Raw genomic sequence first — 71,211 nt, 5'->3', positions numbered from 1 at the left:
CAAGATAATGAGCTTGATCTCTTTAGCATGAGGGGGAGAAGGAGACAAGTAAAAGGTTTTATTTGGCCCATTTTGAGTAGCAGCTTAGGACTTCATCTTCATGCAAAATAAGTAATTCATCTCTTTATGTAATGCAGGTGGCTATTATCATGGGAAACTAATATTCCCCAGAGAATTTCCTTTTAAACCTCCTAGTATTTATATGATTACACCTAATGGAAGGTTTAAGTGTAATACAAGGTAAGGATTTTCTTCTAACACTTGAGCAATTAACACCATTTTAGCAATATGTATAATGTGTAATAATTTTAATGACAAAAATAAAACACACTGCCTGTCTTGTCCTTTTGAAGGTTGTGTCTTTCAATCACTGATTTCCACCCGGATACGTGGAATCCAGCTTGGTCAGTCTCGACAATCTTGACGGGCCTTCTTAGTTTTATGGTGGAAAAGGGCCCCACACTGGGCAGCATAGAGACATCAGAGTTCACAGTAAGCTCCAGACGGTGTGATGTACCTTTTGTCAGCTTAGGGAATGTTGAACATGACCTCAAAGTTAAACCAACAGCGGCAGCTGGCATTTCGATATCTCAGAAATGAGTACGTTGTTGCCTACTACAGATGATGGGCAGATGAATCAAGTCAATTTTAGGTAGTGTGGCGATGGGGAGAGAATTTCTTAGAACTTAAATTCCCTTTTAGTAAATGGTATGGTTAGAACTTTCTTTCTCCTTCCTTCCTTCCTCTTGAAGTGTCTGCCAAGCAGGCACACTAGTACAGAACACTAATCCCCTAAGATGAGGAATTGAGAACATAACTTATGTCTAGAAATGTCTGTTGTAGTTAATAATATTCACAAGTGTGAAGCTGTAAATATTAGAAACTAGCTGGCTAGTGGTTTGCACCATTTGGGAAATAATCAGATGTTGAATTAAAGTTTATTAACTTCGCTTATATGCAACTGCTGATAATTTTTGTTTCCTCCACAGAAAAGACAGCTCGCTGCACAAAGCTTAGCATTTAATTTAAAAGATAAAGTCTTCTGCGAGCTCTTCCCTGAAGTGGTGGAGGTAAGGGAATTCATCCGTGCAGTAATTTGGTTTTCTGTAGTTTTTAAATTTCTCTGTGTAGATCTGTAAACTAATTGTTTAAGACTTTTCCCAGACAGGACCTTTTGCTATATGTAAGAATAAAATCTTGAATCTTGAAGTGCAGCTTTTTCTGCTGCACAAAGATCCATTGTATAGAGAATCAAATATGTGTATTTAGGATTGGTATTGTAGCCTTGACTGAGCTGCACATGCAGCAGATGTGGTTGTGGTCCCGATATTTTAGAATTGTATACTGTGTTTTCTTGAGTTTGGGTAGGACTAATCTTTGTGTATCTGGACTTGGTCTGTCAATATCCTAGATTCTTTTTCTTAATTCTCCTTTAAGATCAGACACTGTTATATTCTTCCTGCTTAACTTCTGAGAATGGGTGATACTTTTTTTTAGGGTATGTATCTTCTTTGCAAAACACTAACCTTGTTAGGTGTGTTGATACATAGTTTATGTTGTCATGTATAGGTAACAGGTGAAGGATATAGGCATTTACTTTGTGTAAGGTTCTGAGAATGGTTACCCTTCGGCCAGACAACAGTTATGTAGATGTTATGGGTTTAAGAAAGAAAGGGGGAAGAAAAGGTATCTCACTTCATTTAGACCTCTGGGATTCTCTAGCCAATTTCCACTGATGGTACTTGGCTCTAAAAGGTCTCACCTGTTACGAATGAAGGATGCTCCTTTGTTCACTCCTGTCTCAAGATGGTTCCTTTCCTGTAACTCCTTGGTGAAGGAATTCAGTTCTTTCAGCCTGCTGTTGACACTTTGAGAGCTAATTTTCTGCATACCGTTTCATGACTCCGCAGTTACAATATTATAATGCTGATGCTCAATGTAATTTGGAATTCTAGGCATAAAATTTATTTTGTTAGGCAAACGGTTTTGGGTTGTACAAATTTCACCAAATTCCAAGTCTTAATTATTGCACAAAGAATATATACTGTAGAAGAGTAGGGAAAAGATATAGAAGAGCCTTTTTCCAGATGTTTTCGTAAGCGAGAGAGATAACCTGACGTCATAAACATATGAGCCCAGCTAGTGAAGGAAACATTGTCCACTGACAGAAATGGCCTTTCTGGGGAGAGTGGTGAATGCTTATGGAACTTCAGGTTTGATTCATCTATTAATATTCTTAAAGGTGTTCACAAAGCTCTAGTTTAAAAAACATTCTCCCTCTTTGTCTCCTTTTGGGACAGCCTTCTGGGAAAAGAAAAGTTTTTATCTCCATTTCCTTTTTTCCTCACACAGATACAAATCTGAACTGAAGGTTTTAATTGAGGTTTTTTTACCAGTTATAAGAATACCAGAGAACTGGAAATACTTTCTGCAGTACTGTTTTGCCAGTACCTAAATCATCGGGAATCTCTGAAGACAATAATAGATAACGGCTGTTGTGTTCCAAGTACAGGCAGATTTTTAATTTATAGTCCTAATCCTTCTAAGCTTCTATATAATTGCTTTCTTAATTTTTTTTAATGTCTTGTGTTCAAAACAAGCTGGACATGCAAGACTTTTGATGCAAGAATTTCTTATTTCTGAAAAAAGGCTTCTCGGAAAATGTACATGTGAACTAAAAATAAACTTGGCCAAATGATTGTTAGTGACAACTACTGATGTAGGTCACTGGAAGAAGTTGAGGAGACTGTACAGATGTATGTGATGCAGTTAATTTAGTTTAAAAGACCTACAAATAAAGAAGTGTACCGTATTTTTTCCTAAAGTTATGTAAGAACTTGAGTTCTGCAATGTTTTCAAAACAACCGATAGTTTCACCACTTCCACTTCCAGTTATTCAGTTTTCTTTTTTCTTTCTCTAGGAGATTAAACAAAAACAGAAAGCACAAGAAGAGCTCAATAACAGACCTCCATCCCTCCCTTTACCAGATGTTGTCCCTGATGGGGAAGCACACTACGGTCAGAATGGAATACCCCTTCTTAATGGGCATGTACCATTGGCACCTGCCAATCATCCAGGTCTCCAACAGGCCAATCGTAACCATGGACTTTTAGGCGGAGCTTTGGCGAACTTGTTTGTTATAGTTGGTTTTGCAGCCTTTGCCTACACAGTCAAGTATGTACTGAGAAGCATAGCGCAAGAATGAGGATGATAAAAGAAATCAAAGACCAAATTAGCGGTAGTTGCAGAATGAATGGGACTCTTTGGGCATCTGACTCTGACACTGGGATAAATACTTGTTTTACCAAGTTGCAGGTAAAACATGGGTTGGCTCATGGGTTATGTTTGGGAAATGGAGTAGTTTCGATTAGTCAGAAAACTAAAAGAAGTTCTGCTCGCAGATCCTCTTGTCCTTGCTACTATCTGGTAGTGGCTCACAAACAAGTCAAAGCATTATTGATGAGACGCTAACATTTCTAGTGCTTTGATTTTTATAGCAGTTCTCCATCTGTTATTTGAAATTTGAAACTCTTAAGCAAATAAGGCTTTTTACTTCATTGAACAATTTTTAAAATTTCACAATTTATGCATATCGTATTTTATTTTCATTAGGGAAGAGTCTGTACAGGTGTTGAAATGATTCAAGTAGAGATTTCATGTGGACTTGGTAAGGGTTTGGTTTAATGTGAACATTGATGCTACAGAAGATTGCTGGCTTCTTTTTTAAAATAGAATGAACATCATTGCATATCTAGTCAGTAGATTAAATGAATGGGAAAATAACACCATGTGTGTTAAATGTGTTGTCTAAATTGTCACAATGTAATTGAAGGTTTTATTTGGGCTACAAGAAGTGCAGTTGTCAGCCTTTAGGAATGATTAGCAAGAAAAAGCATTTGAATCGGTCTTTAGTGGGGATACCCATATCCAGTGTTGTTTTGGATTTGTTCACTTAGAGATTTCCATTTTGGGAGCTGTTATATTTGAAAGCTGTAATACTTAATTTTGATCACAAGATGCCACTGTTGGAAAAAATAATAAAACTGCACAGACCAATGGAGAGTTGATTGTGTATTCAGAAAACCTTCTCTGGATTTCTTGGGCTTTGGTAAATGAAGTAACCCTAGCCCTTGTGAAGATAAAAAGACAAATGAGCGTGAATAACAAACCAGCTTCTTCAGAACCAACTGAACTAACCTGAAGTGTCACTAGCTGAAGTAAGCCCTTAAGATTAGGTCCACTTGCTTACTTGAAGATTTGCATAAACTCTTAAAAAAAACCACCACCAAAAGCCAAAACCCAAACCCTTCTAACTCATCTGAGATTCTAGAAGCTTTTTGCTTTTAGGTATAAGTTCATCACTGTTCCACTTCAGGTGATTGATGACTGAAATACTGATGTTTGTTCATGGGATTACAGGACTATGGATAAACACTAAAGCTTCTAGGGTAGTTCAAAAGTCTGAAATTACTTTTTTAACTGAGTTTGCTTGGGTCCATCCATGTGTTGTCTCTGTCCGTCCGGTCCCCATGCCCCCCGCCCCCGGCTTAATTTTGTCCAAATGCTTTGTTTCATCAGAGGCAAACTTACTGTGCCTTTCATAATTGACAGTGATGCCTAGCCATCTGGGGAAGAATGTGCTTACTGTTAATGGTCCAAACTGTCAAAGGTGACAGCAGGGTAAAAAGCTCTGCATCTAACTGCATAGTCTTATTTTAAGTATTGTGAAGAGCCCAAATAAATATTACCTCATGTATCAAAGAATTTTTTTGAAACTGTTTTATTTTCCCCTTCAGATTTGTCCTCTCTGCTTCTCCTTGGTGTCTTGAATTGTAAGCAAAAATGTATTGTTAACCCATGAGCCACACAGCTTAGAGCGTCAATAAATGTGACCAATTCTCTGCAATAGGTAGGAATTCTCAAAACTAGCAGCTCTATTCTAAAGAAATCTTAAAGCAGTCCTTACTGAGGTAAGGAAGGGACGGAGGAGATGGGGTGTGTGGGGATGGTGTTTGGAAAAGGCTGGGTTTTAAAATGTATTTATAAATCTTTGAATTTTTTTTTATTTTGTGGTTTTACCAAATCTTATTTATAACTATTTTTTAATTTACCTCTTGTATGTGCTTCGTCAGCTCTTGTGAAAAGAGAAGCACCAGTTGTGTCTATCTAGAAACAATTATGTTCTGTTGGTCAGGGGGTGTGTGCTGGAAAGGAAGGGGGAGTGTTGTGTCTTTCCTGCAGTGGTAGGATTTTCAAGATGGCTTGTCAGACTGATACTCTCTTCCCAAAGCGTATGGACCTGTAGCTGAGGCTCTTCGGCCTCATAGATCTTAGTGTCATTCAAACATGTTTGTGTTCTCGCAATGCCTTTTATTACCATTGACATCGCCTACAGACAGAAGCTTATATTTGGTTATCTGTGTTTATCTTCTTATCTTATGGAAGTTCTTTTGTCCACATAAATGAAGACAAAGGCAAGGAGACCTTGGGCATGGTGTGTTTGCATCTTCTGTGAAATGTACCTAACCAAGGTAAAAGAACTAGTAAAATCTGGAGATGTTGAATAAAAGACGTTTTATTACGTGACAAGAAGTTGGCCTTAAGCTACGCCCAAGTATTTGAAGGTGGGTTGTTTGGTTTTAGTAAGTGCCACAATTGGAAACAAAAAAACTTTGGTTAAACCCTGGACATGCTGCATTTTTTTCTGAGGATTGGTTGTATTAAAAAAAAAAAAAAAAACCAAACCAAAACTTCCAATTCTTCCAATTGCAGTTTCTCTTCAGTACCCTGGATTCAGAGAAAGACTTGACAGTCATTTCAGGTGCCATTTGTTGAAAGCTAGGAGCAACAGCTGACTGAACTCTTGCACCTATGGCTTACAAGATTTTGATACATCTCCTTTGCTCCTTGCCTTTGGTAACGGAAGATTTATTCCCTTCTGTGTAGGTTTTACTGTTTTGTGTTTTTTAAAAGCATTTATAATAGTATGCAGTATCTGATCTTTTTGTTACCAAAGTCATTAGTTGGAGTAAACCATTCTTTGCCGTGCAAAAATATTATCATGCCCTGAAGCAGTGCATTACTTAATGTAATAAAACTAAAAGCCGTCCCTCAGTATATGATATTGGCACAAATGTCTGGCCCTTCGCTGGCCCTTCATGCTGCAATTTCATCGATTTCTCTAAGATTGTTACACACAGGTGGTAGGGAGCTTTTGCAGCTTGAATCAGAAGACATTTCAGTGGTCGCCTTTAAGGAGCTCTTGATTTTTTAAAAATCCTGGATTTGTGTGTAGTTGTAATTTTTCTCCCCCTAAGATTTCAGGGTCATGGAAGTTACCTTACTTTAAGCATGTACTGAGGAGTAGAAATGACTGCATTGTAAAGTTGTTTGTTCATAATAAACATTCATGGTAAAATTTATACTTTCTGTGGGACTGTTTTTGGGAAAGGAATCACTGGGAAGAAATATAACTGGATATATATGGGCTAGAAAACAAAAACTATGGCAAACTGCATCTCTCCCACCTCCCGTGCGGGTTGTTTGGTATCCCTTACATCTGTGGTAAAACACCTCCAGGAAGACCTACAGGTAGTAACTTCTTTTAGATCTTTTGTTTGATAATGCAGTTCCTTTATGGAGAGGTATTTGTTCTGTAATGACATAAAGGCCGCAGCTGTCATTGTAGTGTAGTACCTGTTCCCAGTACCTACTCTGAGACATGTAGGAGCTGCTCTAAGATGCTATTCCACTGTTTCTGCCAACAGTGATGATGTCTCTGAAGAAAAAAGTAGATTGGAACCTTGCTCCTAACTCAGCAGTTGATGTTTGAGTACAGTTTGACTTCATTCTGCTGCTATTCCCTTATCATCTGGATAGCTAGTTCTGTGATACCTAGACAGCTTCAGTTCTGCGTAAAGCAGTAAATGTTACTTGGAGCCTGTCTTCACTTTTGACTTCTAGAATTTGATTTTTGGGCTGGCATTCCAGTTGTGTGTGTGGATCCAAAACATAGTTGTTTCTAATAGCAATTTCTTTATAATTTGACGGAAGTGAGATTTTTTTTCTTGACTGACATCTGCCAGGGCTGAGCTGTGTCCTAATTTGTTTTATGAAATTACGCATTTCTGTTAATAACACTGCTATTCCCACCTGTTTTTCTTATTCAGAACAGTTCTTGTGCCTGGAGTTCTTTTGCACTCCATTGTTTAGATTTAGTGCTTTTCATTTTGTCATTTGTCCTACTTTAGGTTCTTTTTAGTGCTTGTGTTAATAAGGAACTAGTCAGATGAGGATAGCCACGTTGCTGTATTTTGGATCCATGTAGTCATACAGGATTCTTGCTGCGAGGACAGGCATTGTTCTGCCCCTACCCTAGACAAATTCTGTAGGAAAAAAAACCCCTCTTGATGCCTTTGCACAAGTACTTGGATTTGAAACTGATCATGGGTGTTGATACTGTCTTATCTAGCCAAGTATTAAATGGGAGACTCTCCCATACACAGGCGGCCAAAGAAACAAGACACTCCTTGCCCGTCTTATGGATTCTCCAACTTGCCTTAAATGTGTAAGCAGTCAGCAAGTGACAAGCTGTCTTTTCTTCAGAAGAGCAAGCTCATAATTTGTAATTAGAATTATTACCTTAAGCCCAATGCTTCAAAAGGTATTTTTTGAATGTCTCTGAATAATTTCTGCTAATAATTTCTTGCTCTTAGCGGCTTATATTGCAACCCAGTCACAGGAAGATGAATATTGTACAAGGTGATGCTTTTTTTGCTGCCCAGCAAAGGCCAGATCTTACCTCCTAAAGCAGAAAAACCATGTTTTCAATGGAAAAATCACCTCACGTAGAAGGGAGGCTGTTGAACTCAAAGCGTTCACATCTCATGTTATTGAAAAGACTTTTCTGGGCAACAAATGAGGAGGATTTATCAGGGCTTACTAGGAACCTTTTATTAGCGGTAAAAGCTTTGCCCCAGCAATGCTATTTCACACCTCGGTCACTGAAGAGCCCGCTGCAAGAGAAACTTCACAAGTCGCAGCAAATGCCCCCCCTTTGGCCAAGCGTCTCGGTGCTGCCGTGGGTTTGCCGCGAGATGGCGTAGCGATCCCGCGTGGGTCGTGGGCGAGCGGCCGGTGGGGAATGCGGCACCGCAAACGGGGGGCACGGGCGGCTCCGCGGGGGGATTTTGCAGAAGGCAACTGAAGAGGCCGTAAGCTCTTGGTCTGTCTTCCCAAAGCTGCTCTTTTTGTCTGTTGGTGTGTTTAGGTTCGTTCTAACAGCTTTTGTATGTTAACCCGATCAACAGCTTCAGTTTACACCGGATTAGCATTGGGAAATTTTAGATTTAAACCTAAGGGATCTGTCACAGGAGCACTCGACCTTTATCTGCTATGAAGTGGGGGTGTATGTGTGTGTCAGTGAACGGTAATGTGCCGCCTTCTGTATTGGCTTAAAAAATCACTATCTCCGCACCAAGGCTTAGGAGTTGTTCAATACAGCTACAATGGGCAACTCTGGGAAAATCCTAGCTTTTCACCTTTTGCCCTTTGGATATTATTCTTAGCATGGTTAGGTAAAGCCTATCTTGAGTAAAAGGCAAATTGCATAAGTAGAGATTGGAAGATCAAATCACAAGTTTCTTCCCTGACTCTTCAGTTTCCTTTCCAACTTTACAAATGCTTCTTGCAGTGTTTGCAAACACTGTATTTGGGTTCTTGCACACAATTTTGAAATGTAAACGTGGCTTCTTAAAATATCTTCCCTACTTCAAAACTTTCCTCATGCAGAGTTGGTATTGTTATATTCTTAACTATTCCCATTATTGCTGCAACGGTGCTGAGCTCACAGAAGAAACTATTTGTCTTTTCAGTCACTTTGAGATCCTTGGTTTGTTGTGCTGTTAAGTGCAACATTGGCCTATTCCTTTTTTTTTTTTGCAGATGGGGGTTGAATGTTGTTCGTGCATTGGCAAGACTCAGGTGCTTTGGAACTGCTGCAGCTAGGATGTGAGAACAGCAACGGTCAGGTGTGCAATTTCCTACAGATAATACAAATGCTGAATTGAAGGTTGGAGGAGAGGTAACAACTGTGCTGACACTTGTTTCAGCCCAGCATAGACAAACGTATACGGTTGGGAGTTAGCTACGGTCAGTTTGTCCTACTGGACCATCACCGTAACTTCGCCTTGTGATTGCAAACGTACTAGGATTCATTTCCCCCAAATCTGCGGATATAGTCTTGGGGGTTTGACTCTTGGATGGGAAAGGAGATGTTGCAGGCAGACAGATGCAGCCTGCACCAGCAGACCAAAAAAGTGATTGCCCCATTCCAGCCTTGAATGTCATTTCTTGCCACGGTGTGTGGATCTGTCAAGCTGTTTAGCTGCAATATGACAGATTGTCCTATTAATGTGTCATCAAGTGCACTCTTACAAATTCATGGCTTGTCTACAACTAACCTGAAAAAAGCGGCTTAAGTATGAGAAGGCGCCAAAGAAAGTTAAATATTATTAACAAATAAAGTCTGCCACGTAGTTTTGATGGAATGTGAGCTAGTTGGGGGAGGGGTGATACGCTGTTAACTATTTAGCTTCTGTGTAACTTCCCTGCTTACTCTCTTCTCTTTCCTAAATTCCATTTGTCTCAAAAGATGCTTTTTAAAAAAAAAAAATAATATCTGTATTCTACTTCCTGATTCTGTTCTCAGATTATTCATGCCTCAGTTTCCCTGAGCCATAGATAACAGAGCTGTTGCTCCTGATCCACCCTGGCTGCCTTTAAAGTCCAGTGAAGAACTGTGCTGGCATTATTACTTGGATTACAGAAGGCATGGTAAAGGGATTGTTAAAAGAAAGTAAATCTGTTGCTTGCTGACTGCATAAGGGACTTCAAATTATGTGATCTTCAACCTTTTATCATTCTTGGACTTTCTCGTGGTACAATCCCCGATAAATTTTTGTATCACTTTTCCTACTTCTAGAAAGAATAGGAATATTTGTTCTAGGTGGTGGGGAACTGACAAAGATTTGCAGACTGCCCAAGGGCTTCGATATCTCCCTTATGAAATGCTTGTTAGATGTGTAACCTTTGATTTGCTGTTACTTTTTAATAAACAGCCCACCCTCCTGTAAAGAAATTGGAAAGCCCCCACTGAGCCAGCCTCTAATGAGAGCTAGGGGAAAATGTTGTATGGAACACAGCTAACTAGAGTATAAAGCAAGAGTTCTGATGTATCCATGTGTGGTGCGATGCTGAGTGCATATTCCAAGCCACATATTTTTAGCTCTACCACACACTCATGTACAGTTTTACAAACTTCCCAGAAAAATGGTGATTTCTCTGAGATAATGAAGGGGAGGTACAGAATAGGGCTGAGGGGAGGGAGCAGGGAACGGGCATTGATTTAAATCTGCCTGGCACACGGGCCAGCTCCACTTATCAGTGAGTCTAATAGGAATGTGAAGAGAATAGGCTTGACAGCTCATTAGAATGTGATCCCTCCTCCTTTTTTCTTTTTTTTTCTTCCCCTTTCTTGAAGTTGATGGAAACTCATTCAGGAAAGAAGTACTTATTTGCTGAGGTAAAGCAAAAGCTGAGGAGGGTTTTGCCAGTGTGCAGCTGAGGAAAGGAGCAGCGAGAAAAATCAGACGTGATCTACACTCAGAGGTACCTGAAATCTTGCCTAGTGTGAGGGGAGATGAGGATGAAAAAGACAGGAGATTCTACATCCTGACAGCTGCTTGCGGCATCGGGACTTACTGCTCATCGTCTCATTAAAGAAAAGTGAAGATAAACCCAGCTAAAGAGGGAGAGAAGCTAGACTTGGGAAAACTCTATCTGCTCCTAATGGACCTAGGTACATCCTCAGATTCTTTGCTTCTCCCTGTTTTAACTTTTATGATATGAGAAATTTATTTTCTCCTTAGAAGGCTGAGCACTTGGCTGAGCTGTGATGCTTTCAGCCTCTTCAGAAGAGCAGTGGCTGTAGCAACCTTGGCTTACAGTTCCCCAGCATCTTGAAAGGAAAGGATGAGGACTTGTCACTGAGGAAAGGGAAGCATCATTCAAGGGAGAACGGATGGAACATATTCAAGCCTGCTTTGAACTGAACACAATGCTTCAAATGACAGAAAGTGAAATCTCCTGTTGAAGAGGAACAACCTAACAACCCCCCTAATGAGTTTGTGTTGTCAGCTCCAGCCTGAGCAACTGTTGCCCTGAGCAATTTGACTTCTCTAGGTTTCATAGTTGAGTGCATTTTAAACAAGTCCGAAGACTTATTGGGGGGGGGGGGAGCGACACCTCAAGGTGGGTGGCAGGACTTTCAGGGCCTCTTGTATTTATGTAAGCTTCAGGAGGCTGAATGGACTTACCTCTTTCTTCGAGTGAATCCAGATTTTCAAACAAGTTTATCTATACCATTTCCACGTGTCCTGCTTGAACAGAGATCTCTCCAGCAACCAGCGCATCCGTGCATGCTGCTCGTTTGACATTGCGTAGCCCAGAGGATCATCTTTAATAGTTCTAACCTTTTTATTTTTTATTTTTTTAGAGAGAAGTCTGTGTCTATTCCTAATATTGGTGGTGAAGGTTTTTGTGCTTGGAGAGTGCCCTTCCTGACTTGGCCCCTCCCTTTTCAAAATGAAGGGGTGCACCTGGGTATTTGTGGCAACTTTACTTTGTCAGCAGTTTTGCCTCTTCAGAGTTACGGCAGCAAAGAGAGAGAGAAAGATGAAGAAAGAACCTAATCAGTATACAGAGCCTTTCAATGCTACCCTCTCAAACAGCGAAGAACTGCATGGGCATCCCAAGGTAGGTGTTGTCAGTGCTTGGTAGAACTTATTTCTGGCAGTAATGTGATGCTGGTTCCTTTTTCCAATGATTGAGGCAATCTTGCCAAATTCTATTTGATTTTTAAAGAGAAATGTTCTTTCTTTTGCCTTTGCATGATTGATTTTCTAGCTTACTGAAGCAAACACTGGAATACTGCAATTTATTATTATTTAGAATATGCATGACTGAAGTTCCAGTCCCATAGTAGCTGATTAAGTGTAAAGACTTAAAGTGGAGTTCTAGTTCTATCCTGTTCAGAAACAACTGATTAAAAAAAGGCAAGTGGGCTATCGCAGTAAAATAATGATACTGGAATATTAATGTATCTCTTGCAGACAAACCCTTTACTCTCTGGAACATTATTTCAGAAGTGTTTTAGGCAACAGTATAAACACCTGAGCCTGAACTTTCTCTGCACTGCACCTTGCACCAGAGAGGCTGTGCTGATTGAAAATTACAGATGAGAAAAATTTTGGTATAGTCAGATGATCTGTTTAAGGTGATTGTGGCTTTTGTAGGAAAGGATTCAGGATGGTGGTAATTGTGCATAAGTGGCAAGTGTAAGAATGTGTGTATGATACCTCAATGGCTGTAGCTGATGACTTGCTAGGCTTAGCAAGTGAATTTTGCAGGGTAGGATCCTTCCAGTTACATGTTTGGGAGAATCACCCCAGGCTGGAAGCTGCAAAAAATGTCCAGTCAATTGATCATAGCCCCCAGAATCCTTTAAGATGAAAACTTGCATAGAATACTTGGGAGTCGGAGCGGGGGTTAGGGAATTAAAAGCAGGTCCTAGGATTAGGAGCAGGATGAAATGGAAGGGAGACTACAACACTGAGAAAGGAGGGAGTCTCCCCTATCACACAGACCCTTCTCTCTCTCCCCTGCTCACATAAAAATGTCCCTTGTTTCAAATGGAGGTGACCTCTAAAACATTACTTTGATCACAAGCATTAGGGATGGCAGTCACTATAGCAATAGAGGAACAAACCTGTCAAAAATTGGGACATGGCAGAGGGGGCAAGTTAGAACAATTGGGCTGACATTCTAAATATCCTATTCATTGCTATTGTGAGAGTAATTGGTTAAGGTTGGGCAAGTCTGGGAAACAGTCCTCTATGTAAAAAAGCTGGCTGCTGCACTTAAAATTATCATTAGGGGACTGTATCAGTGTTTCTTCAGCTAATTTTTTGTTGCGTATTGCAGGGCTCTGTCAGGGCAGGTTGTATACATGCTAAATTCTTGAGGTGCTTATAATCAATCACTTTCTTCTACTCTCTCTTGAACTGCTTCATTCTGCTTTTGCAAAGGTGGCCAGATACATATCTGGTGCAACTAAATTTCAGTCTATTCTGGAGTTAATTTGGCTTGATGTGAAATGTATTGGACTGCAAGCAGAATATATTCTGATTGGAAAAGCAAGCAGAAACTGGTCCTGGTTAACTCTGATATAGTCATACATACATTAGTGCTAGAAGAAACACAGTACTCATTTGGAGGCTAGTGGGCATTCATTAAAACAGACATTGTTTGGAAGCTGCAGTTTCTGTGTTGAAATACTTTGCTTTAAAATATCCATGGCAAAGGTTTGGCTGCAGTAAGAGCTGGTGAGTTCAGCAAAGGCAGGTTCTGTTTAATAAGGATAGGACGAAACCAAATCTTTGATGTAAATGCTTAGGAGCGCTGCTTGATATCCACTCCCAAATTTTGCAATGTGAACTTTTCTCCTTGGAATCTATTTGAAGTTGAAGTCCAGGCTCTAGTTAAGTATTGCTTCTAAATGTCATGGGTGACTGTATTGTATTTTGTATTTATATAGCACCTGCCCAAGTTAAGGGATTGTTTTACACGTACTATAAATGCAGTGCTTAAGAATTCCACCATATCTGGGGTAAATGACAGTTGCAATTTACAGCAAAGCATCACAATTTGCATTCACTAAGGGAAGAAGTAAAGTAGTAGTGAAGCTATCCTTAGCTAACGTATCAAGCTAAAGGAAGGTTAAAAGGAGTTTTCTATGGAAGACTGATCTCTTTGAGCCTTGAAGGTACTTCTGTGAGCTGTTTTATTTCATGAAAGGATGCCCTGCACAGGAAAGTGAAACAACAGCAGTGTCCCATTTCATTTCTCTACAGCACATAACAGGAAAGATGGAATATTTTTTTTGGTCTTGTACAGTAAAAATTAAGGCTGTGTTTACCTTGGAAGACTCTGTGGTCAGCTGGTAGGTTTATCAAAGCAGAAGGAGCAGGGAATGAAATACTGTCTGAGAGTAGTGATTTTTATTCATACTGTTGAAAAGGTAGACGTGTTTTCCTTCTAATTAAGCAAAACAATTTGGGACAAATTTCTCTTGGGAATTCTTTTCAAATAGGAGTGGAGAAGGCTCCTCTTTAACATTCACAGTGCATAAGTCATGTGGTGAAACCTCTACCTGAAAGGAGAAGACTCAAATCTCCTGATAAACCTGATGTTTTTTATATTTTTTAAAGTTTTTCTCCAGTCTTATCTCTGCTGAGTTGCTGCCAATGTGATCTGCTTGCCGAGCACATGAGAGTTTTCTTCTCTGACGCGGATGGACTAAGAGAGCAGAACGTGACTGATGGATACAGAGGTTCTATTCTACTGGACCTTCTTACTTTGACTGTGTGTGGCTGAGTACCTGCAGCTGCCACTTGCCAAGCTTGCCTTCCCCTTTCCAGGCATAGATCTTGCCTTGCAAGATGTGGTATTACACTGACAGGGGTTCAGCAGTAGCAGATTGTCCAGTGGTTATATAGGTTTGACACTGATCAGGAATTACCATTTCATACCTGAGTAGAGGGAGTAAAGGTGGAGTCAGACTCTTAGTGCCCAGTGAAAGGACAAGAGGCAGTGGGTACAAGTCGAAATACGGGAAATTCCACTTAAATATAAGAAAAAAAGCTTCTTTACTATGAGGATGGTCAAACACTGGAAAAGGCTGGACAGAGAGGCTGTGGAGTCTCCATCCTTGAAGACAGTCAAAACCTGACTGCACGTGGTCCAGAGTAACCTGCTGTAGTTCACCTGCTTAGAGCAAGGGGTGATGAACTAGACAATCTGTGGATGTCCCTTCCAACTTTAGCTGTCTGTGAGCTGCTTTTAGGGGTGGTTCAGCTGAGCAACTTAAAGGCAGCATCCTAACCTGGGGAAAATTATTGACTCAGCATCCCAGTGAAATTTCAGGGATGATTTGAGGTCAACAGGATTTTACCTTCAGTGGAATTTCTGCAAGAAATAGCATAGTGTTTTTAATTTAGTTACCCACTACATAGCCAAGGAGTCCTTGAAATTTTATTTCCTTTGTGATCCTTCTGTCTCTGTCAAATATCTAGGGCTAGGTCTACCTGGTTTATTACTTAAATCTGAATTATTTCTTTGGGGCCTTTTGCTTCCAATTGAAAACAGCAGATGGTTCAGTGACATTGCACAAATTGCATTCCTCCTCTGTAAAGAGATTTCAGTCTTAGCCTGAAGTGTGTGATTGCACGTGTAATTGAGAAAAGTATTTTTGGGGCTGACAAGTGTTAAAGCCACGGGAGAGACTGGACTGTGACCTATCTGTAGTAGAATATGTTATCTTTCATATTTTGTATCTGTCATCATTGTCAGTCTTGCTCTGGCATATTACAAACAAGAAGGGCTATAACAAATAACATGCTTCCTAGCAATTCCTTGTGGCCCATGTGAAACAATGTTGGATTCATACATCTGACTCAGCATATCAAATAATTCAGTGCTTGGTCTCATTTCTCAGAGCTGTTTGTAAGATTTTTAAAGCTCATTATTAAAGTATATAGTCCTACATCAGATGTGGTTTTCTGTGCTAGATGCATTGTGTTCTGTTGGTGCTGTTGAGTTCCTTACCTTTTTGTGGCATCCCTAAAGACAGACCTCTACCGGTACATCCATCCAACGTTAATTAACGTTGCAGTACAGCTAACACAGCAACAAACATTGTGTCATTTTCTCGCCCAGAGTAGCTCTTGCTCACATGAACTGTTCCATTAGATTCATTAAATTCATTATGGGTCTGACCACTGAAGGCAGTTTGTGTTTAAGTGCAGGGGAGAAGCTTTTTGAGATAGCCATTTGGAGGAGTGAAGAATAATTTTTCAATCACAAAACATAGTGGGAATTTAGGTAGGAATTCCATTTTGGATTTGGCTAAGATACCAAACCTAACACTTCTGCTCTAGGGAAAATTCTTGAGAGATCTGTAAAAACCACAAGTGGTCAGGACCTTGGTTTTACATCTCATTAATAACCAAGAGTGTGTATAACCATAAGTTATTAGCAGTTGACATAGGATTTTTCATGCTAAAAAGAAAAAAAAAGTGGTCTGTCACTTTTTAACCTGTTCCAAGTAAAATACACTACTGAAATAAATAATACGCTCCTAATTTCACAATGAAAGTGACAATACTCTTGCTGGTGTAAATCAAGTGTAACAACATAGAAATTTGTGGATTAAGGTAATTGAAATGTGTAGTCAGGTCAATTTTGTGTCTGGCAACTGCTTAACTATTAAGCAAAGAATTCTTAAATATAATTCTATCACAGATGGACAAATACATAGATAAGTGAGCAAAACTTGCCGGGCAGTAACTTCAGGCATAAAGACTGTGGACTGGAATGGTTAGGTACGTGTTCTTGGGCACACATCTCTGACTAATTGCAGGTGGAAAGGATGCTGTCCTCTCACAAAATCGTAACCTTTTCATGCTTTCTTTCCACCCTGTCCCACCCTGAGAAGTGCTTAGGTGTGCCTGAGAACACTCTGAGATGCTTTTAGGTGTGCAGACTTGCTCACAGGTAGTGTTGACTTTTTTGTTTTATTCGTCCAGACTCTGAAACTACTTTTGTCCACTTCACTTTGGTTTTTAGCAGAGATGCAGACTGGATCCCAGAATCCTTGAATTTCAGGGAAGTTCAGATACAGTTCAGAAATTTCTCAGGATCCAAACTCTGCTACTTGACTGTAGATTTCTGCTAGTAGTTTCTTCCATGCTGGCTGAATCTTGGCCAGGGACTGTGTGTGTCTTTGGGCAGTGCGTTTTGTTCTGGGAGTTAGAGCCAGAAAGAACCGCAGGTTCTGCTTGTGTACAGCAGTCTAAATTACAGCTCGACTTGTCTTTTATTGTGAGGGAAGTTAGGGAGAGAGTGGGCTAATTTCTCATCAGTGTCATAAACTGGTTCTGAAGTGATAGGTGCCATTGCATTTGGATTCCAAAGAAATGTTAAAAGACCTGATTGAAAGTTCATTAAAAATTGCTGGCAGGGCTTCTGTTGATTTTGGAGGTACTGTTTCAAGTGTTAAGGAGTAAGCCAGATTTCACTGTAGTTAACGTGAGGATTCCTCCTGACTCCTGTAGATTAGCTTTGCTCTGTAAGCAGCACCCCAGGAGGGACAAGTCCCCTTTGCTGGGATTCCAAGGCTGTTCTCAGTCCTGACTGATACCTGAGTTGGCTGCAAGGTCTCTCTGGCTGCTGGAGGCTGCTGCTGCCAAGAAAAATAGAGGCTTGCATGCTTATTGCTGGGATTGCTCATGCATGCCATAGTAATTAAATAATAATACCACAAGGATGGAACATTCATTTTAACTGTCAATCATCCTTGTGCTGGAGAAATTGGGGAGTGCCATGACTGTCTTGTAGAGGGATTTGTAATTTAAGCAAGCCACTGGAGAGGTATGGGATTTTTTTATTATTTTTTTTAAACTTCAGGAGTTTTTGATTTATTTTTCTGGGATGTGCCATCTGGATTTCTTTTTTCTCCCTGACAAGATGTCTGCTCTGGCCTGTTTCTTCACAGCTGGAGCTCGAGAAAGGCTGAGGACATCTGTTTGTCTTCACACTTAATGGTCAGGATCTGCCCATGATTGCTGGCTTCTGCTTCTAGCTGGCCTGTTTCCTCATTTTTGCAGTGGAGGGGAGTTTATGCCTGTCTTGCAGCCTGGTGGAAACCAGGAATCTTTGAATAGCCTCTTCCACATCTGCAGCAAATGCTGCATCCCTGTTCCTAAGAGTCTGGTCGTGTGTTTGCCGTGTTCTGGAGACTGCACTTCTGATTCCTGCCACATGAGCCAGCCCTTTTTGAAGGGCGAACTGATTTTATTTTCCTTTTCTCTGCAACCCAGCTGTTCTTTTCCTGGCTTCTGTTACAGCAGTGAGGGAATACTCCGTCCTGCCCGAGTTGGGTGCTTCTTCTGTTTCGTGAACTGCACTGCAGCTTTACCACAGACCTGTCAGTCCCAGTCACTGGGACAAAAAGACAACCGCTTCCTTTGGGCAAAGCACGGGTAGGCTTTTACCTGCCTTACGTTTATGAGCTTTGTAAACTTAAATGATCATAAACACAGTCCTCTGCAGGTGTGACCTCGTGTGTGGTGATGCTGCACCCATCTGTTTTCAAATGAAGTGGGGTGGGAAAGAACTAGCTTCTCCCATTGGAAACCATTAAGTCTCCATGAAACTCTGATAAATATATTTCATGTTTGTTGTAGAAATAAGCTGCACCTCGTGTGCTGTTCTAAGGACTTTTGCAAACTTTATGAACGTTTGCCTCTGGACTTGATGTTTGTGTGTTACGATAGATGGAGAGGTTTGCACCAAAGAACCTTCTTGGCCTGTCTTTGACTTCTTGCTTATGCTTCACAAAAATCTGCAGTCAAGCAATCTGTGGGAAGGTGATAATGTTTTAGTGAGGTGACTAATCTCACAATACCTGGGATTTCCTATGGGGCTCCATTTACATTAATTTCTAATGGAATTTCAGAAAGCTATTGAAGTCCTGGGTGTGGTAAGTAAAAAAGGCAAATAATTTAGCTAAAACAACCTACTAGAGCCCCTTGACTAAACACGCAATTTACGGCTGACTGTAAATGTGTTTATAAACATAAAAAGTCTGTTCAAGACTGATTTGGATACAGAAATAATGAACTATATTGTTATGAATAGTTTGTCTTGCTCTTGTTTGCAATACACGCTAAATTTGAGCATCGGGGGAGTGTGCGTAATCATAACTCTGGCTCTTGATTAATTACAGTAGAATGCTTGAACGATACGGTGAAATGTCTTGGGATATCCTTGGTTTGGCTTAGAGCACAGACGCCAGCTACTCTGCAGCCATCTATCTGGAGGGGAGGATAAGTGGACTGCCTGAACAGAGCAATTGAATAGGAGTAGATCTTCCTGTGGGTTGTGTCTGAGCTGTAAATCCCCTAAGATTATTTGCTGAATTGAGAAGATAGAGTTGGCTTCACAGAGCTTGAGATGTATGTTTAACAAATACCCTTGCTCGGCTCTCAACACATCTGATTTCTGGGAGCTGCTCATATTCTGCTGGTTTGTAAATCGTCTGTTGACCCAAGCTGTTTGAAATAAATAGTTGTGATCACATCAGCTCAGAAATCTATGGACAAGTGCCTTGTACTACACCCATGTGCCTGGATGCGTGCCGGAGAGAGAGCTTTCCAGGCTCTGCATCAGCTTAGAAGCACCGACATTCCTTGTAACCTCAAACTGAGGAGCTCCAGCAGACTTCTAAGATTTAATTTTGAAACAATTTATGCTGCATGGTTTTTTCATAGCAGATCACACAGACTGTGGTCTTTTCTTCTCAAAATGGGCTTGCCCTGATATTTCTAGCTAAAATTTGCAATCCTCTGTCCTATTCCTGTTGCTCTTCCAGAGCGCCATATATTGCAGTTATTGGGACTGCAGCTCTACCTGAGTGTAGAGTTGTAGTGCCTGAGCTGTGGCAGAACTGTCTCATACCATCAGACCAGTAGAAGCTTAATACCCAGGGGCAAACACTTTTAGGTCTGAAAAGTGCACTGTTGACTGACTTTGCTTTTATGCTTTTTCCACACCCATCTTGTTTTCTTCCTCCTGAATGTTGATAGATCAATATTGATTTACCTAAATTTGTAATGCTCTAAGAATCATTTAAAATGTCATTCAACCCTCTACTGCCTTGTATTCCTTTCCTGCTGGAATTCTGATCGGTACCTGTTCTGTCTCACCAGGAGAAGAAAAAAGAGGTTTCTTGAATGAATTCCAAAAGTTTACAATAGGCATAGGGTAGGGTGTTTGTTTGTTTGTTTTAAAGATTTTAAGTGTTCATTGCAGCTTTTCCTCTCTGGCTTTTTCATTAATGGCTCTGAATACTTACGCATGGTTCGTGAAACTTTGGCAAGGCTTGTGCTTTTATCCTCACTGTGATGGACATTTGGGAGGCTGATATGTCAACAGATTGGAACCTCCATAGTCAACAGTCAATTGCTCTTGACAAGAGCTTGGCAGTGTATTGGTAACCAATGATTTTTGGTGCCTTTTTTTAATTTCAAGTTAGAAGTTCATTCCCAGCCTAGGATAAAAACAACAGGTATGGCTATTTGATCACTTGCTTCTCGTTGTCTCTGGGAGGTGAGTAATGGGAACCAGGGAATCCAATAGGAAGTAGAGCCAAATTCATAAAGACAGATCCTCTCTTCTGTCCAGATGTTGTTTAGAAGGGATGCAGAACTAGACGCTGTAATGTCAAAGCTTCTCTAGATAATTTCTCCATGGCTGCAATATACTTGCAGAACATAGGAATGGGCAAGGTAGTTGAATTTGACAATGGACATCTTTTCTGTGATCAGACATGGACTTCATTTTTCATTGTGAATAGGTTTTTTTCCCGTGTGCACGTTTGTCACTCTACAGCCTGTGATTTGAGAGTTCTGGGGCATTTCAAGGTTTTCTGTACATTTTAATCTCCCTGTATTGCTTGATTGATCTAACTGATAAATGTCAGATGCCAGTGGTTGAACAATCTCTGGCATCTGGGCAGGTTTTCTGTGGCACGTGTTAGGACTGTCAGAGGGCTGAGAGTCTCAGCAGCTTGAGAAAGGTCTCTGAGGTACACTGGCTCCCAGCTCTTGGCTCTTACTGATTTCTTAAGCAGAGAGCTGGGAGGCCCTGCAAGTGATAGCATATTAAGTTATGAGAAAACATTTTAGTGTTTTAAGGGCAGCACCCTCTGGCTTTTGGGACATTTCTGCTGGGAGGCTTAGCCTGTAACTTATGAATAAAAAAATCCTACTCTAATGGGACTCTTTGAAAGGCCGGTGTCTTTCATACATTGTGTCAGAACTCAGATTGAAGTACTGTCCTGCGTTTGCAATGCTCCTGTAAACGAAGACAAAAAGTGGCATGGTACTGGATAATCCAAACTGAATTGCATGTTACAAAAGTGTAAAATCCCATTTTATCCCATCTTCAATGTCCTCCCAAATGCAGTACGTTTCGATCAAGGATGTGGTTTAGCCAGCAGACAACAATCTGGTCTGGAAACTTGGGATTCTCTGAATCCATGTAGTGGCCAAAGAGATATGGTTATATCAGTCTTTGTTCTTGTTTCTCTTTAGATCCTAGAATCTCCAGATCCTCGAATCACAGATCCACGGCGGACCTGGATCTCCTTTGTTCACCGCCCAGATGATGGCAATACCTCTAAAAGGAGATGCAAAGGGAAAGACAAGAAACTAGTAGGTTATTGCTAGATTGCCATCAGCTAATAAATGTGCACCGTGGCTTCCCTTCCTACTGCTGATATGCAAGGTGTTTTGTATGCTCCAGCTTTTGCCTTCCCACCCCACAGAATGCTGCGTTTTCCTTTGTCTGTGTTTAATTTCCCAAAGTGCTTTGGAGATGTTTGAGACAGTAAGTGCTATCTGCTATGTAAGATAAGGTATGTGAATTCCACTGTCAACATCCATTTTTGTTTAAACCAGCTGTTTCTTGGACTGAGCCTTTTTTGGTTTTTTTCTGCTCAGTAGAAATAAAATTAACATTTTTTTTTTTCTTCCACTAGATAAGTCCAGGTATCTCAAAGGATATATTAATCAAGGTGTGGACAAGTCATTTATTTCAAATTAATGAATTGCTGATCATCTGCTGAGTGATGCTTGATCATGTGTGCGCTTTTAATCTGCTGCTTAGACAATCTTGAATGCTTTTAATGATTTCCTTTTATTTCTCAGTGAGCTGATAGGCAGGAGTACTTCCATGCAGGTTTACTGCAGTTTAGCTGAGGAAACAGGAACTCCCTGGGAACAATATACATCAAAATAGCATTGATAACACCGTTGCATGTTTGTACTACTAGTTTAAAGCTCTAATGTGTGTGTGGCTATCCTTTACAGGTGTTTTGAATAAACTGTTTCTTTTTTTTTCTGAGAGCTCTACTGCTGCACTGAACATTCATGTATGTGATCATTGTGTCTCAGCAATATAGATTAATAACATAGAGTGTGGCTAGATGGCTATTCTAGTTAGCAAACAGGCAGAATAAGAAGCTTAAAAGCTAGTACGTTACTTTGGTGATATGAGAAGATACAGAAGCAGCAGACTTAGTCTTGTGCCTGTTGTGCTTCACACTGTATATATGTACTTGAAGAACCAGTTAGTGTTTACCTGAGCAAAGTTTATCCTCCCACATAAAGACGAGAGTAAATTCCAAGTGCTGGAATTCACTGTAGGCCTGTATTGAACTGATAGCGGCGGGGGCTGCTCACGTGGCTGACAGCCCTGTAGAACTGGCTGATGGCTGAGAGAATTTTTGGTCTGTCAGTGCAATTGCATGGTCCTAATTCACATGTTTTTCTTTGGTTACTTCCTTAGCGTGGCCTTGTTGGGCCCCCAGGACCTCCTGGCCCCCAGGGACCTCCAGGAGCACCTGGTGCTGAAGTCACCCGGGAAGTCCTTCTGCAGGAGTTTAAGGAGATATTAAAAGGTAAAGACTGTAAGAGCTTTGTGCTTTTGTGATCTGCTTTTTTTGGTAAGCACCATGGCAAATAAAGAATTGGCTTTGCAAACATTTACCTTAAAGCATTCCCCTATCTGGCAATCAAAAATTTGAAAAATGTTTCCCCAGTGCTGCTTAGTTCAAGTTAAAGAGTTGAGTACAGAAGTCTAATCGCACAACTAATGGCTTCATAGACCAGGCTCTTTAATTAAGCCTTTATTTTCCTTTTTCTTTTCTTCTCAGAAGCCATTGAGCGTCGAGCATCCCTGGCTATTTCAGCCCATCCTAGCCAGCTGCCTCCACTCCTGCTCTCCCTGGAGGAAGTTTCACCACCCCACAGACGTGTAGAGGAGGCATTCCATTGCAAGCTAAAAGGACAAGTCATTGTAGATAAGAAGACCCTGGTAGAACTTCAGAACTTCCAGTCGGTGAGAAGGGATTACAGACTGAACCTGTGCAACTCCACAACAGCCATTGTGCGTAGATCAGCTATAGTTCCCCGAGTCTGCAAAGCTGCTAGGTGGCTCTGTAGATTAAGGTGTTTTCTGAAAGGGCAGACTAATCCCAGAAGCTCGTCTTAGGCTTGGATGCTATGAATATAGCACTACCTTTTTTGTGATTGGCAGAAGTAGAATCTCCTGTGGTGATTTCAGCACTGAAGCTCAACTCTTGCAGCCCAACTGAATCTCGTCACAGCTCTTACTGAAGTTCTAACAGGTCTGTGCAAGAGAGGGCTGTCTCACAGGCCCAAACAACAGTCAGTCTTTTTATTTCAGTTAATGATGGAGAAAGACTTGTCCATGTTTGGCATTAGTCTGAAGGATCTGTTTTATTTTTCAGTGCACACCCTCTTTAATTCCAGAGTAACCTTCAGATGTAGAAAAATGTCAGAGGCAGACAGAAGCCATTGGTTATAGATTTGTGAGCCCAAATAAGAGCCATCATTTTGTTAGAAGGGCCAGTCCTGATACTCAAATTCTTTACATAATGTTTTATAGAAGACTAATAAAAGTTACCTATATTATTTCATTACAGTCATGTTATAATGGCAAGCACACCATCATGGGATACTGTAGGGCATTATAAGCAAGCTGTTGAATTTGATATTAAAACGTCTACTAACCATTTCTGAACCAGTCACAAATAGGATTTGAAGTGTAAGTGCTAGGCAAAGTAATAGCTAAAAACACATAGTTACTTGGTAATTGAGGAGACTTATTTTAGACTTTGGAGTCACAAAGACTGTCTAATAGCACAAGGCCGTCAGACACATGGTTGCTTTTGTGACGTGACAAGAAGAGTTTGAAGAGCATGAATAGGGAATATGGCTTTCCGTCAGCAAGGTTTGCTAACACTGTCCATGTAGTAAAGTGCTGAGCTTTCTTCCTAGGCATACTGAGTCCCATTTCTGAAGAACCCTGTCCAGCAGATCCTTTCCTATGGAGTAGTTTTGCTGCTAGGACTTCTCACAGCTGCAGGACTAGAGGAGTGGTTGTGTTCTAAACAGGGTGCTTTCCTGGATCTTTCCCAAATACACTTGTGGAAGCCTGGTTTGACAGCACTGTGGGTGCTGGCACAGAGGCAAGATTGTACTTGAAGTGTGGGCAGGGCTAGAGAGATCTGCTGCCTCATTAATTAGGAGGGAAAATGTGAATAAAGACATCTCAGCAATCAGTGCGTAGGCTGATGCTTCCCATGCTTTGTTATCGTATGCCTAGCTTCTTTCTAATTGCTTCTGGCCCTGAAGCTGATGTGGGAGGGCTGGCAGGCCTCTGGATGCCAGCCTTTCATTTCAGCTTTGGGACAAGAAGTGTCTGGTTTTAGCTTGTGCTCTGGTATAGGGGAATTTAGCAGGGAGGGAGAGAGTGGGTGCTCTTGCAAAGATGAAAACATTGTCTTTAAACAGTCCAAGGCGGGGGGAGAGAGAGAATTCCCCTCCCTCCATTCTGTCAGTTTAATAGTGTGAAGAAGCCAACAGTTTGAAACTTCTTAGGGAGGTGATAGCGATTGACTCTAATTCCCAGATTTTGACCTTACCCAAAGCATTTTGAGATAGTGGAAAGAACCTGTGCTGAGAAATGGCCTATCACTTCTATACTCTGTCATTTCAGTATGGTGTCTGAGTCACTCTGACCTTGAGTATTGAGCGAGCACGATGGTTTTCTCATCCTTCCATGCTAAATTTCCTCCAAGAACATTCCCTCCCTCGCTTCCTCTTGGTCTCGCAATTTGCTTAGTATCTGGAATGAAACATGTGATACTCCTTTCCCCACACCTCTTCCTCCTTTTTCTCATGCTTTGAGGTTTCTAATGATTGCCTCTTGCAAAAGCTTTCAGAAAGGTACTTTACGCGGCAAGAATTGGAGTAACTGCAGCCTCTGACAGGCCATGGAAGTGGGATTTACCTGGGGCCCAGGAACATCACTGGAATCAGATCATTTAAGGCTAAGGTGACCTATGTGCTTTTCATGGTGAAAGATCGCAGGAGGAGTCCTGATGTTTCTAGTGCCTTGAGGTCAAGCTAAATGTCTACCTTTGGCAGTTGAATTTTATTGCTGCTTCAGGAGATGGGTGCATCCCCTGTGCGTTGTTGCTGTGCAGGTTGGGTTATCCTTTTCTTTAATAACGGATAAGTCGATGCATTGCTTTCCACAGTGTTTATCACTGAAAAGCTAAGCTGGCAGTTCACATCTCAGTTCTCTGTGCATGGTTCCTATTTTCCACCCAGAAGTAAACTATGGTGTGTATGAGGGAGACGTGGGGATAGGAGATGAACTGAGGAAGAGAAGCTGACCTTGGTTTGTACGGAATGGCTGGACGCTAACTTGTTTGTTTGCTTTTGCTCTGCCTACTGAAATAACTGTGTGCAAGTAGGTGGTTTCTCAGACATAAATCCCTGCAGTGTTTGAAGCAGCTAGGTGAGTACACTGCTGTGAGGCAGCAAATGCAGCGGGGAGCTCTAATTGGCTTGGGGTTTAATGGAATATTTTGCCCAGAGAACCTCTCCCTGCATTGTCTATTTCTATGAGCAAAAGAATAACAAAGCCACTGAGAACATGAAGAAACAGGAATGTTTTATCAGTAATAATTTACTGGTGCCTAAAATTGCCTTCCATGCTCAGCCAGTGGTTTTGGAATTATGTTGCTGATTCTGCTAATAGCTGTAACAAGAAAGGAATTAATTAACTATGCAGTACGGTTTTGCACATACAGGGCTTGGATCTGCTCTTTCAGTGAGGTAAATCAAAAACAGTATTACCAAAAGTGATGCATAGCAATAGCGTAAGAATGGAATTGATCTCCTTCTGTAGTCTTTGTTGTTAGGTTAGCTGTTATATTGACCATGTGTGTATACATGAAGAAAATAGAGCTCCTTTTGTATGTATATATGTGCACATAGGCACACATCAGTGCACATTGATAAATATAGAGCCTTAGAAATCATTGTACGAAACATAGTTGTTCTGCAGTTCATTATTACTGTTTTCCCATTATACATGTGTAATCTTATATGAAATGCCACCGCTGTTGCACACGGATATATTTTGGCCACCATGTGCATACATAAGACATTTCTAGTAAAGTCCTGTGAAATTTAAGACTATAGCTAGATCTTGGTAAATAAGGACTGGGAATTACTCTTTCGTGAGCCTTGCCTGGGATTTGCTGAATAAAGGCAGGTTAGTCATTTCACTCCTCCTGCCACGGAGTAACTCTCTAAACAAACACCACCAGACCCAAATATTTGCAGCCTTACTTCCTTTCAAAGAGAAAGCTAAATAAATTATTCCTACCCTGCACTGTGAAAGCCATCAATTTCTGGCTGTGATGAACCAGAATGGGGAGGCAATTAACTTCCTTCTGGTACTGGAACAAAGGTGTTCCACTACTTTTTTTTTTAGTGTAATAGCACCTGTGGCAACACTGCTACAAATCTGTTCACTGTGTCTCAGGTCCCTTTCGCCATCTAGTATTGGAAAGCATACTCAAATGTTGGGTTGTTGAGAGCACTCAGCTATGCATTTGTGCATGGTTTAGGGGCATAGCGGTGCGCATGCCTTTACAGAGTCAGATTTGAACAGTTCTTCTGGCCCATAACACCGATGGGGGGCAAATCTCTCAGGACGGCGTTCATGGGAATGCGTTCACATTGCACAGAATGCCCTTGCGGTGGAAGCAAAGTCTGACTAATGTGCTTTCTTGGCCCATTGAAGCCAATCCTGCTTCTCTCCAGATCTAGCAAATTCGTATCAGGCAGGCCAAAACAAACAATAAACATTTCTCGCAGAGTTTATTTTAGTCTGAGTCAGATAATCTGCTGCAAGTTTGACTTAAGACTGCTTCCTTGCCATAGGAGAAGCTGCATGCTATTTTACTGGGTTTTTGCCTATTCTGTAGAATCCAAGGCTAAAACAAAATGAAACTAAATATGGAATCTAAGAATGCAAGCAGTTGTTCTTTAACAGTATCAAAGCCGTCTGACTTAGACCTGAAGTAGGTAGAAAACCTCTGGAGACCCATGTGAGTGTTTCCTCTCTACTTGTGTCACAAAAACAGTGTATAAGGTTCTAGGTTTTTAAGCCTGGGGACACTGCTTGGCCCTATCTAGGAAATCATTGGGACCTCTTGACTCAAATAATGGGTGATCTTGTGAATCAGAACATCCGTGGAGCAGAGCATAGGGATGCAGTAAGCACAATCTGAGTCAAGATGCGTTAGAGTTGGGCAATGAGCAAAAAGAGCATTTTCATGTCTCATACTGATCATTTTGCCTTTTGCGGGTGTCAAATGCTGAGAGAGTGCCCAGCTGGAAGGTGTGTTCTGGGGAGATAAGGCAGTAGCCTTGCAAATTTTTTCAGCTTTTGTGGTGGGTTGACCCTGACTGGACACCAGGTGCCCACCAAAGCCACTCTATCGCTCCTCCTCAGCTGGACAGGGAAGAGAAAATACAATGAAAGGCTCATGGGTCGAGATCAGGACAGGGAGATCACTCAGCAATTACCATTGTGGGCAAAACAGACTCGACTTGGGGAAATTAGTTTAATTTATTACCAATCAAATCAGAGTAGGATAATAAGAAATAAAACCAAATCTTAAAAACACCTTCCCCCCACCCCTCCCTTCTTCCCGGGCTCAACTTCACTCCCCATTTTCTCTACCTCCTCTCCCCGAGCAGCGCAGGGGGACGGGGAATGGGGGTTGTGGTCAGTTCATCACCCGTTGTTTCTGCCGCTCCTTCCTCCTCAGGGGAGGACTCCTCACGCTCTTCCCCTGCTCCAGCATGGGTCCCTTCCACGGGGTGCAGTCCTTCAGGAACCGACTGCTCCAGCGTGGGTCCCCCACGGGGTCACAAGTCCTGCCAGCAAACCTGCTCCAGCGTGGGGTCCTCACTTCACGGGTCCACAGGTCTGCCAGGAGCCCCTGTTCCAGCACGGGCTTCCCACGGGGTCACAGCCTCCTTTGGGCATCCCCCTGCTCCAGTGTGGGTCCTCCATGGGCTGCAGGTGGATATCTGCTCCACGCCGGACCTCCATGGGAGCAGGGGGGACAGCCTGCCTCTCCATGGTCTTCACCAGGGGCTGCAGGGGAATCTCTGCTCCAGTGCCTGGAGCACCTCCTCCCTTCCTTCTTCACTGACCGGGGTGGCTGCAGGGTTGTTTCTCTTACAGATTCTCGCTCCTCTTTCCGGCTGCAGTTGCTGTTGTGCAGCAACTTTTTTCCCCTTCTTAAGTATGTTATCGCAGAGGCACTACCACCATCACTGATGGGCTCAGCCTTGGCCAGCGGCGGGTCCAACTTGGAGCTGGCTGGCATTGGCTCTATGGGGGGAAGCTTCTAGCAGCTTCTCACAGAAGCCACCCCTGTAGCCCCCCCGCTACCAAAACCTTGCCACGCAAACCCAAGACAGGTTTGTTCTCATGCACGTAAGCTTGTTCTTTGTCACGGGCAGAAGTAATTGTTGAGAGTGCTGGGGACTTGTTCAGGGTCTGCTCTTCTTATCTTGCAGCCTCTGGCCAAAGGAGCTTTTCTCCGGGGGACAGGATTAAATCTGGCAACAGGACGTTTCACAGCACCTGTGTCTGGCATCTACCAGTTTTCAGCCAATGTCCACATTGGTGAGTGTTGTTCACAGAAGCCTTCTCTGTACTGCTTGAGAGGTGCAGGAAGGTGTCCTGGAGAACCCTCTAGGTCTCTGGGTCCTGTTTGATTTGAAGCATGTGCAACGACAGCCCTTTGCAGTGAGCTCTCCCTTTGGTACCATGACCCAAACCCCTGTCCTTAGAGCTGGGGACTTTCACAGGCTGATAGCCACAGCAGGCTGCTCCATGCAAGCCAAACAAATCAACACTCATTATGGAGGATGAGTTTAGGGACCAAATACATTCGTGTGCAGAAGTTATGGCTTCACTAAAAGACTTCAGAAGAAATGAACGTGATTATGTAGAACTGCATCAAGGCAGTTTTGACTGTGTTGTGTCACCGGGACATTCGCTCAATGGTTTTAATCATTCAGTGATGAAGTATTTTATAATCCAACACCAGAAGGGTGCTTTCCTAAGGAGTCGCAAGGTTACTAGTGTCTCGGTTAAGCCAAACACCAGCAACTGGTGGTCTGCTGTGTTGCAAAAGTCCTTATATTTCTTCCCCTGCTTTCCCCAGACCACAGTGAGTTGAAGAGTAAAGTCCAACTCCGAGCCAGAGATAATGTCCGAGTGTTGATCTGCATTGAATCTCTGTGCCACCGATACACGTGAGTTACTGCAATGCTGTCTTGGCAATTATTTTTCTCAGATGGGCCAATGTTTCAAGCAACTGTGGAAATCAGGTTCACCAACAGTGATTTTTATACGATAAATGCTTGTAGAACTTTTCTGAAGAGAGCAATTCCATCTGGCCCTTAAGTTTTATGTGCTTTTTTTATTCTGATTTTTAACCTTTCAGTGCTAATTACTCTAAATAGACAAATATTGCATATGTTGAGAGAAGTGTGAATGAAGTCAGCTGAAACTGCATGTAGCTAAAGGTGCTGAACGTTCAGCTTTCATCATAAGCGTACAGAGTGAGAGAAACACTTTAATTTTGTGCCAGAGGTTGTTAGCTCAATTTTTATAATTTCAGCTGCATCCTGAATGGATCACAGCATCTCACTCATGTTGCCATGGAAATGTTGGAGTGATGAGGAGAATGAATAGGTGGAAAATAGAGGTGAATGGGTCCTGAGGCAGAAAGTGCAGGGCTTGCATACGGGTGTATGATACCTTCTCACAGCCCTCAGCTGCCTTGTGGAGCTTGCTCAGATAACCATGCTGAATTTTCCTCTGCTGGAATCCATTAGCAAAACTCTGCTAAAGGAACGCTTTTGTTGGGCCACGGCCACCTTGGGTGCTGCTCCTTCTGCAACGGGCCATGGCGTCAGCATACTGTTGGCTGCTCTTGTTTGCTGTACTTCTGTCATCCTTTCAGCTGCAGCATATAGGTGCCCTGTGTCTCAGAGAAGACCAGCTTGCTCAGGAGGAGTTTGGCAAGCTTTGCTTGAGGAAGGGGCTGGGGAACCCCTGGGCTGGGCTGAAATGCACCCAGCAGAGGGCAATGCTGCTTGCACAGAGTGGCCACCGCCTCTGCTTGCGGCTTGGCCGTTGTCCTGGGAGGAGAAGATGCCTGTACAGGCTGTGCAGATTTGCTCTGCCCTGCCCGCAGCTCTTCCAGTGCAGCTGTAGCAACACCCTTGCAATAGCACCACCGAAATATATCTATAAAACGACCCCACAGGTGCACCTTAAAACCCATGAAACCATAAATTTGCTGCTGGACTGGCTGCTTCAGCCCTCACCTTCCCTGCTCCATGAGTCAGAGTGCTGCAAATAGGACTGACCTCTCCAGAGGCATTTCAATTTAGAGGCTTTATTGGCGGGTGAATTTGACATGAAACCTCATGTAATAAATAAACCTCTCTTAGGTTTCGTTGGCCTGTGGAAAAGACTTGACTGGTATCTGAGTACCCATTAGTAACGAGGGTAAGAGGGAGCTGTTCACCCACTGACCGGGTGGGCAGTTAAGGAGCTTGCTGACTGGAGCAACTGGGCACCTCCTCAGCCTTGTAGACTGTTTTATAACAGTCTTTTATGATTGCAGCACTTAAAGTGAGGCAGTGACAGACTGGCTGCGGTCACAATGTCAGTGGAAGAAGGGGGGTGTAACTTCTTGCCCCTCGAAGGGACACCTTATATTCTGGTAAGCTGCAGAACTTACGGGACATTTCATTTCTGGCACTTGTAAGACTTCCTTTAGATCATGCTAAGAGTGGACCTCAGCCTGATCTTCAAATCTGGGATGCATGTTGACAATGAGTGATTTTGGGACAGCCCAGGCCTTTAATCACAGGGGTGGAACAGGTATGAGTAGGGCAGAATGTTACTGTCTTTTTTATGAGTAGCTTTCACAAATTGTCTTTGCACAGTGCAGATCCCTATTCCTGTTACTCTGCATAGCCAATACCAGTCAGATGCAAGTAATCAGCTTTTTTTCCTTCTTCAGCATTGGTGCTTTTTTCTTTTCACCTACAATAATCTCCTCTTATCTTAGCAATTTCATCAAGAACAGGATTCATGCCCCTAGCCCTTGGATTCCCCGTGAACAGAGACTGCAAGTTCCACAGAATCTTTTTCTACATGCTTTTGGGATGTGGAAAGATATTCGCAGTTGGGATGTGGAAAAATATTGCCAGTTGGTTGTGTTGACCTGATGATATTTCAATAAAGATTCAAGTGAATGAGTGGGTGAGATTTATGAAGCCACCTAAGGATTTAAAAGTGAAATTGATCCTGCAAAGAGTGAAAAGCTGTTCTCCCATCCTGATCTCCACTCTACATTGTCTTCAATTACAGAATCAAACAGAAAATCTAAATTCCATTTAAACCATTTTGCAAAATAAATGAAAGTGACAGTGGTGAGTTCTTCTTTCTAACAGTTCCACAAGCTCCCAACTGATTTGATTAAGGCATCCGAGAGAGAACAAAGTGTTTTACTTTTGGAAGGCTCACTTCTGTCTCCAAGGACAGTGTCTGTCTGTGCCTCTTTCTCCTCTTTGCTGTCCATTCAGTCAACCTTACAGTAATATTACTAAAGAATGGATCTCAGTCTCTGATTGCTTTCAACATGACTTTAGTCTTGCTTCCTTGTTCTGGTAAATGCAAGCACAGGAGTTACGTGAATGGAAAGCTTCCCTGTGGGCCATGGAAACTACTGTGCCTTCCTCATTGCAGGTCTTTTTAGCTGAAAGCTCCTAGAAAACTCTTCTGGTTCTAGCTGGGATGTGTGAACAACCTCTTTGTCACATACAGCCCGGGCAGGTTTATTGGAATGCTTTAAGATTAACTTGCCATCTGAAGAATTTATAGCTACATTCGCCAAAGAACAGTAAAAACTGTTTTTCTTAGACAGAACTGACCCAGATGTTAATTGTTTAGATAAAGCTCTCTGATGTCTGACTCGGAGTTTTCATCAGTTATCCAGGGTCACAATTTATAACTGGCTGTCCTGCAAAGCTGTCCTGAGTTGAGTGAGTTGGACAGCAGTAGGAGTAAAGCAGGATCAGCACTGGCTCTATGAGAGACATCTCTCTCTCTCATATGGTGGGTGAGAGTATGACTGGTCTGTGTCATGGAAGGAAGATGGGTGGAGGGATGGGAACCTGTCCGGACAGACATTCTGCTGGCACAGGTTGAGCTGCTACCCGTGCTTGTGGAATTTCCTGGGGATCTCAGCATACACAGTCATTCATTTGAGGGAGCTGAAAGAGCCCCGAGGGCTTTCGGCTGAGAGAGATGGAAACTCAGAGGCAAGGAGACAGTTGGAGTAGAGGAGATTAATGGTGGGAAGTTCCCACCCAAGTTAGGCTTTTGGCAGGATATGACACACAGACTGAGCTCTTCAGTCAAGGTGGTGCCAAGTGGCTTGCTCTCTCTGGGCCAAATTGCCCCTACCTTTTATGCACATTATTTCCTTGCAAGGGGGCTGGAAACAGCACGTTTGCACTTGCTAGGTTTCGTCACCACTACTTCATGGAAACAAGGGAGGAAAGGGGTTGGTTTTCTTGGGAAAACAACTAGATCTGCTACCACTGGCTAGGCAGATTTCAGAATAACCAGCCAGGTATGGAGCTCTGTGCTTTCCTGTTGGTTTGGAACTGAGCTTACATGGGTTGTTCTGATTATTGATGTTTCAGGCACCTCCTTCTGCCCTGAATCCTGTACAAAGGAGCAGAGATAGAGCTCTGTAAACAGAGGATGCCACAGAGAGCAGCTGTCCTACATCTTGCTACTGCAAGGAATATGATGGCTATCAGAATGTGATACTAGAAAAGAACAGTGCTCGAGTGGTGATCTGGAGCCCTCCCTTGAATTTTAACTGAAGCACAATTTTTTTCTTTTTTGGCTTGTATGTGACCCCTGATCCAAATGTCCTCCCAAAAGAGCTTTCAGCTGCTGAATATGTTCTTTCTTGCATAGGCTGACTACATATATTGTTAAGGTGAAACAGGCCTTTCATACCTTGAAAATGAATGAACCGTTATTGGCAGAATGCATATAGCTAGCTCTTTGCAGAATAACAGGCGTATAAATGGTTGTGGTGGTCAACAAACTGAGATAACTGGTACGTAGATAAATCTAAAGGGCACGTTTAGCACCTGTGCAAGGTTGGGTGATAGAGACCACAGGACCTTGAGAAAGGCCTCTGTGAGAGAAGGTGGCTCCCAGTTCCTGCCTCCAGCTGAGTTTTGCGTCCACAGTCCTGTACGCTCTGTAGGTCTTCCATTAATTACTACGGTGAGGTTCTACTGTTCTCTTTTCAAGGCAGCTGATTACTGCTAGAATCAAGTCAACAGGCCGCCTGTTTAGTACAGATGGGTACTAGAACCACCAGGTCCTATTTCTAGGGAGGTCATGAGACTATTGTTCCACATACAACTCTTGTGACTGCCTTAGGTGTTTAACCCATTTATTTTTCTTTTGCTACTGTTTAGGTCTTTGGAAGTCATCGCTGGTCTGGAAAGTAACAGCAAAATCTTCACTGTCTATGTACATGGCTTACTGCAGCTGCAGGTAAGCCCCCACAGACCAGGAATGACTGTGCTGGTTTGCTTGGCAGGATGCGGAGTTATTTACTGGCAAGGCTGAATTCTCACCAGGAGATGGAGAAATGTTTATTAACCTTCTTTCTAAGGTCAATGAGTTTAAATGCCTTACCTGGGATGACTAGAAAGAATCTGTGGCAGGAACAAGAACAAAAGCCACACTTGTGTTGCATGTTCGAATCTTAAGCCACAGAAGTAACCTTCCCTCTAAGAAATTACAGTAAATACTTTTCTTTCTCAAATCTGCCCTTGCCTTGTCAAGATGTCAGTTGTATTTCCCGTTTCATAGAAGGGAATCTGAAGCACAAATGGCCACTTGACTAGTCACCCAAAAAGATGCTAGTGCAGTAAGGATCTAGTTAAGTAATAAATCTATAACACAGTTTCACTACAGAAAGTTTCTTCCACCAAGTCAAAGCTGTAGTGCTGCAGTAAAAATGTTGGGTCAGATCCTGTTCCCAGGAGCCACAGAAAAGGACAGGAGGCTTCTGCACTTAGGTCATGGTAGTGAAATGCTTTTTTTCCTGTCCTTTACACTGGGGTGAAGTGTCAGATATTTTCCTTTCCCTCTTGTTCTCTCTGCAGGCTGGCCAGTACACCTCCATATTTGTGGACAACAGTGCTGGAGCTCCCATCACCATTCAGAATGGATCAGATTTCATGGGCATGTTAATGGGCGCGTAACATCGTCTGCAGCAGTGTAGCAGGGAAGGATATGAGTTAGAGCCTTGCAGTGTATATTTGACTGAAGAAACCTTTACTTTGACTCTTGAAGACTGCTTCCTGTAACTGTTGGCATCTTTTTAAACAAGCAAAGATACTTGCTTCACAGATACTTCAGCTTGCTTTCAGAGGCTACTGCTTTTCAAGGTCCGCACCAGTTCATTCATCATAAAAAATATAATTCAGAAACAAACTCTGTAATATTTAATTTGTGCTTCACCGGATGCTCACTAAACAATACACTGAGATTTGGAATTTGTTACAGTATAACTTTATTTCACAGTAGCACTTGTAATCAGCATGTCTTTTGGGATTGATTGTGGGGTGTTTGAGTTTGTAAATGAAGGATTGAGAGAAGTAAAATAGTGACTGTGTTCTGTGTGTTGTGGAGGAAGGAGACAAGGATTTGCCAGCAAAACTGCTTTTTTCATACAATTGTAAATGGTATAGGCCCTCTCATGTTCAGAATTGGATATATTTGACAAGAAGCATGTTGAATTCTCAGACAAAGCCTGCTTCAAAGATGGGAATCCAAGGTCTGAACTCTTTAATTGTGGTTCTTTATATCTAAGTATTTCCTTGATCTTATTGATGAAGCTGAATACCTTGCTGCCTGTGCAGTTTTGGTTTTATGAAGAGGTAAGGCCAATGGCACCAGTTCTACCATGAACTCCCTTACTTATGTTCTTATGTTTTAGTAAGATATACGTGTGGTTTTGGACTGCATCACATAAACAGCATCCTCTCAGGTGCCATATATTCATTTGTAAATGTGTCAAATGCGTTACACTGGTTGTCAAAAGCCTGGCAAAGACAGTGAGGATAGCAGCCTTGGATCAGGTATGTCATCTGTTTGGTGCTGGTTGAACTGCAGTGGAATAATGAAAGAAAACACAGGGCAAGGCTTACTTCCATCAGGTGGCCAGGGTCATATGGAGTCTAGCTGAGCTCTACTTGGAAGTTGAAAGTGCTGTCAAAGACCGTCCAAAAGACCATCCAGTGACCGTGTTCTGGATTTCTACAGATCTGTTTGCAAAAGTAAGCATGTGAGATTGAGCCCCCAAAGCAGCTTTGCATATAGCTCCAGGCTATAAGCTCATTTTAGCAAAGAAAAAGGGTGTTGACACTTCATGCAGTTAAGGTGTTACCCAAGACATGGTAACATCCTTGTGATTAAGAAAACCCACACTCATTTAATGTACCTTTGTAGCTTTCCCTTTCAACAGACACCTGGCCCTTTTATTGGTTCAACTTAGCTAAGGAAATAGTTGTATAACAGTGTCATAAATAGATGGTAGCAAGGCCCAAAATGGAGTCCAGATACTTGTTCTTGAATGTTTGCAGTGAATGGAAGATATCCCTCGTATAGTGTTGCCATTTGTGATCAACTACACTATCTTCATGCAATGAAAACAAAGACTGCTGGGGACAGCAGAAGGCGTGAAAAAAATGTCATCCATTGCTTGGTCTGTTGTTCAGGTTGATCAATAGATGATGTTTCTACAAGCTCCAGTAACACTGCTGTTGAGTTTGGTGGTATGCAAAGATGTCTTATTTCAAGAGCTGTGGAAAAAGCTGCTCTAAAACAGGCATGGCTGAAACTGTTTTTTTCATGTCCATTATAAATACCTTGAGGTAGATCTTTAAGGGTACTAGATGGTATTTTTGCCTTTGTGAAGAACATGTTAAAGTGATACCTGTTGGAGGAGGAAGGAGAGGTTACAGGGAATAATCAAGTAGTGCTGTTACACAAGTAAACAGGTAAATTCCACTTTCTAGTCAATGGAATGCAGTTGTTCTAATCGGACCTGTGTGACTGTCTAAAACATAGCCGCTATCAACGTTTATATATTCATTCTTGCTCCACAATACATGCCAGAATTCCTATGGATTTTTTGTAGTACACTTTGGGGAAGATGTACTTTTAAGCATAAACTGGGTGCTCCACACGCAGAGGGGAGTCCACAGCTATTGAAAGGCATAGCAAGTGGCAACAGTAGTCATTTCGGGAGCTTCAGAAAGCATATAACATGTGAATATCACTAAACCCTATCCATAAAGATTGGCTGTTTACATGGGGTTTTGATGGAGTAAGTGTAGTCAGGGCAAGTGGCCTATATCCCAGCATGTATTACTATACTGTACTTTGTACTGTGTGAATATTTGTAATAAATTGGGCTGTTTCATGCATGACTTACAGCAACATAATCAAAGTGTTGTGACATTCAGCATATGTTGGTATATCTATAGGTTTTTTGAACCAAGTCTCACTGTTCTTGGTAAATCAGAGTTAAAATATTTATTTTGTTGTAGAACTAAAAATGTTTGTCAGACTTTGTTTCGGGATTTGTGACTTTTTTTCCTTTCTTTGCTGTGTTTTACTCTCATGATCTTCTTAGCATGAGATGGATTGTTCTGCCTTTATACCTGTTCTCCCTTACATAAATAAGGAGTGCTGTCCTGACAGGCGTTTCCCCGGTGTACTAGAAGGTGTCTAAACGTGTAGTCGGACAGTCCTGAGGAACACACAGCCTAAACAGCGATGGCTTAAATCTCCCTCGGCAGGAGGAGCGATTTGCCTGGGGACGGTGTCAGAGAGAGGAGTAAACCTCTATCTCTGGGGTCTGTCTGGAAGGCACATTGCCTTTCTGCTCTAGCCAGCAGAGAAAGCTTGTGTCGGACTCAGCGCTGGGAAAAGAAGCCAAATTAGCAGAGGAAACGGACATCATCTCTCTTGATTTGTCCCGAGTTCACTGTCACCACTGGAGAGCTTGTGGGGTTTTGATCAGCTCTTTTTATCCTCAGGATAGAGGGTTGTCCCTTAAGGAGCTTTCCTATGCATCACTAAGGTCTTTTAGGCAAAAGACTCTTTTTTTTAAGAGTCTTTTAGCTCTGCATGCCACCAGGCTGCGGTTCTCTTGTATCCTGGGGCTTCAGCTAGCACTCAGTGCGAGCATGAGGTTGTCCGTCCAGCAGTAAGATGGGGCAGAATGGGCTGAAACAGAAACGAGCTGAGCCTGGGCCTCCGGTGTTGAGGTGCAAGTGTACAAAACTCCTGACTAATATGGACACAAGCCTCCTGGCTGAGCTGTGGCTGAGACAAATACTCTGCAAGGCTTCCGTGCTGTTTGGAGAGTGAGGAGATTAATGGTGTGCGAAGCAAAGTTTCAGTGCTCCTCTGTAGTCGTAAAATTTATAGTCCAAGAAAATTTAAGAACTCAGGAGGACTGAGTTCAGTATGAAGCAGTTGTTTATAACAAAATAAAACCCATGTGCTTGAGCCTATATTTTAATGGCCACGTGTGTTAATCCCACCCAGTGGCAACGGCTGTTTGTGGCATGCAAGGGGAGAAGTCTAAAAGAGGCAAAAATGAAATAGCTGGGTTTTTTTCTGGGTCCTTCCGGCATGCTCAGTGCACTGTCTGTACGAACTGAGGCAGGAGGGTATCACAGAATCACTAAGGTTGGAAAAGACCTGTAAGACCATCAAGTCCAACCACCACCCCAACCCCACCATGCCCACTAAACCATGTCCCGCAGTGCCACGGCCACACGTTCCTTGAACACAAATATCACAGGGGCACCTCACTATTGAGGGCCTAGCAGAATAGGAAATGCAAACAGTTGCTGCATTTTTTTTTTCTTTACAATTTCTAAGAAGTTTAGGGTTTGGGGGAAACTGGAGGTGAGGAAAAGTACATCTCTTCTTCCTGGAACAAGTTTCTTTTTTACCCTCATCTTTGAGTTCTTTGCAAAGACGTTTGCCACAGAATCACCTTCGAAAAGTTTCAAACTTTAGTAACTCATAGTCATAACTTTGTCCAAGTACTATATATTATCAAAAAGGTTATGGTGACACCCCTCATGGATCAGTTAATATTTACTAAAACTTTGCCATCTTCACCATGCCCTTGCTCACTCATCTTCCTCCCAGCCCCTTCCTCTGTAAAGGGCTCATTCAATCTTTGCAACAATCTACACCAAACTTTTTGCTGCATATACAGTTCAGATTCAGGCAAAACTAAAGCAAATCACCGTGGTTTTGTCAGGGTTAATACTCTATGCAGATCTCCCTCAAATGAGGGGGATGTGTTTACTATGCAGGCTTTTGAGATCTCTCACATGAATTTTTTCCTACCTGAGAGCTTCTTGCTTCTAACATACTGACACTGAATTTGATGCTCCAGTCCCGTATGACTCTCTGAGCTCAATATTCTCATTGTTGTGTACTGCATTGCTCCGGTTGCTACGCTTCCCTCTTACACAGGCTGCGATGTAAACAGCCTGCTTTGCTGCTTAGCTTATATTTCAGGAACAATAAACCAAACCACCCTGGGATGAGCATTGACTGCTAATTTCAACATCTATAAAAGCAATTATCTTCACTCATAATTCCTTGTTCTAAACAGAGTCCAGCTATAAGTTTTCAGCTTCAAGCTAAAGTTACTTGCTCAGCAAGATGGTAAATACCATAGCCTCGTGCTTCTGGAAGATGCCTCTGCCCTTGTCTCAAAGGTCTATGCTAGGTAGTGTTGCTAGCAGGTTTTTTAGCTCCTTCTATGTTGAGTGCCCTCACAAAACCTGCTGATAACTGTGGTTTATGAGCCTGACGGAGAGCCCACTGAGGCTGGAGGAAAATCTGGCGAAAATGCTGGCGATTCGTCCCAGAGTGTGGGTATTCGGTCTAGTTCAGGGCTTAAATCCAGAATTGCCTTTCAGGCGTGTTTCTGCTGGCATGGCCACTATAAATTTTGTCCTATGAGCTATATGGACAAAAGATTGCTGAGTTGTCCTGATCCCGCTGCTTTTCACTACTCCCATGTTTACACCATGCTAGCTGGCTCAGAAGGGCACAGCGCAGTGCTGGATCAGCCCTTCAGATGTGGAGTCTGCAGTGAATTCTTTCTATTTAATTCACACAGGGCCTTGAAGTAGCCCTTGGAGAGGCTGTGTTGGAGTGAGGAGCTGAGCAAAGGTGCCTCCATAATGCCAGGGTTGTCCAGTTTGCACCCTTGCTCTCTTTGCTAACTGTTTCAGACAAATAAAAGCAATCTTCCAGGCGCTGAGATTCCAGTTGCAGGCAGTCTGTGACTATTTTCCCTGGCTGGGAGCTGACAGGTTATGAGGTTTTAAGTTCTATTCAAATTTCACGTTTTGTAAATGATTTTGATGCCACACTCCAGACTGACTCCAGGGGTATTTATGTTGGATTAGCAGCAGATTGCCTGCCTTTCCTCACTCGGTAGAAGAGAGCCCAGCACATGTAAACTCCCCTTGAATGGTGGGCTATTAACCGTCAAGCAAAATTATTAGTTTGTCATATAAAACTCTTGTTATAAATAGGCACAGGTTATAAATCAGTCCTGAGGACAATGATGAAATCAAACAGAGAGAGGGAGACCCTTTCCAAGCCTCTTCTCTGCGAGAAGCCTGCAAATAGAAGTGAGCAACAGAATGGTAGTTAAATGCTTAGTCTTCAAGGAAAACTCAAGGGTAATTTGAAAACCATTCTAAATTGGTGACTAGTAAAGGAAGCAGAGTAAAATTAGCCCTATATAGGCATTAATACTATATGATATTTAGAAATGAATACCACATACTGTGGCATTGTAACTACTGTGATGGAGAGAGCACTGACAGCAGACTCTAAAGAGCTGAATCTGTTAAGGTTCCACAGAAAGTTTGGGAGCTGGTGACCCTGTAAAAATAGAACTAAGTACCAAGAAGACCTTGAGTCTTTACTGCCTTGTGTCCTGGCTCACGTCTACGGAAAGAAAGTATCAAACTCCCATTGATTACAGAGCTGATTCTCACTCAGGAACTTTATTTAATGCTCAGGTTAGGCTGGTATCAATGAAGACTGAAAGGCCCTGACATTAGGGATTCAGGTGTACCCAATTTCCTGCAGGAAAGCTAATTCCCTGCAGAGCTTCTAGGACTCGGTATTCCCCTAATAAATAACCAGTGGTGAAGGGGTAGATAGGCATTAATAGCAATGGGGTTGATAAGCAGCTATTGGATCCCTGTGGAGTGGAGGAGTTGCATCTGCCGGTCAGTCATGTAATTCTACTGTTTGTTTGATGTTTGGGGGGGGAAGTGTTTGTTACTACTTAGATGACCTCTATCTCCAGACTCAGAAAGGGTATAGTGTTTTTATGTCCTCTGTGGCAAGCGTTTCTGATTTAAAATAGCCTCTAGGCTCCCAGGTAATCCCCAGAGGTCAGGCCATAAGAGTTGGAAAAGCCTCCTTCCTTGTGGCTCTTTGGAAAGTTTGGAATGTCTAGGAGAGCTGCTAGACTATGCTTTATGATTGCACATACTTACCAGGGGAAATGTTTTAGCTTGCTTTGTCCTGAAATACAAGATGGGAAAGATGGGCTGCCAGCTAGGGCAATGATCTTATGCCTTTGTTGCTGAGGCTGTAATATCCCAGAATAACTGAACTAGCTATTAATGTAACTTCAGTTCAGGTTAGGGCTGATTTTGTTGCATCTTGCAGGGACCGAACACCCATCCTTTTATGTCTTACATTGAAATTCCAAATCTGAACCCCAGTGTTGAGGCACCTGAGCTGGGTTTGCCTCCGGCATGGACTCAGTTAAGCCGTGTCCACAGACACAAGACCCTGGACTACATCCTGGCCCTACTTCTCCCTACGCTCCTTTGCGCCAGGGGCTTGGTGCTAGCTGGCTGTGGGCAGGGTGTTCCCATGCTGTGCTTTAAGGTGACTTATTTTTCTTTAAAGTGAGATTGCATGTATAGAGGGTTGTGTTGCTGTAGTTGGTGTGGGGTAGGTTGTGCGCAGGCCTGCCGCGCTGCATGAGGATGGGCTTTGAATGTCTGGATGAGAAGGGAGAAAGCAGCCAGGAGTACGGGGCTGGGGAGGTGGGGTGTGTGCTGGAGGGGAGCTTGGCACCTTGGCTTGAGGAGAGAACTGGAATTAATACGCAACAGTGAGCACAGCCCACCTGGCTGCCCTGTGCCTTCCCTATCAAACTCCACAAACTTATCATGAAGCGCTACGGCTCATCGAGTCCTCTGTTCCAGCGCCTGCAGCCCCTGGCAGCGCGCGGTGGCTGAAGACACACAGCCTGCTCCCCCGGTGACAAAGGAAGCGTTTACAGCAATCCTCCTGGGGCATCTCAGACCTAACGTGGGGTTTTAGGTTCCTACAACTGGAGAGAGCTGTATCCCCGTTTGTTCCACACCAGGGCTGAAGCAGACATGCGTTACGACAATACCATATCCACGTAATAAACAGCTTTCTCATACGTACAGTTAAACTTTTCTGCACAGATCCATGGTTCTGTAATTGCCTAGACAAATAAATCTGCTTGGAGGGGGTGGGGATGGAAGGAACAGTTGTGAAATGCCTGTTGTGCCTTTTTCTTGGTCGTATGATCAGTTAATCGATTCATATGGAGGCTCCAAATGGAGATAAGGAGGGAAACCCAAATGACGCAGCATTGGATGGGAGCACGTAGCTCGGCCCTGCAGCGGCAGCTGGGTGAGGGCTGGCCAGCGCCGGCTCTCCAGTCATGTAGGTGCTTTTGTGTGGCTCTCTCTGCAGAATGTCCCCTCCTGTGCTGAGTTTCCAGACAGCTCAGGTGTCACCACACCCAGTGCTAGCATGCTTGGAAATGTTTCCTCTACCTTTAGGACTTTTGAGATGTACTTGACATACTCTGAAAAATGAGAGGGAAACCTGGCATCCCATGGTGAAGAGCACTTTGTGTTTCCATAAAATCTTCCTACAGGTCTTGTGGATTTTAAAGGTAGGATCTTAAATCTCATTTGAGGCACTTGCTGCTTTATTAGATCCACGCTGTGCTTTGGTTCTTCACTGCAGCTTGTTTTTTTTGGCAAAGGAAGTGTTGTGTTTGCTGTTTGTTTGGCATAAACATCGTTTGCGTGTTTGTCTTTTCCCTGGTTTCATGTTTATTTCTTTTTCTGCCTGCTGTTTGCTCTCCCTCTAGCTGCCGCTAGCTTGCAGAGCACTGAAAGAGTTTTCACAGTGCTGTGGAAAGGAGGCTCAACCACGATGCTTCCCTTTGAAAGTGGCCCTGGTCGATCCGGTGGAGATACAATGGCATTTGGAGCGCTACCTGGCAGCAGGGAACTGGAGAAGAGTTTGTCTTCCTCTACTTGAGGAACGCTCCTCTTCACCATGTGCTTTTTCAGAGCTTGTTTTCCTGAAGGAGCTGTGGGAAGAGGTGTTAAGGCCAGGCTGACATGGGGAGCTGGATCAGTGCCGGCTCAACGGGAGGCAGAAAGACAAAGCGCCCGGCACTCGGGGTAGAAAAGGAGCAAGGCTGCATTCTGCGTATTCCTGTTGTCTCTCGCTCAGGCACTCTTGGCTTAGTTATAAATGCCTGACAACCTTTCCTAGTCTTTTTCTTTAGGTGAAACATAGGGGATGTCTTAACTGAGATACACTGCTAAGACCGGGAGCATCCCTCCATTGGGCTTACTAGCCTGCAGCTCCTGCAGGTAGGCAAAGGCAGCCTGTTTCCCTAAGGACAAGCTGGGTTTAGACGTAGGCACAAGGCTCTTGGCAGTACTAGCTGCAGTACTAATTAGCCGGGATGCTTGCGTGGCCAGGAAACCAAGTTTCAGTAAATGGGAGAATACTCTTTGGTGTAGTTCTAGTTGCAAGGAAAAAAAAAGCTGAGCCAATTTAAAGCGGTTGAAAACTGTCCTTAAAGCTATCTCAGGTGTCTCCTCTGACAGCGTACTGAATATTTGCGCTGTGTGTGTGTGTTACACTTGGAATCTAATAAAACTTTACGGGATGATGAAGTTGGGGTTTGTTTGTTTGTTTTTGTTTTGGTTTTGTTTAAAGCAAAGTTCTCGGGCTGTTGTAATTATCAAACCCTCTTTTCCCAGCAAAGGGTGCTGGGAGTTGCCAGTAATCTATAAAACAGGAATGACAGTCAGTCTGGGGGAAATGATCTCAAACAGTATAAATATCTCCAGGTTTTGGTTTTAAAGTTTTATGAAGTGATAGAGATTCTGGGGATGTTTTTACAAGAGGCTGGACAGTGAGGAACAGGGCAGCTCTCATGGGTAGCTGTGGTGTTGCCCTGAGGGTTGAAGCCTGGATGCTGGTTAGAGCTGTTTGAGACCATGGCTCTTGTATCCCGAGGGGACACGTACCTGTGTGTGGGAGCAACCATGTCTCAGAGCAAGAGAGTGGAAGAGCAAGAGAGTGGAAAACCTGGGTTCTGTCTCCAGTGCTCCCATTGACCTGCTTGTTGACTTTGGGCAAGTTCTCTCCTTCCTTCTGTGTCTTACCCAGTTCAGCCTCTAGCCCTTCAGGAAAGGGTCTTCGGTGGGTTCCAGCAGCCGGTGCGTTAGGCTCACACAAGGTTAACGAGTGCTGCAGTTCTAGAGCTCTCAAGCTGACCTTAAGGATCAGCTGGTATCCCTGCTGACCGTAAGAACCTTGTCTTTGTGAAGAGTGCTAGTGCTTTACAGGCGTGAATAACTCCTGTTAACACTGCCACAAGCTGTGAGAACATGAACTTCCTCCTGCTGCTGAGAAGAAGGACGGGGTGTTAAATGAATTCAGGGCTTCTGCATAAGGGTGCTAGCACTGAAGGATCGTACCTTTCTTCCACACAAGGACAGAGTCGTCAGCCTTCCTGAAACCTCCTGATGAAAATTAAATGGGAATTTCCCTGGGAGTGGGGGGAGTGTCTTCTCTGAAACCTTTCTGGGTTAACACCCCACCCCCCGACACATTATGCTGCTGCCTTTGCATTGCCGGCAGTGTTCTGCAGTCAGAGGTGAGGAAATGCTGACCTCAGAAGATGATATTTCCAGTTTCAACCACAGGCAGGAGCTACTGGAAATATCATCCCTTTTGAAGGTTCCGGACTTGCTATGCTGTTTTCTGTGGTTTGGATAAATCCATGCAACTAGATCTTCACCTGGGCTAAACCAGTAAAATAAGGGGGCCATGCAGAAGCTCTGGTTCCTGCAGCAGTGGATGCCCAGCTAGATCAAAACACTTAGCGATCACTTGTTCCTGGTTCCTAACCTTGTCATTACCTTTAACTGCAGGGAATCTGAAACTGGAATTTCAGACTTCTACCTCTTTGATCTCATTCTCCCTCTCTTGTGTTGTCATGATTAATGACAGACTATTTTAAAAATGCTGTGGTGTCTGACTAATGCAATCCGAGGGGTGTGCAGAGCTCCTTATTTCCTCCCTTTGCAGACCTAAGTGATTGGAGAAGAGTTTATTTTCCACTTCAGTTCGTCAGAGCTTTTGAGTGCCTGGGGCAAGGAGGGGGTTAATCTTCTCTGCTGCATTAAAAGTAACTTCTTTTTTTATCAATTAATTACATATCCTTCATGGTCAGAAAAAGAAACTAAAATATGTGACATACAAATTCTGCACGTAAAAATCCCATTTTTGTAATAATAAAATGTGTCAGGTTACTTAATCTGGAGGCTCTTCATCCTGCAATAACATACACGTATCAGTTAGCAAGTGCCTCCATGTCCCTGCACATCTTGTCATCGCAGTGATGATCTTGTGAGGCTCTACCCCTGTCACATGTGTTCTAATAGGCTTCTTCACACCGCAAGCGAACAGGGGCCATACGGAGTGCTCAGCAGGCATTCATCCGTGTCCCCCTGGATCTCTGACCCGGGACAAATGTCCCCTTCTCAAAAAAGATCACTGCCGTGAAGCCCTTGGCAGCAGCTGGAGCGTGCTGGGCAGCCAAGAGCAAGGGGCAAGGGAGCAAACTGCAGTCAGCCTGACTCCTGCAGGGCTGGTGTTTGCGGAATTGGTCTGTACGTTCATATTTACTCTTCCTTTAAAGAAAAATGCCAGGGAAAGAGGGAGAGAATGTCAGACAGTGGTGCTAGACATCTCAGCACTGGATCTCCAGCCATTGCCCCTTGCCTCGCTAGGGCTCAATGGGTTACATTCTTCTTGCTTTCCCCCCTGTTTTAAACAAATAGGAGCTGGAGCCTTAGGGTATATTAGAGAGTGATAGGGATCTTCACGATAATACTATTCTGGGCTATACCTGAGGAAGCCATTAGCTTAAAACTCACAATGAACAGGATCTGATAACAGGGGAGGTAGAAGGTGGATGAGGGGGAGAGGAAGACTGTTTGCAACTGTGCCAGGTAACACTCCCCTTCACCAGCCCCAGTGACTGTCTCAGGCCTGAACAAGACGGAAAGGGAAGGAAATGGAAAGCTTTCCGCAGGCTCGGCAGGTATGTGGGAACTGCTGTCTACGCTGCCGGTGACGGCAGCCTGCGTGGGGGCTGTATGAGAAAACTGAACGTCCCGATGTAGGTGCACACACGCGTGCCCACTAGATCCTCTCTTGTGACTACGGCATACCAGAGAACCCAGTCCTCCCCCCATGCTTCCCCACGCTCCCCCTGCCTCATTTTCCAAGCCATCATTAATGATGTTAAAGCTATCTAAATGTCTATGTTTTAACGTTAGCTTTCATTGCTTGGAGTAAAAATAGTAAGAGTTCGGAATTGCTGTTTAAGGCCTGATGAACTCCAGCCATGTGAAAACAAGGTGCCATCCAAAGCCAATCCCCCTCTGCACGCCGCCAATCCGCAGCACTTCAAAACAGCACAGGGGATATTCATGGGCAAGGCTTCTCATTCACCAGGGATGCCTGTGGATCTGCTCCTTCCCTTGTCCAGCTCCGCTGCTGTACCCTGAGACTCAGCCACCACACACTGTGTGCAGCGGAGCTGGGCTGAGGATCGCCTTTCCAGCCCCAGGGCTTGGAACCACTGCTCATCTCCAGAAGGGGCAGTTCCAAACGAGCTCTGTCTCCACTGGACCACTGAGACCACCGTCCTCCTTCCAGCTGGCCCAGCTAACCTCCAGGATTACTCTCGCTTCCCCCTCTCCTCTCATGCCCAGTGGAATCACACAGGCGTTTGGGGTCATAAGGAATGTGCTGTTTTGACTCTGAAAACTCAGCGGGAGCATTCGCTAAAGACACAGTGTAGTTGTATCAGGACCAAAAAAAGGAGGTGTGGGGGAATGGAAAAAATTACTGTTTCCAAGTGCAGCCAGGTTCCTGCTTCCCGTGTCCTCGTACCGCTGGCAGCCTTGCCCAGGGACTGCTGCCACACTTTAACGACCCTAACGAAGCGGCAGCGCGCGGCACGGAGCCTGCGCTGCTTACGCTGAGTCTGCCTTGTTGCATGTCCCAGGCGCTATACTGCTGATGGTCACAGGTTCTTCTTTTGCTTAAGTGGCAAAAAAAGCTGGTGTGTCTCTGAGTGGAAGTCACCACGCACCGGCCGTGTGCTCGGCACCTGCTTTTGGTCGCTCGTGGAGGCACAGCGAGCTTGCTGTCACCTGGCGTAGCTATTTTCATGTTGGGTTTTTTGCTGTGGCCTTGGTAGAGCTATGCTAGAATGGCTCTTTTTGGGTATATGGCATTGTTCCGTGCTGCGTGGGTGCCAGTTTTGACCAGGCGTTTCAGTAACTGCCTCCCCTGCTTCCCTGTATAAAAATTCAGTCTCATCCAATTAGTAATTGTGGGAGGTAGGATGTCTGAGGTCAGCTCTGTTTGTCTGATAATTTCAGGTGGACCATTTAACTTCTTCCTAGATGGCTGGTTACTTTTTCTGAGGATATTCACAGATTGCCTGCTTTTACCTGGATGCTTGTTTTTCATGAAATCTGTAGGAACTTAAGATATATCTGAGACCTTCACATTGCTGTCAGGTTTAGTTAGAACGTGTTACATACAGACGTCAGAGGCATTACCTTTTTTACTAAGAAACCAGGCAATGACTACTCAGAAAGCTGTGAGTGACTCTTGTCTCTCATCCCTGTATCTACATACAGTGTGGAAAAAGATAGCATGGTGTCCGACTGCTATGTAACATTTTCACCCGAACATGCCTTGCATCCCCTGGGGAAGGATATTTTTTATTTTTTATTTTTTTTATTCCAGACGAAACCCTGATCCTAAAAGGGCTGAGTGCTTCCCGTTGTATGCTTTCATATCCCAACAGCCTTGGGACTAAGGCTCTTTGGAGTAAAAAGGAAGGCTGGGACAGAGAGTGGATGAGGATTTGAGTGTATCTGTGCAAGCCTAGGCCAATTTACAGATGAGTCAGCCCTTACCTAACGTGACAAATCCCATCAGCTTTTCCCAGACTAGATGAGTTGATTAAAGGGACTGGAAAAGCAAAACAACCCCCCAAAGTAACTCAGATTATTCAAAGGTGAAGTGATAATGTGATAACAGCTAGAAATGATCTTAGTCTCTGCTAATAATGCCAGAGAGTACTCCGACCTCTGGAGAGAAACGGTACCAGCCTCCCACGCTTTTTGGATGCGTTTCTTCATTGCCACCAGCTAAATACCGAGGGCTCCGGTTCCATTCCTGCAGCACACAGATAGGAGAAGATTCCTTTGAAAAGGATGAGGCGCTCCTAGACGTGTGGAAGTAAAATGCAAACCAAATGGAAAGGGCTTTTCCGAAGCACCTCAGACACCAAAGGACAGTGAACTGGACGCTAGTGAGCCTGTGTGTAGGAGGCTTGCTCCCAGCCCGGCCGTGCATTGGTGCAGCCTAGGTCTGTACTAGGCGTTTCCATGCACTAGGGATTTACTCAGCTCTTTGCCTTTATATTAGTGCTACTTGATTTACTGTGGGACAAATCCACAACTCCTGCAATGCGGATCAGCTCCTCACCAATTTTAATGAAGCTATGCAATTTACTGCAAGGAACAAATACGGGCCCTTGCCTCTAAAGCAGTCAAGTCTTCTGCAAAGGTAATCAAGTTTATCAGAGAGGGATGAGACAAAACAGCATGTAAATGAAATAACTCTGGGTGTAAACACCACGTGCAAAGGATTTGCCTTTCTGTCTCACCAGACCCCAGAACTCCCTTTCCAATCATGCCTAAGGTTTGCTACAGGGAAGCGCAGTCTGTATTAGCTGGGGGGTCGCTAATGCGTAAGTACAAGAGGTGCTGGGGTGAATCAGACGTGCAAGGTGTCATGTGCTTCACGTGGCTTATGCTTATACATAGACACATTTTTGTGTGAGTCTAACAGTAGATCAACACCCTTCTTGAACATAGTTAGATGTTTCTTTTTGAGACATGCATTGGGCACTTGGGGGTTCATCTTAAGGCTGTATCTTTTGCTCCACCAAGGTTATGGCAACATACACAAATCCTTTCTTTTTTAATTTGTAAGCACTTACGGGGGCAATTTAAGATGTGCTGGAATTATAGCCTTGAGGAGCAGAGGAAAAAAAGCCCACACAACCTATGTAAGAGTATGGAGAAGTCAATCAATGGGAAATGGGTGGAAGATTCCGAAGAGATTTTTGGCATGCAAGTGAAGGGGAGGACAAGAGAGAGAAAATAGCATCCAGCTTTCAGTATCTAGAGGGCCTTGTTTAAAACATCCCACTTGTGAAAATCTGAGTGATACCAGCCAGAGAGGACTGAGAATATGCATAGGTGTCACCTGGAAATGCTGCGCAGCTGAAGACAAGGCTATGCTCTGCAAGCGCCCCTTATCTCCTTCTCTTCCCTCTCTGGCCCTTTCTGTTGGCGGCCAGTAGCCCACCCATCTGTATAGGAAGTGACCAAGAACTTGGGTGAGACAATGTCATTAGCGGGACATAAAATGGGGAGGAGCGAGGAGGGAGCTGGCTTTGTGGGACCCTCCGAAGTGTGTTCTTTCCCAGTGGGACTCTGGACAGCGGGTGATGCAACGCAACAGCGATGCTGGCAAAGTGGCAGCCGGCGGGCAGGGGGGTGGAATCAAGGGAGGAAATGAAATGCCATTATTCAACCCACTCTCAGCCCAAGGGAATTATTGCACCTTCCTTGATCTTTGAACTCGCTAGCATGAATTTTAGTGAAGTTTGTGCAGATTGACAGTTCTTCTCCCACATTGATAACGACAAAAAGGCTTGAAACAAGATATTGTACCTCCCCTGAAAGGTCATGCAGTGGACACTGATGTCTGGGGCTGCAATAAAGAGTCAGGGAGTTTGAGAACAGCTTATTTTACTGGAGCAAGACACTCCTTGGTAGGAGGGAATTAAAGACTGCCTTTTGGCCAAATAGACAGCCTCTGTAAACACCCTTCTGAAAGATGCTAGCTCTGGTAGCCTGAAAAGGGGCTGGAGGAGGCTGCTGGGACCACAAAGTTGAGGTTAAGGACGTATGAGTGAGACTGGATGACTCTAGGAAAGTGCCAGAGACATGGATGGAGGCAACAGGGAACTTACATCTCGTTGATAGTATCTAAATTACTGGTGACCCAGGAAGGTTTGGGATTGCTCAGAGAAAACACGTGTAAAGTGAATCCCTCCTGCCAGATCTCCTTTGATGAGGCTTTGCTAGAGGAGGCTGGGGGTAGGGAGACAAAGCAAAGTTCCAAATCTGGTCTTGTATTTCCAAGCCTGATTTTACTCTGAGCTGTGCTTTCTTCTTTTCCTGGGGGATGTCTGCTGGTTTCCTGCAAACACATCCCTCCTAGAAAGAAACAGTCTAAGTCTCTCCCGTTGGCTATTTGTCTTGGATTGTCTCATACGGCAAGCAGTCTGTTACGATTAGATATGAACATAAAGAAATCTGTGGAGAGAGGAGTGTAGGGAAAGATGATAATGAAATGCAGGGAAAGCTTATCTTGAAGAAATAACCCCCCAGGAGGCTGTTCCCACCTCTTTGTTTACAAATAAAATGAGAAGAGAGAAAACACTAGGTGTCTGATGAGGAAAAATAAATATATTTTCCTATTCTAGACAGAGTTGGGGATAGGAAAATGGGAGTCCTTTGCCAAAGTGCCTGTGAAACTGAGGTGGGAATGGACTAGGCGGGTATACAGGCAGGGAATGGGAAGACTTTGCTGCAGGATATGGCCAGTGATCATACCAGCGACCAATTGCTTCTGCAGAGCCACATGCTAGAGTTACATGCCGTAAGTGCTTGGCCATGAGGCTTTTGTCAAATCTGGCTATCGGAGTGCAAGGAGTACTTGCTGCTTCTTCAATACAGTCAATCCCCACAGCTGTCTTGGACCGTAAGAGTCATGCTAGGGAGCACAAGCATAAAAGAATCTCCTGTTAAGCCCTGTGGTTACAGTGCTGTACCACAAGGCAGTTTTTCTGTCATGTTTGTTGGTTCTTCAGGGTTGTTGAACTGCTACTCCTCATGGCCAATTGTTTTTTTTTAAACAGTTTCTAACTAGAAGAGAGTGTGCAATTCTCAATCTCCTGGGAGTAGCAATAGCTTCTCCTTGCATTGTATTTTTCATTTTGATGTTTTAGCACCTTTTCCATGTATGTCTGTTTTATTACTTTTAACAGTTAAGTGCAGTTGTGAGAAACAAATACTCGATGTTGCCCTCCTCTTGGATGCCTTAACAAAGCATTTAGGAGATGAAACTGTACAGGAGGATCTGCCAAAGGAAGGAATGGCACCTCCTGGAAATGTTTGGCCCACCCAAGACTCCAGGATTTTGCGCACAGCTAGGTCAAGATGTACTGTCTGCACCAAAAAACTCTTGTCTTCAGGGTGGTAGTGCTTTTACCCTCAGGTGTCTGTCTCAGTGGGACTGTGCTCCACGTTAGCTAGCACAGAATCACTAAGGTTGGAAAAGACCTGTAAGATCACCAAGTCCAACCACCAACCCAACCCCACCATGCCCACTAAACCATGTCCCGCAGTGCCACGTCCACATGTTCCTTGAAGCCCTCCAGGGATGGTGACTCCACCACCTCCCTGGGCAGCCTCTTCCAGTGCTTCACTGCTCTCCAGTAGGAGAAAGTTGGGCAGTGACGCTGGAGTGCTGGGGGTCCTCCAAAGCCTTCCCGCAGTTCATATGTGCAGGTACACAGACACACATTCAGTAACCAGGGAGATGAGCAATCTGACATCTGTGTGGGGAAAAGCTCAAGAGAGACAGAATATATTGCAGCAGAAAAACCTAACGGATGTATATCCAGGAGGGCTAGTGCCTCTCGTGAGTGAAGCAGGACTGCATTTATCTGCCTTGAGAAAAGCAATCCATGCGTAGATAAGCTGACTTGGTTTTATAGTGAGGAGAATTAACAAGATTAGTTTTAATCATAAACCCTCATTAGCAACCAAGACTTGAAACATTCCTGCCCAGAAAAGAAAGTTACAAGAGAAATGGTGAAAATAAAACTCTGCCCCAAGTGACATATCTACCCAATTGGGAAAAGACTAGGAAATCTTCTGAATCTACTCACCACTGTTTTTTCGTTGCCAGTGGAAGCTGCCTAACACAAACCCATAACAAAGATGGAATAACAGCCAATGAAAGAATTGCTTACTCACTGACAGGTTTGCAAATTTATATTTCATTATTTAGCTGGCACAAAAGGCGCTCCATTCCTGCAAATAATTAGCTGCCAGGCACTCCTCAGGGGCTTCAATTACACACCTATATAAGTATTTGCCAAATCAGCACCTCAGAGAAGAGAATCAATAAAGACTACATAAAACATGTTTCTTTAAATAATCAGTTCAGTGGTATTTTTCTGTTGCCTTACTCATAAAGGTGAAGCCTTTATACTCTAATGAGTATTACCTTCATTTCAGCTGAGCCTTACAGCCTGAGCATATTTGCTTTGGGTAGAAACTGCAGAGGCCAAGGGGGAGTTTTTGAAAAATTTGAGTTCATATAATTCTGTCTACTTTTGGCTTTCATGGACTCCAATAAAAACAGAAGTCTGATTTCTTAAGGACCTTTTTTAAAAGCTTGTACTACTCTGAAAGAGCATAACAGGTTAATATTACAATGCTATGGGCTGTCTGAAACTTCTCTCAAGCTGTAAGAGTAAGACCTGCTCTTCGTTCAGGAGAAATGTAAGAAGCTACAAAGCTCCTTTAGAAAATCAGGTCGCTGAAAATGTAGGAGCCATCAAACCACAGGGCTTGTGTAAGACATGCCAGTGCTGAGCTGTGTCCACGCAGTTCAGATGCAGAAGGATGGGGCTGTGGAGCGGGGGGAGAGAAAGCAAAGGAGGAAGGATAGTCAGAAGGACCACAGAGGCAGAAAGGAGGCAGCAAGAACATACCAGGCACAGGCGGTTAAGTTTGAGAGGAACTAAATATGAGTATTTGGGCAGAATGCGAGCTGAGAAGCAGAAAGAAATGGTCAGCAAAGAACCTGTGTGCTCCTGGTGATGTCTGCTAACATGTAGGAATGCTACAGAAGGCGGTCAGAGTGAACAGACAAAACTGGAAAACCAAAGTCCTCATCCTGCCCTTCAGTAAGCTAGTAGTGACTTGCTGAACATGTGCGTGAGTGTTTGCCAGGTCTGAACGAGAAGCCTAAACAGCAAGAAGTACATTTATTGTTAAAATAACTCTCGTGTTAATATGGAGTTACATTAAGACGGTGCCTTCACGAAAGAAGTGGGCAAAAGATGAAACAAGTGGGCAAATTAATAACTTGCATTATAATATGCATCAGTAATATTTTATGTTATTTTATATTATTACATCAGTATTATGTAGTATGAAAGCAACCTAATGCTCGGTTATTAATTTGTGCTTTATATGGGGAATGGAGCTGGTGGGGCACCAGGCTGTTAGCTATTAGTATAAGAAAAGAATGGATTTGGGATACTCAAGCCACATACTTGTCTGAGACTGTGAAGCTGAAAGATCACAACAAAAGCCAGGCTTATCCGCTAAGCTTTGTCAGTTATCCTTGGCCAGGGCACGGGTAGCAAGCTGTTGAAGCCCTTGCAGTAGAAGGGGCTTCTCAAATCAGCTTTGCAAAGGTACAAGCACTAACTCGTAGTGTAACGTGAGAGAGATTCAAGACCAGAAAATGCGGATTACTCAACTCTACTTTCTATGAGCAGCCAACAAAGTCAGTTTGGTAACAATAAACCTGCAAGTATGGTTTGATGCTTCTCATCTCTGGGGTAGGATCTCTAGGGCTGTGATTCTGCTGATCTCCCTTGCTGAGAATCCCAGCTGCTACAGGGAAGAGCATGCAATGCAGGAGGGAGGGAAGGAGGAATCACATGGACTGTGTGTCAGGAGGGTGGAAAAAAAGGAGTCTCTTTTCCAAACCAACATTGTTAAGAAAAAAAGCAAATCACAGTGTCTGCAAAGAAGCCCTTGAGGACAAAGATGGGAACAGGGTTGGGCAATGCAACAAATAGACCATTTTTCATCACAATCTCATAATTGCTGTCTTGTTCCCAGTCTGCTCTTATGATAGACTGTGCAATACCCACTGGGGACTCTTCTAGGACGCAGCACTGTGAGCCAGAACCTCATTTTAGCATTATACCAGGGAAACTATGCTAGGCAAACTGGAGCCACGGAGTCAAGTTTGGATCCAAAGTACATTTTTTTTAATTTTTTTTTTTTTTCCTTTGGCTCCAGAAGCCCAGAGCAAGGAATGTAAATTGGCTTTGCAGAAGTATGTCAATTTTGGTGCCAAAGTTTCATTTGATATCATCTCTGTCTGGCACCTACACAGCAGGTGCTTCCCGAGATGACCTGAGGCACATAGGCGCAACACAAACACTGGGCTGAGCTCTGCTAACCACACAGCTCATGTGTCTTGAGCAACGTTACGTGCCACCGGCTCCCTGCAGTCATGGGGACTGTCTCCTGACACTATGCCCCCAGCCACAGCTACAAATGGATTTTGCAGGAAGGCAGGCTGCTCCTGCCTCCTTTACCCCTACCCACACCAACGCTGCCTCACCAGCAATACACGAGTGATAAATCTTTATGGCTCGTTATGAGTCACTCTTGCAAGCTCTGTGTTCTGAGTCTTGCTGAAGCTGATCAATCTACTTGCATGAGTAAAAAGTGCTCAGAGGAGTCTAGGGTGCAGATCTGCCCCTTTTGGGAGAAGCATCCCCCTCTCTTTGGGGTGCCTTGCTGAAATCACTGGGGATGTACTGTGGTGCTGTGCAAGAGAACCTTGTGCAGAGCTTGGCAGGGGATTAAATGAGGCAACTGTGTCCCAGTGTGTGTGATCGGGGCCTCCTGAAGTTGTGAGATCAGCAATATCATCAGTGTTCATGATCAGTTGAGGGGGGGAAGTTCCTGCCTGAACCTCAGCTGTTGTGTTGCAGAGGCAGAGTCCGTGCCTGAATACTCACTGAGTCGGGTGCTAGTTCCTGTGCTGTTTGTACCTTGGTCTCTGCTAGTTCTCAATCACAAAAGGTGTTCAGATGCTCATTTCTGCAGAAATCAGGTGAACCAGAGAAGCTCTCTTCAGACCTTGGGTTCGTTGTCGTATTTGGATGCAGAAAAAGGAAGCGTGTTGAATTAAGAGCGGTTTGGAGCAGCAACCACAGTCAAAGGCGGCCAGGAAGATCTAAATGCTTTCATGGATTTGTAGTAAGACAAGACTTCAAGTATCCTTCTGTTCATTCAGCTGTGATAGCAGATTCGTCGCACTGAGTTGGGACGGTACGGAAGGGACTCAGTTTAGCTAAAGTCAGCCTGCTTTTGTGGATGTTTTTCTGATCTGGAAGTGTTTGACTCCACTAGGATTTAAAATAAGCTAGGGTCAAATCAGTGGGTGCCCCAAAGCTCCCCAGAATTTTCAAGCTGAAAAAGGAGTTTCAATCTGATTCCCAACCAAAGGAGTGTGTTCCTACCCTGTCTTTAATTGTTAATTTTTGAGAGAGTAGATTAAATTGTTTTCATGATGGGACAAGGATCCCCCATTCCTCACGCACATCCAGGCTCACAGTTGATAGCAAACTCCCATGGAAAGATTGCAAAAAATTCCTTGCTGGAAGATATGATTAAACAATAGCCTTCTGGTAATTTAACAGGCAGATCACTACCCTGATTCCAACCTCTCTGAGCTAATGCATGCTGACAGGCGGTTGTTTCACCTAATTCAAGGTGACAGTAACTGGCAGCCTTTTATGTGAAAGGCTGATCTGTCCATACAGGCGATGTCCTCTAAGGTACCTTTGCAAATAAAGTAATAAGAAGATAGTTTAAATGAGAGAGCGGAAGATACCTTGTGTAAGGCATCTGCCATCCTCAGCACTCTGCAAAGTGAAGCCCTTTGCACAGTTTGCTTTGCTCTTCCATCCCCAAATCTCCTGGGTTATCTCACCTTTGTAACTGTTCTAGCCTGTTCTTGTTCCAGGTTAACAAATCTCCGTCAGCTACAGAACTGACTTTAGTTTGATTTCTAGCAGAGGCAGCTATATTTCGTTACCTAAATCCTGCCTGAATAGCCTGACTATTGAATTTAACCTGGGAGATGTGCTGCTTTCCTGACTGAAGTCAAGTGAAGCTGGGTGAAGTAACCATTTTCATTCCGTCATTTGGAGTGATGGGCCAGTGTGTCAAGGGAAAGCTTCTGCATTTCCACCTGAACTTATCTTTCCCGTCCCGATTAAAGTGGAAATTCCACCCCCCTTCCTTTCCGTGGGTGTCTATGAACTCATGGGAAATCAGGATTACCCATCTTCTACTTACAGGTAAAACGTGCTCTCATTCAGTGCCTCGGAATCGTAATGTGAGATGTGATGGAAAGGAATGGTGATATAATATTGAAAGAATGTTTCTTTTAGCTAGAAGCAATTTTTTCTGTGCTTTGTTTTATTTTAAGCAGACACAGCCCCAAGTGAAACCTTTTAACGTGATGCGAAGTAGTGTGGAGAATTAGTCACTTATATTAAAAAAGCAGGATGTAGCTTGGCAGAAAGGCGTGAGGATGGCGTGGCTAAAGCTGCAGGATTTACAAGGAGACAGGTGAATTGTTGCACTGTAATAACATTTGGCTGGAGGAATTTTCGAGGAAGCAGAGTGTCACAGTTATCTCGAACGTGCGCTTAATAGCGACATGGAGTTTCATGCTGCTGGTAGGAAGCAGAATAGAAGTGTCTCACTCTAAATGTCTTAATTACCGTGTGCTAGATAACAATGCGTTTAGCCATGCTAAGCAGAAGGCTGTTCATAGAGTAGGTGCAAAGCCAGGAGTTGCGAAAAGAGATTAAAGAGTTCAGAGAGAGGAGACAGAACTGTGCGTGGAGGCAGAGGGGCCCGTGTTTAAGCCGTAAGATTCCCGGGGAGACAGGGAGAGGGTAGGGGAAGAAGAGGCTATTTGTTGCTTTAGCTTCTGTATCTTTCTCCTTGGGTCCCACAGCTTTCGTCTCAAGTGCTTAGTTCTTTTTCAGGACACATCCTGCAACACGTCCCTGTCTTCTATCCCCTTACAGCCAGACAAATTGGACCTCGTTAAGCATCCTCCCACAGTTGCCTAGGCGCCAGGGCTGACAGTGTTGTGATGGCTAAAGAGCACGCTGACAGGGGATCTGCCCTGTGCTGAGTGACAGCGCTGGCCTCCTGCCAGCGGCGCGATGCACGGTGCGGGGCAGAGCTGAAGAGCGCTGCTGCGGTGGGCAGGACAGGCTGCCGCAGAAGAGCCCATCTTTGACGTTTTGCAAATGATGTGCCTGGTGAATGAATAGTCGTTGCTCAGAACCCATACCAGGAGAAGTGCTGTGTTCTGGGAAGACAGAAAACCATCCTGAGTCTGGGCGGGGGAAGTGGTATGGAAGAGAGTTTGTTGGGAAGCGTTATGACACCGTGTCTTTGCTCTGCGCGGAGATGTCCGCGTTGCTGCGCTGTGTTATTCCTCATTGCTAAAACATGAACGCATGGTAGAAGTACCACAGAGTAACCTCAGGATACTGCTCCAGGCCTTCTTGGGCCTCTCTTTGGCATTGCTGGAGGACAATGTTTTAGCTTTGTGAGACTTCTGGGAGTTTAATAGCAGGCTTATTCCAGTGAGACTGAGGATAATAATTAGCCTGCTGATTCTGTGGGGCATGCTGTGGCCTGACCATTTGCTTTCCTGTGATGAGTGACCAGTTGATTACGATCAGTGCTGACAGCCATAGTGAGTTAACAACCCATGGGGATGGTGGGTTTAGCCCTTGTTTTGCAGTAGGCAATGTCCACTCCCCCTGCCATTTGTTTAGCCCTTTTTTGTAACTGCTAGGCAATTCTCACCAAAAAAAAAAATTAAAAAAAAGGGCCTGGGCTACTTTCCTGGCAGACCAAAACTATCCTTTTCATCATAGAAACTGCGCCTGAGCCGCAAAATGGTATGCTTTGCTCTGCACCTATACTTACTGGGGAGAAGGATGTCAGGGGCTCGGGTGACTGTAGTTGCTCGTACAGGCTGTCCTTACCCTGCTCTTGAATCAGACAACAGTGGGCCATGGATAAGTATCTACGGGATATTGGAAAATCAGGTTCCTGGTCGAATACATGTGAGGCATCGCAGCCACCAGGAAAAAAATGCATTTCAGTACCAATTTTAAATCTGCTGAGGAACATCTATGGTGTGTCGGAGTAAGGTCCTGCTTGTATTTCTCAGCTGAGCAGATTCTGATTCAGAGCTGAAAAGGACGTTTTCTAAGGGTAAAGCCTAAGGACTTAGAGAGGTGCTCTTGGTGGTTTATCCTGCAGCACTCCTGCTATCTAGGCAGCACTGATCCAGAAAGCCAGTGCAGAATGGGTGCTATAGGACTTGATTTTCCCCTGCGACGAGCAGCAGCTGATTCAGTAACCCTGTGATATGCTGTGATACTGCAGCAGTGGAGAAAAATTATAGAACTGGAGCCTTGCAGCAGAAATCAGTTCAACTAATTGTAAGAAAAACGTACATTTTTGGATGGTAGCCCACAATTAGGGGCTCCCAAATTACTCCAAAAACTGTGCATTGGTCAGTCAGGGGCATTTGTCAGACTTTTATGACAAGTTCAGAGAATCAAGGAACAGAGCTGCATGTGGGAGCCATCACAAGTGGAGGAATAGGTATTACTGTTCCTCTTTGAAAGTAGGTGTTTTCTTTTTCTCCACGTGTATGTTGATTTTCTTACTGTCACCAGCTTTTGCTCTTTTCTCACTTTGATCTTCAGATCAAAGAGCAGAAGGGGATGGGAGGTGGGGGGCACAGGCAAGGGCCGGGGGCAAGCTGGTCACAGAATATTAGATTTCCCAAGAAACAGGCCAGGAAGAAAAAAAGAGAAAGGAAGAAAAAGGAGAAGTGAAAAGCGAAAACAGAAGCAGAGGGGAAAGAGTCAAGATGTTCTGGAGACTGATTATGCTTATTGTCCTGACACAGTGTGTCTGGGCTCAGATCAAACCATGAGGACTAACGCAATCACTGAACTGGTGCTGGTTCCAGTCTGCTGAGTGTAATTCATACAGAGCCTCCCAGCCCTGTCTGCTCACATCTAGAGCCGCAGCAGGGTCACGAGGTGTCAAGCCCGTCCCATGCAGGACTGGTGTCACTCACGTGGCAGGCAGCACCCATCCCGGCATGAGACACGAGTCCCTGGTGGAAACCTGAGGCAAGATCTGTGTTTCAGCTGGGATGTAGTGTGGTGAACAGATGAGGCAGAAGTGTCAGCTAGTGTGTGCCATCGATGGCTATAAAATAATCGGAAGACAAACAAACCGTGGTGGGAAAAGCATCTTTCTAAGACTTCAAAAGAGAGTATGTGTCCAGTTCCTTTAGAAGGCGTTATTCCCCCTTCGGTTTTCCTACTGGATAAATAGTGTCTGTGGAACTCGGGAGCTTTACGCTGGTACAGGACATTGCACTGGCTACTGTCGCTCTGGAGCTCCCAGCCCACCTTTGCCACCTGGACTGACTGTGTCCCGTCTCTGCCTTTGGGCTGACAGTCAAACGAGGAGAGGATGATATACTGAGTTGCCAGGGGTTGCATTGGGCTTCAACAGCTAAGGCTTATTCTAGGAAATTAAGCCTTGGAAAGAGTTAGAAAGAGTCAACTCCATCAGTCCCAAATGTCTCACCATCTTTCAGCATTTCGGCAGGTTCTGCAACCGTCCCCCAGACATACCTGGTACTGAGAGCACTAATCCTGGGTGAAACACCATTCCAGCTCAAATGGGAGGTGGCTGAAACCTCACAAGAGCATTTGTCTTTCTGGAGTTCCCAGTTTGGCTTTGACTGGGAGAGATTTACTGAAGGACCCGCACCAATGTCTTTCTGGACGAGAGACATGTTTGTCTTTCTGACATGGGCTCTGACCATGATAGTCCTTTCGTATCCTTGTCCTGGTACTTTCAGATATGCCTGAGAGTGTGTGTACAAGTGCACATGGATCTTGGGAACTTAGAGAGTTGATTCTTTCCACCTCCAGCCTGAAGGAACGGCTTTCTGGTGACGGTCCATAGAATGAAAGCAAAGCATGTGAGCTGGGTAGTTGTGAAATGGAGGGGTTTTAGAAATAGCGTTCATTTTTCCATTGTCGCTACTAAACACAGTGCCTTTCCAACCCTGACCATGGGCACGGAGCCAGGACATATAATGAATTAAAATAATTTTCACTGGGAGAGTTGGTTCCCTTCAAGTTCTGTAAATGCCTCCCTCTCTTCTCTTGTAAATAGCTTTAATACACCGCAGGCGCCAAATCACTTGACCTAGGTTAGCCTGTGAACTGGGATGCTTTCTGCTCGGCTGCGTAGGCCGGAGCCTGGATTTTTCCTCCCATTCTCTGGCTGTCAATCCAGGTAATAGTCAAAGGCCTTATCTGAAATGCATTAGACTTTCAGCGAATTGTCTGGGCTCCGGGCCCTGGGTGCTGAAGGCACTCGTGCGTGTAATGTGTGGAAGAGGCGAGACGGTAGCTTTTAACACCCCTTGCCTCATCTATTTTCTTGGCTCAGGTTCAGCAAGTCTCCACAGTCTGCCAGCAAGAAACATATCCCTTTTGGTTCAAATATGTAGGCAATGGTAACTGATCGGTTGCAAGATGCTGCTTTGAGGGCTGTGAACACTGCGCACCCCGTTTTGAGGCTGTTTTGCCTAATGTAGGAAAGTTATTTCGGAGTCATAGATGGCTTCCACAGAGGTGAGAAAAGCAGAGAGTAGTGGCCTGGGCAGTTCAAAGGGGCAGTGCTGGGAAGAGTCTGAGAGTGAGGATTTTAAGAGAGGTGCTTGGGGGTCTGAAGCAGTCTGATCTAGAAATATTCTCAACTGAAGAGCAGCTATAAGGCTTCATTCAAAATTGTTAAGGCCAGAAATCAGACTCTCTTCTGACCTCTTGCATAAAACAGACAAAGCTTTCCCTTCTTATAGTGATGGCCAGCCCGCAGCTCAAGATTTGACGGGAGCGTACATCCCAGAGAATTCACATGCTCTTGAGCTAACAGCTTGGAGGGTTTCTATCCTCTCCCCTTGTACCTTGTTCCAAAAAACTTCTAGACGATGAATACGAACAGTAAATATTTACGTTGCCCCAGCAGATGTCAGAGAATGATATTACGTCTTTTTTACTAATTGACGTGACCCATCTTGTCTCCACTTAGGAGGGAAACACTTTTCAGTAGTCCCAATAGCTTTTATTTATGTAAATGTTCAAAGGTCAATTTTCTTTAAAAAATGCACTGAACACCTTTGGAGCTACCTAATTTTTTTTAATTAAAAAAATGGCAGAAAATATTAACAATCTAGTAGCTTTGACATTAAGGTCTATTAGCATCCATTTCAATTTTACCGTGCAAACTCTTTCTTGTCTTCTTGTTGATTTGTCATATGGAAAACCAGTAATGAATCTGCATCTATAAATGCTAATTCAGTCTGGGAAAGGAGGTAATAACCTCTAATCGATGTTATTTACCTGACTGATAAATCACAAGTAGGCAAGACAGACTGAGTATCCTTGGTTATCTGTGGATGGCACCCAGTGAACTGGTATGTTAGCAACTTTCATGACTACCTGCAGTATGATATTGTGCTTCCTAAGTGGAAGAGATGACCAAAATACCTCCTACGCTCAGCCTGATGTTGCTAAACCTTAAAGCACTTCCATGCCTATTTCAGGCAGTTCACTTCACTGGGGTTCTTGTAGTCTACATGGTCTTGGTCCATGTAGATTCACATACAGTTGTCAGTGAGGATGGGACGAGTGGCAAGGGAAGGAAAGAAAGACAGATCATCCACCGTTTGTGTACTTACGAGCATTGCAAAAGTGTTCCTCGTCAGCTCTGAAAAATATCAGTCACTCTAAAATAAAGTGGCCATCATAACGATTATCTGGGTAGCATGTGAACAAACAAGGAGCACTATTCAGGTCAGGCCCAATTAAGACAGAGCATAAACAGCAGCAAAGCATGTTCCTTACCACATTCTCTTGCAGCAAGAGATTGATTCAACATTCATGGCCTGTTGCTTCCTTGACCTTTCTGATGATGAGAGGCAAATCCAGTTATGAAGGGTGATCTTTTGGTGTGGAAACTAGTTAATCGAGGGACTGCTCAGAGCACCATTCTCAGACAACCACGGAACAAACACGTAAGTGAATTCAAGAACCTCCCACTTCTCTGTGTAAGAAGGAACTGCCATGTCTAATTCTATTGATGACTCTGTGAGGCAAGGTCTGTCATTTTCTAGATTTTTGCGCAATGTCTAGCAAAATAGGCTGACTATAATGCAAATAATGCTGTTATTAGTGGGTCAGCCTCGATGACTAGGAAGTCATGATTCACAGATGTGTAACAATTGTAGTTGGCCAAAGGGAACGAAATGGAGGGAAAGGAAAACACATCAGAATGTCAATGCAGCAGGATCAGGGCCAGTTCAATATATGCGGTTTGGACAGCAAATTCCTAATTTGCCATGGCATACAGAGGAACTTTACAGGAATTTAGAGGTTTGTCACTTGAATCCCATTTCAGGCTTCTGGAAAATGCTGGGGCGGGGGGGGGAGCAGGCGCGGGGAGGGGAAGGGGAGGTTATCCTGCAGTCCTCTTGGCTCTGCCACGGACTTGTTACATTTTGGGCAAGCAGAAATTATTTTTTGTGACACATTTTGTCAAAGAACTGGAAAATGTGATAATTTCTGATCAAGCTGTGATGATACTATTTGTCTATCGTTAACATATCTGACCCTCTCAAACGGGCAGAGGTTGTCTTTGTCCAGTTAACTGAGGTGGTACAAGCTGGGTTAGTTTTCTCTTCTGGGTGTGATTTAAGCACAATAGTAAGGGAAGAGCTGGGAATTGTAGTGTTAGCCTGAAATAAGTATAGTCCGTACGCTGAAAAAGGTTGGAAAGGCATGGAACTGGAAGGACTTCTATGGTATTGCAATTGGTTGAGTGCTAGAATTGTTCAGCAGCAGATGCCTTAGCACTGTGCAACAAGAGCCAGCTTGCCTTTCCCTTTTCCCCTTCCTCTGTATTGTTTTGTTTTTCCTTTCAGATTCTAATGATCCTCATCGGAGGTTATTAACCACTTAACTGTAATCCTCTTGGAATGTCTCTGTTTCCAGAGCTACTCTTCTCACAACCTCCAAAATCTGAAACTAAAATAATTAATTTATTATTATATATTGTTATATTTATCCAGTGATATGAAGCGCAGTGAGAAAACTGTAGGGAACTGTGACGCTTTTGCAATATGCCTGAGACAGCAAGGGAAGTTGGAGGCATATGTTGTTTATAGTCAGGATATGACACCAGGCATGGTCAGTACTGCCTACAGAGCGGACTTCTGCATCAGTATCTTTTAATTTAAGCCTTCCCCAGAAAGGTTCTCAGGAAGGGAAACAGAGACTCTACATTGTGATAGGAGAATCCACATCTTGGGCATGAACTGGAGATTTCCTATAAAGAAACATTTATCTTTCCCACTCTCTGCTCCTCTTAGCTCTTTATTATGCAGATACACATGCCATGATTTCAGCCAGTACTCCAACAGGAGGACTTCAGTGGCCCAGAGAACCAAGGGCCAACGTGTAGGTAACTGTGTCAGTGCAGGTCTCGGGGAGCACCACTGCCACCACTCAGTCACTTAATGCCCAACCTTAGAAGGGCAGAGCAGACGATCAAAGGGAGCTGAAGACTATGGCTAGAGAAGACTTGCATTACTGCTGGGAAGACGTAGTCTTGTCACGCTCCTGTAGCTGGCCAAAGCTAAAACAATTAGAAAACTGCATGTGTGAGCTTTGCAGCGCGTTTATTTACTGTTTTCACAGCTACCTTGGCAGTGGTGAGGTGATCTGAGTTAAATGTGGGAAGAATAATGCCTTAGTGCATTTTTCTCTCCAGTTTTAACCCTTGCTCCCTACATCAAATACTCCCTCATCCTCCTGAAAGGAGTAGATGAACTCTCTGCAGACACAAAATAAGCAGGAGTGTTTGGGTCTGACATTTGAAAGGAGAAACTGTTGTGGTAATGTTGCTTGGAAAGTTGATGTGTAAGGCTAGCCAGCAAAAGAACCTTTAAGGTTCTTATAAGATTTTTTTTTTCTTTTAAGGAGAGAGAAAACAGGAAAGTCAGAGTTTCACAATGTCTGTGCTGAAAGAAACAAGAGACTAGGTCAGCAAGTCCAAGCCCTTGACTGGAAATCCAGAAGCAGGACTAATTTATGGTTTGCTAGGTAATCTGTATGGAATTCCAGGAGTGAAAAGGCATTCACTGCCCCATTCTGAGACTGCTTCTAGTCCTTGGGCTTGGTCAGAAAGGGAGTGAGAGCCCTTAGACTTCCAGTGAGCTTGCCTGGGGGCCAAGGCTGAGATCCAGGCCACAACCACATCCTGGAGTCCCAGCCTGGGCAACAACCATCATGTGCTCACCCCAAAGCTCTCCTGTAATGGGTGCAGCCTCACCTCGGCAGTGAAACCGGAGCGGGTGCTGGGCGTCCCAGGGGAGGGGTAAGCCTGGATGTGCTAACGCACCTGATGTGCTGGCAGAGGTGCCCAGGGGAAGCTTGCCAAAGCCTTGCCAGCGTGGTGCCTGGCTAGATCCAGTGCTGTGGGTCCCAGAAATAGCCACTCTACATTTCTCTATGCATAGCAATGTGGAAATTTGCTCTCTTAGCCTTTCCCAGCTATAACCAGAGCTAACATTCCGTGCTTTAGACAGTCAGCTTAGCACTTCAGCTTGTGCAGGGCTGTGACAAATTTCAAGGCCTGGTAGGGCTCTGCTGCTCCTATTGCCAAGTTCAAACATCTCAACGATGTTTTCCTCTGGAATGTTTTTCCTGGCCTGTTGTCTGAGTGGACAGGACAATGTGAAGCACGGAGCTATGTCCTCCGTCCGTCTGGATGTCTTGGTTCCCATGAAGTGCTGAGAAGTGGATTGTCAGTCTGTGAGCTTAGAACTGGAGAGAAGGGCAGGGTATTGAGTGTTTCCAGCAGTCGCAGAAGGCGTTCCCTGCATGCTCACCTGCATTAGCACTTCTTCCTTCCCTGCAAAAGACAATCACTACGTCAGTCTGGATCTTACAGGGAGTTCATGAACTGGTGCATTGCATAGTACAAAAAGACTAGCTTTCTGTTTCTTTATTTCTCCTACTGTTTTATTCTTAGCAAGGAAGGCCATTTCATAAAATTTAAGGTCTATGGAAATACTCCGCTGTTCAAGAAGGCATGTAACTGGAGGCTGGGTGTTGCATGTGTGAACAAATTTGCTAGTGAAGTGCACGTACATGAGGTGTATAACTTCTAAGGGTTGGAAGAGTTATGGCATTCAGGCATGCACTTATTAGGCTGGAACCATCTTCCTTCTGAATTCCAAGTATATTCTGGTTTTTAGCAGAATTCCACTATTGTTAATAGATGGAGGATGAGGAGCAAAACACAATGCATGAAGTAAAAATTGACGCAATCCTCTAACGGGAAAGAGGGTGACAATTTGGGCAACAACCAGGAGGGAAAGTCAAAGCTGCTAATGATCCTTTCAAGTGATCAGAATTGTGACAAACCTGTGTATTAATTCAATGTTTATTAATGGGCTCACTGGAGCCAAGTCTCTTGAGTTCCCATGCTGGCTCTGCTGTGAAATTTTTAGTTTTTGGATGGCATCAGACAAGACGCTTTCCTTCTATACACTTTTGTTTACCTGCTGGTAAAATAAGGAGGGAAAATAGCTTCATTCGTTTCCTAGAGGTGAGATCCTGAAGATAAATTGGTGAAAAACTTCACAGCCCTCAAAGGGCTGAAACAAAAGAAAAGCCCCCTTCATGAACTTCCAGTCCATTTTCTTTAACAGCCCTTTCTTTCTTTGGAAGTCTGCTGCTGCCCCTTGCTGCAAGACAGAAAGAAACCTTAAAGGCATGGGTGAGAGCACAGCTCTTGCTCAGACTGCAAATCTTCCAAAGGATTAGGGTTTTACTTCAAATAGAGGAATGTAAATGTGTCTGGCTCCATAGTGGCTGGAAATTTCTTGCTGGAGCCAATGTTGGGCCATACTTGGCGGTGACGAGACGTTTGTTTGCCCACCCTGGTTGGACTACAGCTCTCGGGCTGGAAAATGTTAAAATGGGCTGTGCGTGCTTTCAGTGTCATAAAGCAGAGTTGGGTGGGGGAGGGCGTAGGAGGAGGAACTGGATATAGGTGATTATTCTCCCGTGCTCACAGTTGTATGTACTAAGGATGGAAAGCTGGGGGAAGAAGCTGGGTTCGTTTAGTCTGACTGCAAGGCTGGGAGTTTGAGCTCATCTATTCCGCCCCCCCCTCTCTTTTAGCTATCGCTGGTTCCTGGCATTTTGTCCACTTGTAGATACACGAAGGTATTTGGGGCTCTAAATCCCTCTGAGGCCAGTGGGGATTTGGCATTTAAATGCCTTTGTGGTTTCAGGTTCTCTTCGCAAATGAAGAAAGGTGTTCTGCTAGTGAGGAGGCAAAAGAGAGATGTTAGCAGCAAAAATAGCAAGTTGGTCTGCATGTAATAGAGGTAAGCAGTATCACTGCACGGAACTAGGCAACCTGTGTATGCTGCTAGTGGATCCCAGGGAAAGATTTGAGCACACACGATGTGCAGTGCACGCACAATGAATTTGACAAACCTGGATGCCTGTTCACAGGCTGACCAGCTGCGGCACCGAGTTAGCACATTGCTTTTGTGAAGGTCAGCGATATAAAAGGTCTTGAATGTCTCCTAGGTCACCACTCGGGAGGCTGTACCTGCCAAGTAGGACTTGGCTTTATCTGATGTCCCTCTGGTGTTTCCGTGGGATGGGGTTTACTGCCACGCTCCCACATCTGGACAACGGGGGTCAGAAGATAACAGCTCTGTAAAAGGGTAAGCAGCTGAATACTTCTGTGCTACCTACAATACACATGTCTGATAGAAAGACAAATCTTGTTTGCAGGAACCTGAAAGCAGAGATGCACGGCATGCTTTGATTTCTTCTCTTGTGGTCAGCAGTACTCAGAAACCTTTTGTCAAAAGCTCTGCTCTGAAATCTATTGTCTATATCAAAGTTATGGAAGTTATGAAACAAGCAGGGCTTTGGCTCAGAGCAGGGGAATTATAAAAGGGATGAGACAAAAAAAGGGTCTGAAATTAATGCTTGGAGAAGGTAATGATGGGGCAAATGCAGCCAGGTTCCAAGTGTAGAATGTCTCTAATGTTTTAAAGACTAATAAAAACTTGACAGAGTTAATCCAGCCTTCCCCCCTGTCCTGCTCTGCCAGGGGGAGAAGGGCATTATAGAAAAGCACAGGATCAGAGACTGAAAGGTGCAGGTTCTGCTTGTACCTCTGAGACCTTGGCTGACTTCAGGCATGTTGCTTTATTTTCCTCCAAGTTAGGGTCTCTTGAATACAATGGGAAGAATAACAGTGCCTTCTTCAGACTATGACTCAGTCGTTAGTGTAGATGAAATGCTTTGATCTCCATGAAGGACTAGCTATTCATGATAGGTGATGGGAATCCTATGGGCCAAGGGATATTTGGCTTTGATCAGCAAGAGTTTCTGTGTTATCCCTTTCTGGCAAATGTTTCTTTGGAGCTAGACATACCTCTTAACTCAGTTGGAAATAAGATGTTATGTATTGTCCCCATGACTACATATTCATGTCGTCATCAGTAATTTACAGCCCTAAATGCTTTTGTGTTTGATTATCCACTCTGTGATATACAATGGGAGATACAAGTTATCACTCCAGTTCTTGACAAAGGGAAACCCGACTCTGTGATGGATAAACTTACCAGAAATATCCACAAGCAGCTGATAAAGTGCAGGTGTGAAAATAAAAAGACCAGGCTGTGTTAGATAAATATCATACTGAACTTAATGGGTGGGATAGATCCAAGATGCTGTAGGAAATCATGGAGAAATGATTGGATAAGGACTTGAATGAGGGATGGATCTACAGTCAAGTTAGCTGTGTAAATCCTTTATCTTTAATGGGACTTGAAGCAGACCTTCTGAAGAGCCAATGCCCAACAGTAGTAGAGAAGCTGATAGACTGCTGGGTGGCTTTTGCCTTTACCTCCACCTCTTGGTTATAAACCATGAGAATCAGGGACTTCTCTGCTTGATGAAGGTGGAAAGCCTGGGGCCTGGAGTTAGATATCAGCACCAGGAGAAGGTGAAACCATAAAGCTGTCTGAAGAGGTGCAATGATGCTCCACAAAATGAGATCTATCATCTTCCACACTGACAAGTGCTCATCTCAGTGAAGGTACAGTTTCAGAGGGCTACAGAAACAGTCAGTGACAGATCTTTTTGAAAATGCCTTACGCTTCTTCACACCCAGGAGGCAGAAATCTGCTGCACTTGGCCAGAGTGAAAGAAAACACGAATGCAAAGGCAGGGTGGTCACTGTTGGGTTGTGAAGGGACCTGATATGGCTGGAGGGTTTGGAAACCTCAGAGTCACTAATGAAAAGTGGAATGCTCTGAAGATCTTTTATGATTATGAAGCATGGGTGCCTTTAAAACCTAAAGATTTGGCACTCCCAGAACATTTAGTTCTGTTAAAATTTGTGAGCAGCAGTTGATCTAGATGATAATTTGATAAACAGCACAGTGCCTCTTCCCGCTACCTCCTTAGTTATCCGCAGCATATATCTGTACTAGAGAATGGGTGGGGAAGGAAAAATGCCTCTCCTAGCTCAGGTACAGGAGGCAGTGTTGTCTGTAACATGGCAATCTGAATGGGAGATGTTTTGGCAGTGGGCACTATGACATCGTCCTCTTCTCCTCAGAGCTGGAGTGGCTGCAAAGGGGGAGGACACTGTCCTTATTGCATCAGTCACCTTAGTCACCTTTGTCCTAAACCAATTTCTTACATATCCCTGCCCAGCAATAAATGGGGTAGAATGACAAGCAGGGGATGTTTATTCAGGAATAAATCAAGAAAACTTTATTCCAAGCAGTGTCTCCTTTCCCTCTTCTCCAAGAGCTCTAGGATGAAGTTCTTATTTGGCCCATTCTTCTTCCAGCAGAACTCTTCCCCTAACTCATACTGAACACCAAAGGATCTTTCCCTCCTGACCCTTACTGTCCTTTCCAAAGAAATACGTTCAGTCTGGGGTTTTGACAGGCTCAGTGCTTTAGCCCTCAATGGCAGTTTGTATTTACGTAAGTGGAACACTAATATTTACTTAAGATTATACTGTATTTTTCATGACTGAAGGGAAGATTATGCTGCATGCTTTTTATGTTTAAGAGGTGGGGAAAAGAGCATGGTCCCATGGCTTGCCTGAAGGACCAGAGACAGTTCTGCTTTGCATTAAGTATGAAAAGTAGAGCAGAAAGGTGATTGGGACTAGAAACAAAGTTGTCCAAAAGCAGTGGAAATGCATGCTAACATGGTTTCTCAGGAAAAGCAACATGAATGGGGGAGGAGGGGAAACCCTGTGGTTAGCTTAGACTTACTGATTTGGTACAGGGACCTAGTTTAGTTTAGCATTAATAGATACTTCTGCATAAATAAGGTTCTGCTTGTCCTTACCTGTGTTCTTCCACCTATTGCTCTCTAGCTGGGTGGGGACTGAGCCAAGGGATTGAGCTCTCATCTGTCCACGCTGGTTCCTCCCAGTACTTTCCTTGCATGGTTTTAAGCAACTGTCGTAGATTTATCCTTTCTTCACGGAGGCAGGGAGTCTGAGCCATACCCCACTGTTCCGGTGACAGTCCACTGACATGGGGATCAAATGCACCTGCATCTCCGCTGACCCCAAAGCCTGGAAATAACTCCACTGACTTCAGCCAGCACTGATTTATACCAAATGACTATCTGATTACATACTGAGGAATATAAATAGTTATGTTAATTAATATTTCTATTCTATCAGTATCTGAGCATTTATGTTTGATAACAATATACTATATATTTCTTATCTATTGATATATAATTTTAATATATTATAGTATCACAGCCAAAAAGAGCTGTAGAAATATTAGAATAGTACTTGTAACTCAGAGACAAACATCTTTAACCCAAACATCACAAATAAATGCAAAATTTTTAATAAATTGATCGCAAGCATTCCTTCCCAAAGTTAGAATATGTTTTGAAGTCTACTCAATACCTTTAAATAACATTTATATAATCTAAGAGAGGAAATTCTCATACACTGAATGACGCAGATATAATTTTGTTCCAGGCAAAGGCAGGAAATCCAATGGTAAGCCTGAAATTCTACGCTTAGCCATTTCTGTTGTGTCTCAACAGTAACGTGTCTTGTACAAGTAACAGCTACCTAGATACAGCCCTGTATGAGACGCTTCTGTGCCTGATCTGCAGAGGTTTTGAGTCTCTTTTAAGACTGAAATGAATGGGAGACTGCAATGACATTGACTGGCGTTCAGTGCCTTGCATCTTTTTAGCATCTGGGCCTTGGTTCTTCACTTCAGGCTGTCCTGAGCATGGACCTTTGGTCACTTGCTGGCACAGGATGATGGCTATTGCAAAAGGTCTATCCTTGCTCTGTTGTGCAAAGGCAACCAAAGCAATACCCTTCTTCCAGGCCTGTAATAACGTACAAGCTCTATTTTAATTGTTCCCACCGGCCGGCAGGCAGGATTAGTTGCCAGGGCAAGTGCTGGCATCACCACAGACAACTGCCCTGCAGGTCTCACCAGCCAGGGAGCTGGACCTTCCAAAGCCAGCATTGCCATCTGCAAATTTAACCGCAGGCACCAAACAAACCACTGGCACAGAGGAATATGCTGGCAATAACAGCAAAGAGAAGCTGGGCGGCTGTCCCTTTAGGAGAGAGGCCCTAGTGTCATTCCATGTGAAGTATTTTCCTTGCCCACACAAATACACTAATGACATTACCACCAGGTATTAGCAGTGCCTTAAAAAGGTTGGGAAGAGACTAGGGATAGGAAAGCCCAGGCTGGTGTCTTTCTCCGGAGACCACACACGTGCTGTATTTATGAACCAAAGAAACAAAAACTAAGTTGTCTCTCTTTTATAAAAAAAATAATACCTGAATAACAGAACTGTGTGGTCTGGCAGTGCCTCCCTATCCTTTGCTTAAGTTACTGGAGAAACAAACACAACCTTCTATAATTTTTATAATTTTGCTCACATTTCTTTCTTGTTCAAGCTTTTGAGAGAAATCCTTGGAGTAAGCCTTCAAAAGCAGCACTGCCTTGTGACTAGTGATTGCAATAGTCCAGGTTCAAGTAGGATGGGTAAAGGACAGTACATGGTTTCAGTGCTTCACAGGTGGCCCTTGGCTTCCCAAGAAGTTAGGTTAGCTTCACGTCGTTCATCCTGCCCTGGCAAAGTGCTGAAATAGATGACCCCTTGCAGTCACTTCCTAACTTGCTGGGAGCCTAAGAAACCCTTTTGAATACAACTTGTGTGTTTCTGCAGGCCAGACAGCCTGAAAGAATTCTTCTGAAAGTGATTTGAATTCCTCCAAGTGTCTTTCACCTCCCCAGGGCATTAACTTGCAGTG

General features: G+C 43.7%; 2 protein-coding genes across 2 annotated transcripts in view; both read left to right on the top strand.

Annotated features, from left to right (window-relative positions):
• UBE2J2 (ubiquitin conjugating enzyme E2 J2) overlaps nt 1–6,423 on the top strand; it is a 9,539-nt gene extending 3,116 nt beyond the window's left edge. The window contains exons 4-7 of the mRNA XM_059830020.1: nt 138–240; nt 354–492; nt 990–1,070; nt 2,922–6,423. Of these exons, the coding sequence (XP_059686003.1) occupies nt 138–240; nt 354–492; nt 990–1,070; nt 2,922–3,206 (608 nt within the window). The 3' untranslated portion in view covers nt 3,207–6,423. The remainder of the gene's footprint in view (nt 1–137; nt 241–353; nt 493–989; nt 1,071–2,921) is intronic.
• A 5,221-nt stretch (nt 6,424–11,644) lies between these two features.
• Nucleotides 11,645–34,470, top strand: C1QTNF12 (C1q and TNF related 12). The gene is made up of 8 exons (XM_059830090.1): nt 11,645–11,815; nt 21,274–21,393; nt 22,529–22,640; nt 22,896–23,080; nt 28,660–28,768; nt 29,313–29,403; nt 33,676–33,754; nt 34,372–34,470. Exons 1-8 carry the CDS (start codon nt 11,645–11,647, stop codon nt 34,468–34,470), a joined length of 966 nt encoding a protein of 321 aa, XP_059686073.1.
• Nucleotides 34,471–71,211: the final 36,741 nt, after the last annotated feature.

This window comes from Gavia stellata, chromosome 27, assembly GCF_030936135.1.
Source record: "Gavia stellata isolate bGavSte3 chromosome 27, bGavSte3.hap2, whole genome shotgun sequence".
Taxonomy (NCBI): Eukaryota; Metazoa; Chordata; class Aves; order Gaviiformes; family Gaviidae; genus Gavia; species Gavia stellata.
The sequence above is the reverse complement of the archived record's forward strand: the minus strand, read 5'-3'. Positions and strand labels throughout refer to the sequence as shown.

What these genes read in the sequence shown, in the direction of transcription:
- C1QTNF12 (XM_059830090.1), top strand. Translation starts at nt 11,645, where the DNA reads ATGAAGGGGTGCACCTGGGTATTTGTGGCAACTTTACTTTGTCAGCAG. An exon ending in AACTTCAGAACTTCCAGTCG is followed by an intron (nt 23,081 to 28,659) that starts GTGAGAAGGGAT and finishes CTTATCTTGCAG; the next exon opens with CCTCTGGCCAAAGGAGCTTT. An exon ending in TCTCTGTGCCACCGATACAC is followed by an intron (nt 29,404 to 33,675) that starts GTGAGTTACTGC and finishes GCTACTGTTTAG; the next exon opens with GTCTTTGGAAGTCATCGCTG.